The 72089-nt window shown below is 35.2% G+C and overlaps 1 protein-coding gene and 16 non-coding genes across 17 annotated transcripts; 13 read left to right on the forward strand and 4 right to left on the reverse strand.

Moving 5' to 3' along the window:
* Positions 1–1202: 1202 nt before the first annotated feature.
* On the reverse strand, positions 1203–34494 carry LOC121413654. Its single transcript, XM_041606568.1, has 8 exons — positions 34121–34494; positions 15901–15952; positions 14836–14888; positions 14045–14173; positions 13366–13562; positions 10998–11075; positions 2291–2507; positions 1203–1563 (listed from the first exon to the last, which is right to left on the reverse strand). The coding sequence occupies exons 1-8, from the start codon at positions 34290–34292 to the stop codon at positions 1517–1519; spliced, it is 945 nt and encodes a 314-aa protein (XP_041462502.1). The 5' UTR covers positions 34293–34494; the 3' UTR covers positions 1203–1516.
* Positions 17148–17220, reverse strand: TRNAK-UUU. The gene has a single exon. It is a non-coding gene; the product is annotated as a tRNA-Lys (tRNA).
* TRNAK-UUU lies at positions 17621–17693 on the reverse strand. The gene has a single exon. It is a non-coding gene; the product is annotated as a tRNA-Lys (tRNA).
* TRNAK-UUU lies at positions 18081–18153 on the reverse strand. Its single transcript has one exon. It is a non-coding gene; the product is annotated as a tRNA-Lys (tRNA).
* Positions 23863–23935, forward strand: TRNAK-UUU. The gene has a single exon. It is a non-coding gene; the product is annotated as a tRNA-Lys (tRNA).
* Positions 24335–24407, forward strand: TRNAK-UUU. Its single transcript has one exon. It is a non-coding gene; the product is annotated as a tRNA-Lys (tRNA).
* Positions 24827–24899, forward strand: TRNAK-UUU. The gene has a single exon. It is a non-coding gene; the product is annotated as a tRNA-Lys (tRNA).
* Positions 25299–25371, forward strand: TRNAK-UUU. Its single transcript has one exon. It is a non-coding gene; the product is annotated as a tRNA-Lys (tRNA).
* On the forward strand, positions 25794–25866 carry TRNAK-UUU. The gene has a single exon. It is a non-coding gene; the product is annotated as a tRNA-Lys (tRNA).
* TRNAK-UUU lies at positions 26251–26323 on the forward strand. The gene has a single exon. It is a non-coding gene; the product is annotated as a tRNA-Lys (tRNA).
* On the forward strand, positions 26724–26796 carry TRNAK-UUU. The gene has a single exon. It is a non-coding gene; the product is annotated as a tRNA-Lys (tRNA).
* TRNAK-UUU lies at positions 27194–27266 on the forward strand. The gene has a single exon. It is a non-coding gene; the product is annotated as a tRNA-Lys (tRNA).
* Positions 27688–27760, forward strand: TRNAK-UUU. The gene has a single exon. It is a non-coding gene; the product is annotated as a tRNA-Lys (tRNA).
* TRNAK-UUU lies at positions 28146–28218 on the forward strand. The gene has a single exon. It is a non-coding gene; the product is annotated as a tRNA-Lys (tRNA).
* TRNAK-UUU lies at positions 28616–28688 on the forward strand. The gene has a single exon. It is a non-coding gene; the product is annotated as a tRNA-Lys (tRNA).
* TRNAK-UUU lies at positions 29202–29274 on the forward strand. Its single transcript has one exon. It is a non-coding gene; the product is annotated as a tRNA-Lys (tRNA).
* TRNAK-UUU lies at positions 30702–30775 on the forward strand. The gene has a single exon. It is a non-coding gene; the product is annotated as a tRNA-Lys (tRNA).
* Positions 34495–72089: the final 37595 nt, after the last annotated feature.

The raw sequence follows: 72089 nt of genomic DNA on the forward strand, positions 1-72089 counted from the left end.
CTTCTGAAGTATGTACACTTGTTTGGATTAAAGTATTGCTATACGGTCAAAAAAAAAAAAAAAAAAAAACCGAGATTTAGCGATGATTTATCATAATTTAATCATAAATAAAATAGACAAATGACCTACCAATTTAAAGCTTAGAATCTCTTCTTTCATCTGATATTACTTATATTATTTCCTCGTTCACGCATGAGTGAGCAAAAACGAAAGAGAAAGGATACCAAAAACTCTTTTGCGGGGGTATCTCAATTTCAAAAAGAAAATCACATGCCTGAAAAGTTCAATATCTGCTCTTTTATTTGATACCTTAATCGCAGAAAATGGTCAAGAATGGTCAAGAATGTTCCCTCGAAATAGTAATTTTATTTCCATAATTTGATTAAATAAACGTGTTTTCACCGTTTTCCCACAGAAGCTTAATGCATGACTGATCGTCAACAAGACGGAGTGTCGAGTTTGTACGCTAGCCTGTAAAACCTCTTCATTTTATGAAATTATTGAAATTCAAGCCTTATTTCAAATAGCCAGAACCTCGTAATTTATTGACCATTTTCTGTAATTGAGGTATGAAATTAAAGGGCAGATATTGACCTTTTTAGAAATGTGGTTTTCTTTTTGAAACCCAGATACAGCCCGCCAAGTGACTTTTTGGTATCACTTCTTCAAATTGTTTTTGCTCAATCATGAGTGAATGAGAAATAATCGTTATGGCATTTTAAAATTATGATAATTTTTCACAAAATAGTTATATGCATAATTTAGTCACGTGCAAATGAAAGAATCAATGATGTCCTTCACTCACTATTCCTTGTTTTTTATTGTTTGAATTATACAAAATTTCAATTTTTACAGTTTTGACGATAAGTACCAACTTCACTGAACCGTATAATGTTAACCAATGGTAATTCCACATGCCCAGGGCGAAATAAAACTTGGTTTCACAGGACAATAGGGAGAAAATTAAAATATTTCATATTTCATGTAATGAAATACCAAAAATAGTGATGTCATCAGTTCCCTCATTTGCATACTGTCCGGTATGTGCATATAGCTATTTTGATATTTTCACAACTTTCTTATTTTACATCAGATTTTGATGAAATTTCAGTGTTGTGCTTGTTTGATTTTTTTTCTCTTTTTATTAAAATCAATATTTTGTTGGGGTGGACTTGGACGAGGAATACTTCTGTGACAGTTGAACACTTGTGAATGTGTCGTTGGGTTAATTTTTTTTCGTCCTGCGAATAAAGTATTTCGGGATTTAGGACGAAGAGGTACTCTCCTTACTTATACTGAAAGAGAATCGCGTGACCAATTCGACCTGTTTCATGTTGTCGTTGTCACCACAACCATGACAACGCTAGCTACCACAACCCGAAAGCAGTCGTAAAAAATTGAAGGACCGACGAGACCTCAGAATTGAATGGTTCAATAGTCAATTTCTCAGTCACAAAAGCATCCGTTGACCGATAGGAAAGCTTCAAAGACGTGACGTTGATGAATCAATGGGTTTCTAGTATCCAATACAAACATCTCTTGCCCCAGATCCGGGTTTGTGTCCTGAAATTTGCGGAGAAATCATGGGAGAGATAGAGAAATTTAGATCAAGAACCACCATTACCACAACAGGAATAACACCAGGAATTTAATTGACATCGCTATTCAAATTGTCGGAATATATCCATTAATCATTACTAAACCTTTATATCAAATCAATAACAAAATAACCCTGACTGTGGAAATACGACGTTATTAAAAGAATGCGTGGGCACTACTCATGGACATATACAGTTCGTATTCAAATTAAACTATTTTAAAACTGACTTTCTGAATTACCCTCTTATGTATCGACTGGACAAGTTGTAATACTTGGTAATATATTTTAAAGAAATTATAATTAAGATTATTATTGGTTAAGGTACTGTCCTAATATAAAGGCCCCGACATATAACTTATAGAACTTGCAAGTACACTCCTATCGCCCTCAGTGAATGTCATATAATTTATACAGTGGATATTTTGCAAAACGCCCTTTTGATCCTATTAATGATCCTATATACATGCAGACCGTTGGCACAATCAAGTGCCTGTTTTGTCCGCCTACCTGTACTGTTACACGCAATCTCCCGTTCAATCCCTTTTAAACATCAGCCTGAATTCATGAGCCATTCCCTCACTCTGAAATATGTGCATGGTATTTATAAAATTTAAGAATGAAGTATTCAAAAGGGAAGAATCAGCTTGCCAGAAGATGACTGCATTGAAGTTCAGACTGCATGCGACTTACCATGTACAGTCTTGAGTCTCGTGCAGATTTCGTCATAAGCGGGCGTTCCAACCAGACGTCCAAAGGCATCGTTCCACCAGGTCAAAAACTCTGTGTTGTCCTTCCGGGTCATCATACCGGCTCCATCCAGGTAGCAATTATTCGCGAAGTCGTTTGGCGTGAGGCGCTGGAATCCGGCTTCGAGTTGGGGCAGCTTAATAGCAAAGGCTACGTCGATCTTGATGGTATTGAAAAGCGAAGATGAAAAGTTGTTAAGGATAAGTCAACCCCCCCCCAAAAAAAAAAGTTAATTTGAATAAAAAGAGAAATCAAACACGCATAACACTGAAAATTTCATCAAAATCGGATGTAAAATAAGAAAGTTATGACATTTAAAAATTTCACTTAATTTCACAAAACAGTTATATGCGCACCCTGGTCGGTATGCAAATGAGGGGACTGATGACATCACCAACTCATTATTTTTTTGTATTTTATCATATGAAATGTTTCAATTTTCCCTTTCTCATGAGAAACATGTTTTTTTTCATGTGGAATTACCATTGTTTAAACTTTATGTGGTTCAACCAAGAGGGACGTTATTGTCAAACCTGTGAGTATTTAAATTGTGTATAATTAAAACCAGGCGCGGATCCAGGATTTCGTAGGGAGGAGGGCCCAAATTCGACCTGATTTTTGCGCCCCTGTGTACTTTTCGGAAAAATGGCGGCCCCTCCCTCCCCCAGGCAATCATAAGTGCCTTAGATGCATGTTAAATTATCTTATTTCATAGGCACATGAATCAGGGGCGGATCCAGCCTTCGCCAATAAAGGGGCCCGGATTTTTTTTTCAGCCATATTTTCCCCGATCGGCCGCTCGAAGATGTTTTTTTTTCGTTTGTTTCTTTGAAGGGGGTAGTCCTATAAGTCACTTCTTAACTTTATTCTTTAAATCAACATAAATGTATAATATCATAATCCTTATTTTATAGTGCCTGCGCGAAGTGCGAGCAATTTTTTTTTTAAATTGTATGTATTTTTTCCTAAAATTTGAACATTCGGAAAAAAAGATGTGCCTGCAATAATTACTGCGAACGCGAAGCTTTAGTAGAAATTTTTGATGAACGTTTTCAACTGATCGGAAAGGTAGGCCTTCCAGTCCTGTTAAAGACTGCATACAGTTAGCCATGAAGATGTTATATATTTCAACAATCAAATAATGCGAGCGCGAAGCGCGAGCTGAAAAATTTTGACATTTCTACATAAAGAATGGAAAAATTTAATCAGTTTTTGTAATCATGAACAGGACAGCTATACAGTATAACTTAACAATTGATACGAGTGCGAAGTGCGAGCGGAAAAATTCTAGATTTAGACCTAGAACGGGACACTCTATTCATGTTTCCTAAATCATGAAAAAGATGAGTAAGAGGGGATCTTCCTACATTAATCATGCGAGCGCAAAGCGCGAGCAGAAAATGTTTATATACGTTTTGAACTGATCGAAAAGTGCCTTTTAAGGACTGCTTGCATTTAGACATGAAGACATTACATATTTCACAATCAAATAATGCGAGCGCGAAGCACGAGCTGAAAATTTTTGACATTTCTACATAAAGAATGGAAAAATTTAATCAGATTTTGTTATCATGAAAAGGATAGCTATACAATATAAATAAACCATTGATGCGAGCGCGAAGTGCGAGCGGAAAAATTCTAGATTTAGACCTAGAACGGGACACTCTATTCATGTTTCCTAAATCATGAAAAGATGAGTAAGAGGGGATCTTCCTACATTAATAATGCGAGCGCAAAGCGCGAGCAGAAAATGTTTGTATACGTTTGAACTGATCGAAAAGTGCCTTTTAACGACTTCTTGCATTGAGCCATGAAGACATTACATATTTCATCAATTAAATAATGCGAGCGCGAAGCGCGAGCTGAAAATTTTTGACATTTCTATATAAAGAATGGAAAACTTTAATACAATTTACTTAATTACAGAAAAAAAAATCGAATCTGTACTGATTCCCAATATTTATCACACACAAATCCATTATTCCATAAACTAAAGACTCTAACAGTATTTGACATAAATACACTTCAAAGTTTACTACTTATGTTTAAGTACGTAAATAACATGCTCCCACCTACCTTCATTCCACAACTTTTATTCTCTGAATACATATATTCATTCATACCGTACCCATAACTCTTCAAATTTCCATTTAATCAACCCCAAACTGCTTATTGCGCAGAGATCCATAAGACACCATGGTCCAGATTTGTGGAACTCTCTACCAGCAGAGTCTGTAAAACAATCTTCGTCTCTTCACTCATTTAAGGCAAACATTAAATCTATGTTATTATCAGAATATTTGAAGTAAAATTTCTGTGTCGTATCCTGTTTATCGTGAATTTATTCCTCCTTCGATTTAGCTACCAATATCTTCATCATGACCACCATCATCTCCATAGCCTTCATCATCATCATCATCTTCATTATACAATATTGCATGAATTCATGTTTCGTATATGAAAATATATGCCAATTCTGCTTTATAAATGTATTAATTCAATTAGTATAAGTTTGGGATTGTCATTTTTTCAAGCAATCTGCTTATGATGATAATCATCCTGCAAATTGTGAATATCAAATTGTTAATCATTTTTGTCAGGAATTATTTCTTTAGTACTCTTTATTTATGATTCATGCCAAAAATGTTAACATTATGTTTATTATGTTGTGAAAAATGTATTATATGAATGTTATGGATGCAGAAGAAAACAGTAAATCAAATCAATCGATGCGAGCGCGAAGTGCGAGCGGAAAAATTCTAGATTTAGACCTAGAACGGGACACTCTATTCATGTTTCCTAAATCATGAAAAAGATGAGTAAGAGGGGATCTTCCTACATAAATAATGCGAGCGCAAAGCGCGAGCAGAAAATGTTTGTACACGTTTTGAACTGATCGAAAAGTGCCTTTTAAGGACTGCTTGCATTTAGCCATGAAGACATAACATATTTCACAATCAAATAATACGAGCGCGAAGCGCGAGCTGAAAATTTTTGACATTTCTACATAAAGAATTGAAAACTTTAATCAGTTTTTGTAATCATAAACAAGATAGCTATATAACTAAACAATTGATGCGAGCGCGAAGTGCGAGCGGAAAAATTATAGTTTTAGACCTAGAACGGGACACTCTATTCATGTTTCCTAAATCATGAAAAAGATGAGTAAGAGGGGATCTTCCTACATTAATAATGCGAGCGCAAAGCGCGAGCAGAAAATGTTTATATACGTTTTGAACTGATTGAAAAGTGCCTTTTAAGGACTGCTTGCATTTAGCCATGTAGACATTACATATTTCACAATCAAATTATGCGAGCGCGAAGCGCGAGCGTAAAAATTCTAGTTTTAGACCTAGAACGGGACACTCTATTCATGTTTCCTAAATCATGAAAGATGAGTAAGAGGGGATCTTCCTACATTAATCATGCGAGCGCAAAGCGCGAGCAGAAAATGTTTATATACGTTTTGAACTGATCGAAAAGTGCCTTTTAAGGACTGCTTGCATTTAGCCATGTAGACATTACATATTTCACAATCAAATTATGCGAGCGCGAAGCGCGAGCGTAAAAAAATCGAGATTTCGACCTTGAACGGGATACTCTATTCATGTTTTGTAAATCATGAAAGGGGATGTTCTTACGTTAATAATACGAGCACAAAGGGCGAGCAGAATTTTTTGATATTGTGATCTGAAACTGGATAACTGAATGAAAATGCGCGCGCATGTTTCAGATTTAGACATAGAATCTAGGCATTCTAAACAATCTTTTATCATGAAAATAAAAGCGAGCGCGAAGCGCGAGCTTAAAATATTTGATATTCCGGTCTGATATTTCAAACACTTTGTAGGAAACTTGTAAGGTGGATGTAAATCGCACTTGATAAAGAGCTGATATGTTTCATTATTACTTTAATTTTGAGACATAGGACCTTGACATCCTTAGGACATGTTATCATATGAATATGATTACTTTATTATGGAATACATGAAAATAATAGGTACCTGATAAATAAAAATTCGCGAACGCGCAGCGCCATTGAAAAATGTTAATATTCAGACCATAAAACTGACATTTTTACAGAGCACTTTTTAAAAATCAATATGTAAATCACAAAAATTAATGAAAGTTCAATTTCCAAGGAGAAATATGTTTTGTATACTGACTTCCAAACTTGATATTTAAGCTCCGTGTTGAACAAGATATGTGGATCACTTAACAGGCAATGCGAGCGCGAGCGAAAATTTTATATAGTGACATAAAATATTTTTTCCAAGTCTTCCTCTCATCTTATTTTATTTCATTCATTCGTCTTCCTCCTTTTCTTTTTTCTCTTTTCTTTTCCTTCCTTTTTCTTTCTTTCCCCCCTTTTTTTGCTCTACCAATAGGGGGGTCCGGGCCCCTCGGGTCCCCACCTGGATCCGCCTATGCATGAAGAAGAGGCAATTGAATAATGGTTTTATAATGATGTGTTCATGAATAAATGTAATATCACCTTAAAAAATAATCAATGCGAGCGGGAAACTCGAGCGATTTCTATTTCAACCATTTGATGCTTTCAATTTCGTTTAACTTCTCATCAGAGTAGGCCCTGCTAGAATTATGTGAGTGGGAGCCAGGCGCGGATCCAGGATTTCTTAGGGGGCCCTAATTTCAAGTCAAGTAATAATCGTGCCGAAATATTGACTCCCATTGCCGAATGGGTAATGTCTAGTTCAGTTACTTCTCACAGAAACCTCTCTTGCATTGTAGGCATTCTTCGTTCTTGTGGGTACTCCCATTTTTTTTCTTCTACTTTTTGCTTCAGGGGTTGAAAAATCTTACGGGGATGACGCCCCTGTATCGCCGCGTATGAAAACTGGTTGTGCAATAACTAAATTGCATATTCTGCATGAAAGAAAATTAATATTTTATTTTGGGTAAAATGTTCTTGAAAAGAATCAAAAGTATCAAAAGGTTATGTATCTTATAATCTTGCTCAAATTTTATATACTCCAAATAGATTTTCAAAAGAAACAGAATGCGTGTAAACGGTGTATATAAAAAGAATATAAGATACTAAAGATAAATATACTGTAAAAATATACTTTATTGTCAGTGTCTTTATAAATATGAAAACAATGCTCTTTTCGCATCATTTTGGACGATAAGTTCTTATCTCTCTCTTTCATACAATACTAGTGAAACATGAATTCCAAGGTCCCATGTATCTTGTATACATCAACTATTTCAAGATGTAACAATAAATGTAAATGATAGCAATGCAGTTTAGGCCTGAGTAAATCCACGTAATAGTTTCGTTTAAAAGAAATAAAACGTGATTTCCCACTGTAGGTTGGAAACGAAAAGGTGTCGTATCAACTGTATATAGCTGTCTTTTACGCATTACTACATGAAACAAAAATATAGGAACGATATAAACCATAGAGTTATTTCAGTTATTTGAGTATTTGACGATTCGTCAAAAAATAAAAACGCATCCGAAACTTTCACCATTACAATGAAAGTTTCATTTATTCTTTTACACATTGCACACTAAGAAGGTTCAAAATTGAACCCCGAAAGGTTCATGCGAAATCAGCACCCTATGGGTTAAAATATTGAACCCCTGATTTGGGGTTCAAAAATTGAACCCTGCGGTTGGGGTTCAGTTCGAACATCATTTTGGCATCCCTTCGAACTCAATTTGCCTTCCCTAGTTCGAATATCATTTCGCCCCCCTAGGTCGACTATCAATTTTGCGCCCCCCTAGTTTGAACATCAATCGGCGCCCCCTGGTTTTGGTATCAAATTGGCGCCCCCTACCTCGAACATCGATTCGGCCCCCTCCCTAGTTCGAGTATTAATTTGGAGCCCCCACTTCGAACATCATTTCGGCGCCCTCCTAGTTCGAATATCAATTCGGCGCCCCTACATGTAGGTCCAACATCAATTTGGCGCCCCTAGTTGAATATTAATTTGGCGCCCCTACATGTAGGTCGATCATCAATTTGCCTCCCCCGTTCGAACATCAATTCGGCCCCCAGTTCGAACATCATTTTGGCATTCCTTCGAACTCAATGTGCCTTCCCTGGTTCGAATATCATTTCGCCCCCTAGCTCGAGTATCAATTTTGCGCCCCCTTAGTTTGAACATCAATTCGGCGCCCCTAGTTTGAGTATCGATTTGGCGCCCCCCTACCTCGAACATCGATTCGGCCCCCCTCCCTAGTTCGAGTATCAATTTGGCGCCCCCACTTCGAACATCATTTCGGCGCCCTCCTAGTTCGAATATCAATTCGGCGCCCCTATATGTAGGTCCAACATCAATTTGGCGCCCCTAGTTGAATATTAATTTGGCGCCCCTACATGTAGGTCGATCATCAATTTGCCTCCCCCCGTTCGAACATCAATTCGGCCCCCAGTTCGAACATCATTTTGGCATTCCTTCGAACTCAATGTGCCTTCCCTGGTTCGAATATCATTTCGCCCCCTAGCTCGAGTATCAATTTTGCGTCCCCTTAGTTTGAACATCAATTCGGCGCCCCTAGTTTGAGTATCAATTTGGCGCCCCCTACCTCGAACATCGATTCGGCCCCCCTCCCTAGTTCGAGTATCAATTTGGCGCCCCCACTTCGAACATCATTTCGGCGCCCTCCTAGTTCGAATATCAATTCGGCGCCCCTATATGTAGGTCCAACATCAATTTGGCGCCCCTAGTTGAATATTAATTTGGCGCCCCTACATGTAGGTCGATCATCAATTCGCCCCCCCCCCCCCGTTCGAACATCATTTTTGCATCCCTTCGAACTCAATTTGCCTTCCCTAGTTCGAATATCACCCCCCCCCCTAGCTCGAGTATCAATTTGGCGCCCCTAGTTCGAATATCAATTCGGCGCAACCTACATGTAGGTTGATCATCAGTTCGCCCCCCCCCCCGTTCTAACTTCAATTCGGCCCCCAGTTCTTACATCATTTTGGCATCCCTTCGAACATCATTTCGGCGCTCTTTTGGTTCAAATATCATTTTCTTTACTCCTCTTCCTCTTTTTTTCTTCTCGTCCTTCCCCTCTTCCTCTCCCCTTTTCTTCTCTTCTTTCCCCTTTCCGTCTTTCTTTTTTCTTCTCTTCTTTCTTCGCTCTTCCTCTTTCTCCTTTTCCCCTCTTCCTCTCTCTTTTCACCCTCTTCCTCTTTTTTCTCCCCCTCCCCTCCCTTTTCTTCTCTTCCTTCCCCCTCTTCCTCTTTTTTCTCTTTCTTTCCCCTCTTCTTTTCCCCTTTTTTCTTCTTTTCTTTCCCCTCTCTTTTGTTCTTTCCTCCCTCTCCTTTTCTTTCCCCTCTCCCTCTTTCCCCTCCACTTCCCCTCCCTTTTCTAGTCTTCCTTTCCCCTTTTCTTCTCTTCTTTTCGCCTTTTCTTCTCTTCCTTTCCCCTTTTCTTCCCCCTTCTCTCTCTCTTTTCCTCTTCTTTCTTCCCTCTCCCTCTCTTTCCTTTTTTCTCGTTTTCCTCTCTCTTCCCTCTCTTCCTCTTTTTTCTTCTCCCTTCCCCTCCTTTTTTCTTCTCTTCCTTCCCCCTCTTCCTCTTTCTTTCTTTCCCCTCTTCTCTTTTTTTTTCTTTCCCTTCTTCTTTTCTTTCCCCTCTCTTTTTTCTTCTCTTCTTTCCTACCTCTCCCTCTCTTTTCTTCTCTTCTTCCTTTTCTTTCCACTTTTTCCTCTCTCTTTTTCTTCTCTTCCTTTCCCCTCTCTCTTTTTTTCTCCTTTTCCTTTCCCTCTCTTTTTCCTTCTCTTTCTTTCCCCTTTTCCTCTTTCTCTTCCTTCCCTTCCTTCCCCCTCTTCCCTTTTCTTCTTTTCTTTCCCCCCTTTTCCTCTCTTTTTTCTTCCCTTCTTCCTTTCTTCTTTTCTTTCCCCTCTTCCCCTCTTTTTCTCTTTCTTTCCCTCTCTCTTTTTAGCCGAAGGGGGGGGGGGCCAAGGCCCCTTCGGCCCCCCCTTTGGATCCGCGCCTGATTAAAACAATAAAAACAAAAGAAATAGTGAGTGAGTGACATCATCAACTCTCTCCTGAGTTGCGCATAGAACTGTTTTGTGAAAAAAATAAGCGAAACTTTAAAATGTCATAACTTTCTTACTTCACATCCGATTTTTTTTCTGGGTTGAACTTGCCCTTTAAGATCATTTTTGCTATGTGAGCGTGTGTGTATGTTCTAGTCAATATATCGATTTATTGGAGTGATTCACTCTGATTATTTTTTAGGCGGCAATCAAAACTGTAGGGAAAATGTGACTGCAGCATTAGGGGGTACTGTTTGTCATTGGCGGCGGAAGCCAAAAAATTTAGGGGGTGTTCACCTGAAATTTCGGGATGGACACAGGTAAAAAATTGGACAAGCGCCCCCCAAAAAAGGTTATTAACCTAAATTTTAGGAGTGACTAACCAAAATTTTTGACAACCAAGAAAAAAAAATGTCATCAACCTAAATTTTAAGGGGGGTCCACGTGACTTTAGGGGGGGACGCTGGAAAAAAATTGACAAGCAAAAAAAAAAAAGGTTATCAAAAAAAAAATTAGGGGGTCCCTAAATTAGGGGGACCGTCCCCCCCCCCCACCTAAAAGTTAGGGGGGACACGTCCCACCCGCTTCCGCCGCCTATGCTGTTTGTACTAATAATTTGATGTCCTTACCTGGCCATTCGTCAATGCTTGAATCAGTTCGAGTCCAGTAGAAAAATGATGAATGCGATCAGATGGAACGCTAGCACCCTATTATATGAGAAAATGAAACAAAAAAGCAAATGAGAGAATCTATCTGGGAGGAAAGAGTAAAATGAGGGGATCAATATATTAGTTAAGAAATAGGAAAGTTTTTAAAGGTCTCGTTGTACTGCCTATGGGGATCCTTAAAATGGCAAACAAGCTAAAAAAAAACAAAAGAATGGCGGATTATGTGAAAGACTCTCTTTATGTTTTGTACACAAATCAGGGGTGGCGGAAAGGGAGGGCAGGGGCCGCTTGCCCCCCCCCCTAAAAAATGCCCTTTATACAAAATGGAAAGTTCCTTATTTAAAAAGAATTGTACCCCTTTTTAAAAATGAATTGCCCTTTTTAAAGTTAAACGTAATACATTTTAGGTTAGAAAATCATGAATATTTTTGGCTCGCGCTTCAATTATTGTTTAAGAAGGTACTCATTGACTTCCTGGTTACGAAAAATGCTTAGAATATCTAGTTTTCACTTTGAGCCCGCGCTTGCATTATTCGATTATTACACCTTTTCAAGTTTCTAAGAATGAAGATTTAGTTAATAGGACCCTAACCCTATCTAGGCCGGGGTATTTCGGAGGTTCATCTAGCCGGGGGCCTCCCAGGCCCCCCCCCCCCACCTTGAGAACTCGGCCGTTGGCCGCGTGATCGCGCCGAAAATTGGCACACAGATTGTCTGGGACATAGTCTACAAAACTATATAGCATTTTTTCATGCAATTTGCTCTTTAGTGATTATGCTAATTTATGCGTAATTAGTATGCGAAATCATACTTTTTCCCTCTAACTCCCTATATAAAGCTCCAAATGTTCTGATTTTTGGTTAAGAGACTTTAAAGAACTGTCCAGATTGCGCCAGAGTTTCCAGCGTGATCTGTAACTGAATAAACTCACTTTTTCCTTCCTTGATTTTATGAGTGATAACATTTCGCAGACGCCTATATGCAGTCCATATCATTTGACTGTGAGTTGTGGCTTTCTTGTGCAAAAAGTCACGAGTATTCATTTAAGAAATTAAGCCTCCTGTGATCCGTGGACATGGATTATTACGAACGCGTTTTCTCTTGAACGGGGCATTCATAAACATATTATACCATAATTCCCATGCATAATTCACATCCTTTGTATGAAATACTAAATAATTGTGACAAAGTTTGTTAAAATGATTCTGAATTGAAGTCCTTAAAACTCCTCCATTCGATGTAATTGTCTAACTTTTTAGGCGAATCGCTTCCAAATACAGTGAAGACCAGAAAATGGTCACTCAAAAATGTTCTAAATACTCCAGTCATTGAATGGTTTCAGAATCAGTGGTAAAAATATGGTCACTTATTGTACTTTAGCCTGATGTAATTCTGGTAGGAATGTCAACAAGTTAAAGTAGCCGGACATCAATGTTTGCAAGCTATAAACAAGATGATCTACTTTCGAAGTACTAACATCACAGTTCAAATCACCTAATATAATAATCTCATCAGCCACGTCAATTACTTTCTGCATTAAGCGATTAAGCAAGTATACATGAAAAAAAATTGCGATATCAGATCAACTTCTTATGTATTACATAGTTTTTTTTGCAATTTTTTATGTATTTCTTTGTTTTTGGACCTTTTGTTTTTCATTGTTTTTTCAATGAAAATTGTTGGGGACTCTTCTGAGACCATAAACAGCATAAAATAACTACATTTGGACAGGGATACTACAAATAATCATATATTTATGACTTTTGGTTGAAAACAAAATTTGCATTGACTTTGTACACGAAATTACGTTTTTGAGCAATTTTGGTCTGACATGCAGTTACATAATGTTGCGTAATATTGAAACGCGTACCCGGGTGACGCAAACCTGAAGAGTGTTTCATCAACATTTTCATCCGACAAGTTGTCAGATCTGACATCTTTCCCTGCATGTTGATTGGCTGAAAGGCACTGTTACTATGGTAACTGTCGGATAAAATGGGACTTGTCGGATAAAACGTCCGACAAGTCCTTTCATGAAACACTCCCCTGGTCTCTAAAGTTGCGCAAGACTTGAAAGTAAAACGTCAGCGAGTGGCGAGGTCAAAAGATTTCGCACGGTGAAAATATTGCGCGAAACGTTGGGGGCAGAGCCCCCCCCCCCGGCCTGGATATGGTTAAAACCCAAGTGGAACGCCTCTAGTAGTCTCGCCTGCATTGCACAGTTCGATATAGCAGCATATTTTTTCCTTATTTTAATTGAGGATTTGTGAGGTGTCAAGATTGTTTTACTCACACGGTAGACATGGAAGAGAAATATCAGTGTAATTACCAAAATACTATCAGCGTCATATCTAGCTAAGCAATGTTCATCCGAGGCCCATCCGTCGATGAAGCCGACATTGAGTCCAGTTAGATTACGAAAGTTGATGGTCGATGATCTCGGAGCGTAGAGGGCTACGTCCTTTCTTTTCACAAAGGCTCGGGTAAAGTCAAAAGTTAAACTTCTGGGGTAGGTTTTAACCCAACCTGGAATGAAAGAGAGTCAGAGCGAGGCCAGAAAAGAAGAAGGTCAGGTTACTATCATCGTCGTTATCATCGTTATCATCACCATCGTTATCTTTATTACCATTGTCATCATCATTACCACCATCATCATCGTCATCATCATTATCCTATTTACCATAATTCGTTATCACCATTTTCATCATTATCGTCATCATCATCACCATCATAATCACCATCATCATCACCATCACCATATCATTGACTCCATGAACCTCACAACCATCATCAATTCCAGGATCTATTCACCACCACCATCTGTTCAGCACCATGATCTCTATGCCACACTCATTAACACCCAGCCACCCAAGCCGTAATCATCACCAACATCAAACATAAAACTGTCGGTGGTGCCAGCATTATGATCAGTAACTATGATTATTATCTTAGCCATCCTACCGTCGTCGTCACACTAACTACCAAATTCACTTTCCCATCCACCTCACCTGTGCACGCATCGTACCAACCGGACAGCAATCCCTCTCCTCCCCGTGCCTGCTGGCCTGGTTCCGAATCCCAACACCGTTGGTTGACGTCCTTCATGAGAACGCATGTCTTATTAGCGAGCCGACAGACTGGAAAAAAATGATCAAAATATATCTCTTGAAAACATTAATATTGATTACAAAATGCTGAAATACATAACAGAACGACAGAGAGGGAGAAAAATTAGGTAGGTAGGATAAAGTGAAAAGGCATATACGCAGGCTGGATCATGTGGATAGGAGGAAATAGGCATTCAAGATCCACTTTAAAACAGCCGAAAAACAGTGACAACGCAACATATCTTCAGAATTATTATGGCGTTTATCCACAAATCATTCATATTCATGAAGGGAAATTACCGAATTTACCGGATATACAGACTGCGCAAAGTCCTGTTTTTGTGTTGCAAATGGTATATTATACATTTTACAAACTTATTTATATCCCCTTGGCAGAGAAGGGCTTGAACAACAACCAAAAATAGACAAATAAACATACATTTTATCGTTAACCCAAGATAACTAATTAAATAGAATGAAATCCAGTAAAAAGAACGAGTGGATATGAGTTCATTAACTCGCTTATTGCGTATTCATGCCAAAATATACGAGAATCGTTCCGGGCGTTTTGCAAAATACTTCAAAAGTTTAAAACCCAATGACTATCTCTTTTTTATTTAATTTAAATCCTAAATAGGTTAGCGTGCTTGCAGGTTCGAGGGAAAGGGGAGGGGGGGGGGGTCATATCATACCTGCTTCGACCACATCAATGTTGTATCCTTTAATCTGATAAGACGCCTCGTCCCTGAGAAGGGGATAGATAACAATCAACAACAGGTGTAATCAAAATGAAAGGATTAACACTAACTGGCACACCTTTCTGATGCTATAACCGTCATCTCCGCGTCTTATGGTAGTGCATTTCCCATATACTTTCCAACAGTTATCAATGTTTGAAAATATTCAATTTATCATTCACGTGCCTTTTGAAATTGAGAATTTATTAAATCTTCTTTCAACTTTAGCTGGTAGGTCTGTAGGAATCGCCCACGATTTACAAAAACTATACGAGACACCATCCGGAAAAAGTATAATCAGAACATGCATATTCAGAAGTGGTGCAAGCCCATGGCCCTGGGAAGCGGGTTGCTGAGGGTGCTAAAGCACCCCCAAATTTTACCTTTGGGGGTGCTGCGTATGTTATTTACTATAGGCAGCACCCCTTGATATCTGGTACGTATGCTAAATAACTTACGGAAAATGATCTTCATTTTTAGTGACCTTTTTTTTAGCTTATCTAATTTTTCTTGCACCAAAATCACCTTCATTTTGTAGTGAAAGACATTATTTTGTCTTTTATTTTGTATTTTATTTATTTATCTATTTATTCATATATTTATTTATTTATTTTTTGCTTTTCAAATTTAAGCCAGAGAAAAACAGAAAACCGTTCCTAGGGCAATGTGCAAGCCCTGAAACTGGTTTGTCTGAATATCAATAGGAAATACTATTTCTTCAATTAACGTGCGGATTTTACATCGGAGCAGTTGTCGCCAGATTAAATGTCATAAAACCGCCACGATTGGCCTTTCGTATATGATCGCGGAAATTTCTAAACCACTCACTTTTTTCAACGATCAATACGATTGCAATGGCTTATCTGATATGATCTGATGAAATCACTACGATCACTTCATGATTTAGTACGCAGTTTAAATCATGGCGTAAATCGTGACAGTGAGTACTAGGTATTAACAAATCAGCAGTTTGCTCTTTATTAGTTTTGAAATTGAACTTTCATTGATGATAATACTTACAGATACTCAAGGTTGACACCAAAATCTCCGATTGCAATGGTCCACGCCTTCTCTGTATTGAATAATCATGAATGTCAAGAACATTGAAAATAACTGAGATGTGACATATTAAGGCCCATGATGTAAAGACTTGGTCCCACTGCACTTACGGATGCAGAGAGAATGTAAAACGGACAAGAATCTTGCCATTCTCCGTGAAACGTTATGTATCCGTTGTGTACTCTTTACGCTCTACATCCATCGAGCATCCGTCCACTCTGATTTCATTGTTGTGTCCATTGTCTGGGAGCGGATGTAAACGGATGAAAGCACCCCGAAATTTTGCTTGCCCATTGTATCCGTTATGAATACGTTTTGTGTCCGTCAGCCAGTGGGACCAGACCTTTATCAAAGAAGAACTGAAATCCAGGGAACGTTCTAACAAAGGGAGTCCTCTGTCATTAAACCTACGAAGGATTTGAATTGAAAGCATTGTAGTATGGCGGTCATAAAGGCCATAACAACAGCAAAAACACATTCAACAGGTTATGTAAAAAGCGAGGGTCGTTGCTATGTCAGTAAATATGTTGTCGTTTTTAGGTATCATTGAGCCCCTCCATCTGCTCGAAATTACCACGTGTATTAGGATAGTCTTTATACAAATGGGTGATTCCATACAGTGGCAGTCAGCAATCTTTGAGCATAGTTTACACTCGAATTTACACTCGAGTCCAGGGGTGGTATTCTGAGGTCATTTTATCTTTAAAATATTTTATTTTATCTCTTAAAATGAAATTGGTATTCTGAGATGAGATTTTATCTCTCAGATAAAATTTTAGATTTTATCTTGCGTATAAATTTTATCTTGCGTATCTACAGATGATACGCAACAGAACAATGCCTGCGTACACATACCCATCGCGTATCTGGCCATTGCAACGCAGATGATGTGCTTGCGCCCATGTTACTTTGAAGAAAAAATAAAATAAACTTAACTCTTCTGAACAATAAAGATTGTATGTATTCGTTTAGACTTGTCACTCAACAAAGGTCTTCTGAATTATTAATTCTATATACATCAATGTCAATTATTTGGTATTTCATTGTTTATAATGCTTTAACATTTCGTATACAAAAGTTAAGGCTAATGAATAGAGTGTTTGCAATAAGAAAGCTCAAAATTTATTATGACTATGTTTAGATGTCAAAAACTCAAAATGCTTTGGAAGTTCTAGCATGCTCTTCGTAAAGAAAAAAATACTAACCATCGCCCGATGAGGGACTCGAACCCGCGACCCTCAGATTAAAAGTCTGATGCTCTACCGACTGAGCTAACCGGGCTTGAGATAGTTATGTATCAACATGACTCAAATTCTAATAAGTGATCTAATGATGTCCTTGATTCATTAGTTCACATTTTCTTATCTTTTTAAAATATTTAATCGCAAAATTTACCTACAAATCTAAGATACAGATACATTGTTTCATGAAAAAAAATTTGTTCATGGAACATTAAATACAGAGCCTATAAATTATTAAATCTCCAGTAATAAGTATTATATTTCAAATAATGAGTTGAGCCGAATTTTTAGAATAAAATATACAAGCATTTATCAAGATTCGTTATCTAAAAAGATAAAGCATTTGGAAGTTTTGCATTGCATAAATAAAATGTAGATTACATTAAGACGTCAAAAACGTAAAAGGCTTGTATCAAATCTTTCATGAAAATGGTTACCATCGCCCGATGAGGGACTCGAACCCGCGACCCTCAGATTAAAAGTCTGATGCTCTACCGACTGAGCTAACGGGGCTTGAGTTGGTTGTGTATTAATATGACTCAAATTCTAATTAGTGAGCTAATGAGTTCACATTGTTTTTTTTTAATATTTAATCGCAAAACTTACCTATGAAATCTAAAATAGCGATCGATTGTTTCATGAAAAATACAATTTGTTCATGGAACATTAAATAAAGAGCCTCTCAGTCATTAAATCTCAACTAATAAGTATCATAATTCAAATAATGAGTTGAGGCGAATTCTTAGAATGAAAAATATGAACATTGTTTTTATCAAGACTTGATATCGAAAAAGATAAGACATTTGAAACTTTTGCATTGTATAAACGAAATGTAGATTAGATTGAGATGTCAAAAACGTAAAAGGCTTGTATTAAAACTTTCTTGAAAATGGTAACCATCGCCCGATGAGGGACTTGAACCCGCGACCCTCAGATTAAAAGTCTGATGCTCTACCGACTGAGCTAACCGGGCTTGTTGTATTGATATAATATTTCAAAAGGATCGAATTCAGATAAGTGAGCCGATTATGTCATTAAGTAATTAATTTACAGATTCTTATGTTTTGAAATATTTCATCGGAAACAGTCATATACTAACAATAATCTAAAACATGGATTAACTCTTCTGAACAATAAAGATTGCATGTATAAATACTTTTATTTCAACGTTGAATATGATAGCGCCTCAAAAACGGATTAGAATTAAACAGAGATCAGAAAACAGGATGACTAAAGATATTATTTGTCTTATTCGAGAAAGAAATGTGGCGTATAGAAAAATGAAGAAAAATCTAAGCGATCAGGATTATGACACGCTTTCCAAAAGATACATGAAATTAAGAAATATGGTTCAAAGAGAGGTGAAAAAGGCCAAATTAGAGTACCTACAAAATAAAATAGAAGAAAATAAAAATGATTCTAAAAGACTTTGGCAGAATCTAAAAAGTTTGGGATTAAAAAAGAAAAATGGAAAGGACCAAGAATTAGTCGTTTCAATTGATGGAGAATTATGTCATGATAAGATAACTATTTCCAATGAATTCAATTCCTATTTTACAAATGTCGCAGCTACGTTGGTAGATAAACTTCCATCTTGCAAAGACATTTTTAGTGCAGACAGTGAAAAGATTCGTGAATTTTATGAAAAAAAAAATATAAGCCAAGATAAATTTGAATTATTACCTGTTAGTGATCAATTCATTTTTAATGAGTTGCGTAAATTAAATGTATCAAAAAGCACTGGTTTAGATTTGATACCTGCTAAATTTCTAAAAGAAGGAGCAAAGAGTTTGTACAAACCATTAAATTTCTTGATAAATCTATCTATCTTTACTAGCACTTTCCCAGAGGATTTGAAAATTGCAAAAGTAACTCCTATTCATAAGAAGAAAGATAAAACTGCTGTTGAAAACTATAGACCTATCAGTGTTTTAAGCATAGTATCCAAAATTCTTGAAAAGGCGGTATGTGTTCAGATCGAAAAATATTTTAAAGAAACTAATATGATTTACGAATATCAGTCAGGTTTTCGACATGACTATTCGACCGAGACATGCCTTATTCACTTGACTGATTATCTGAGAACAAATATTTCTAAGGGACAATTCGTTGGGATGGTACTTCTAGATCTTCAAAAAGCATTTGATACAGTTAATCACGGCATCTTATTGAAAAAATTACAAATATTGGGTTTTAACCAGGCTACTGTAGCATGGTTCAAATCCTACTTGTCGAATCGACATCAAGTAGTGGCTATTCGCGATATTCGTTCCAAACATATACCTATAACGTGTGGAGTTCCACAGGGAAGTATTTTAGGCCCAATCCTATTTTCAACTTATATCAATGACATGTCTATTTGTATAAAAGCTGGCTGTAAATTATTATTGTATGCAGATGATAGCGTACTACTTTGTTCAAATTCCAACCCAAAATTTGTTGAGGAAAAACTTAGCGAACAGCTGTCTACATGTGTCGATTGGATGACTGATAATAGATTATCGTTACACTTAGGCAAAACCGAAAGCATTCTGTTTTGTTCTAAAAGTAATCATAAAACTTCATTTGAATTTGAAGTATCATACAATAATAAGATAATTCAGAGGAAAGAATCTGTAAAGTATTTAGGCATTGAGTTGACTAGCTCCCTTTCATTTTCATCTTTAGTAGAATCAATCGTAAAAAAGGCGAATGCATGTTTGAAATTTTTGTACAGGTATCAAAGTTGTATGGATCAAAAAGCAAGGCGTATTCTCTGTTTTGCACTTATTCAGAGTTTATTTGACTATGCTAACCCTGCTTGGTATAGTGGCATAAGCGAACTCGATAAAAAGAAGGTGAAAATTATACAGAATAAAATTGTTAGATTCATTAACTGTTCTGGTCCCAGAACCCATGTTGGCTATACCGAACTCACTGGAGCAGGTTTTCTTGAAGTCAACAAAAGATCAAAGCAGCTTATTTTGCACCACGTGCATAAAATCTATCACAATAGATCGAACCATTACATTGGATCAAACTTTAATCTCGTTACCGAAATACATAACTATAATACAAGAAACAGCCATTTCAACTTTTGCTTACCAGAAAGGATAGGGAGTATTGGTAACTCTTTTTATTACAATGCTATAAAACATTGGAATTCCCTTCCCAATTATATAAAGGAAATAGGAAACTTTTTGCATTTTAAGAGGAAATTGAAAGAATATCTTTCACTTGAGAGTCAAAAAGAAGATGCAAATGACATGTTATACGGTTGATTAAGCCTGAATACTGACCTAGGTCTTTTCTCTTCTCTACCAGGTATTATTATGTATTTTACATAGTGTGATTGAAGCTTCGATATGTTCTTTCTTCTATTTCTATTTCTTTTATCTCTTCCTATTCTCCTCTTCGTGTTGTTATTGTCGTCACCGTTTTTGCTGTTGTTCTTCTCCTTATTTATTTTCCTTCGTTATCAGTTTCTTCCGTCTCCTTCTACTCGTCCCCATTATTCTTCTGTTGCTCCTCTTCCTTCTCCTTCTCCTTCTTTTTCTTCTTCGTTATATTCTTGTATATATCTAATTTATTGTCTATATATATTATTTATTGGTAATACTAAATTCTGATTTTTTTCCTTCATTTTTAATATGTAAATAGTATAATTGAACCATTTTATTATCTTAATTCAGGACCCCACTGGAAATAAGCTTTCGAGCTTTCGTGGGTCATCCTGTGCAAGCCTGTTGTTTTAATGCTACTGTATATATGTTATGGTGACTTGCCAAATAAAATCAATCAATCAATCAATATTCGTTTAGACTTGTCACTCATTATCATCAGCCAAATAATGTGATTGAAGAAGTCAAAGAGACATAAAGTAAGAAAATTTGGCTTCAATTTAGAGATGTCCCGTACGACCCATTTTGAATGTCCCGTACGCCACAATGTTCTCGAAAATTATAATTTGCTTTATTTATTCATGAATGTTTATTTTGCTTTCTTTTATAGATGTGTTTGCTCTTGGGTAATTGAATGTCAATTTGAGTTCAGTTTCTATGAAATTTTTCTGCCCAACTCACACACTTTTGTGTACAAACTTGAGGTTTATAAAAAAGCCACTTTTTCTGCGTCCGTACGACACATTACTATTTTAAATCTGTATTATACAGGATGTGAATTCAAGTCATGTTAAGTCTTGGTTTTCCTAACACTCTGGTAGTACTTGATGATCACCTATAGTTACTGAAATATTTTTAATTTTTTTCTTGTAAAAAAACTATCAAATGTTCTCTAAATGTCCCGCACGACACGTACAGACCCAGTCAGCATGTGAGCATGATTTACACTTGATTTTACACTCGAGCAAGAACAAAGGAAATGGTCCAGTGAATCTATTGTTCTCCTTTTGTTCTGGCTTGGTCATTCTATTGTTCAGGGGTGGTATTCTGAGATCCATTTTATCTCAGATAAAATAAAATATTTTATCTCCCTTAAAATCAGTGAGATAAAATACCCTTAAAATCTCTCCGAATTGGTATTCTGAGAACCATTTTATCTTCATTTTATCTCTGTAAGACACACCTATTTTTTTAATCAATATCCAATTAGAAACACGCTTTTATAGCTCTCTCATATCACTCAACCAATTGAAATCCATTCCGCCAGGAGGTGTGGCAAAGGGGCCAGATTGCGTCAATTTATTGACTTCAAATACGCTTGCACTATACGCTTGCGCGTCTTTACGGAGATTTCTTTTTAACAAAAATGACAATACTCTCATCTTTTTTCGAAGTCTATATCGCATCTTTTCAAACATCATTTCAAAGACAATATTAGTAAAGAAAAGTCTTAGGAAATACTCTCTGATTGTACTGGAACAAAGTTAATGTGTTATTCTCAATAAGTATATAATTTTTCTTCATTTTCATGTCACCATTTGGGGTTAATTCACCAAGAAATACTGGTGAAATCAACGTCGCAGAGATAAAATAACCTCTACCCTCTTTTAATCCACGTGGCCAAATCGTGGTTTTGGGAACCACTCGTAGATTTGCGTACGCGCACTTGTGTACAAAGTGAATGGAGGTGGAAATAAGGAACCGTGCGTGTGACTGAATAAAGCCCTGGGGGGGTATTCTGAAAAGTCTCGTAAGTTTCCACTTAAATATCCTTTTAAGTTACCCATTTAATGGAGCGCTAATGTACCTCCAAATTCGTATTCTGAAAACTCTATTAGCGCTCAATTAACTCCCTTTAGGCCACTCCCCTACTGAGCCGAATTAGCCAATAAAATGCGCTCTTACAACGTAAATTTTTCTACTGGCGCGCAGTGTCTCTTCAATTTGTTGCCTTGCAGCCTTTTGCTTACAGCGCAGCGCCCGGCTGCTGCAGGTGCGCTGCACCACGATCTTGATAAAAAGAATTTTTGCTGAAATGCTAAAGCATTTGCATCGGAGATTAGAGGTTCGTTATGTTGTTGAAATTACCTGTTGTCTTTTCACTTTCTCTCTCATTTATTGTACCTTTGTTCTTTTCCCCTTTTTTCGAACGCGTTCTGATTTTCACATCCCCTATTTGAATCCATTTGTAGGTTTCTTTCTTTTTTTTACAATATTTTATTTGCCTCCGTCTCGGGGCCATGGTTCTTCTTTAACTTAATTCCTACTTATATTAAAAACTACATACTTTTCATTTATATGAGAAATCTTCTCCAACAAATGGGAATAAACATATTTTAAAAATCAAACAAGCATTATTTACAAAGAAAGCCGAAATTTTATTAAAAAACGTACAAACGTTATGACATTTATAGGTTTTTATAGGTGGGGAAAACGATGGCATCACTCGTTATTTTTTTCTTTTGTATTTTATTCTATATTCGTTTAAATATTAAAGGGGTCTATGCTTATTTTTAACAAGGTTTAATTCACCCCTGCACATTGCTGCATCTACCGAGATTTGGCAATTTCATTAATGTCAAAAAAGTAAGCAAAAACACATAATAGTTTATGAAGCTAATAATAAAAGAAAATATAGCAAAATAAAAGGCATATTTTCCCTATAAGTACACAATTTCTGTCTCCTTTTTCCCCTTTTCTAATTTCTTTATTACCAAATATAGTCCCTAATCCTTATGTTACTTGTTTCTATATACCACATTTTCCCCCTTTATTCTATTCCCCTTTTAGCTCTCTCCTTTATTCTCTTCCTTCCTCCTAGTATTAAACCGATTTGATGATATTTATACGAAATGAAAGCCACATTTAGCAAGATATGATGAGACTTAATGGACCTCTTATCACCATTATCTTTCCTCACTGGAAAGTCCGCTAATTGAGCGCTAAGAGACTTTTCAGAATACCAAAAGTCTCGTAACTACTCAATTAAGTCTTCGCGCGGTCATAACGCGTACTATTGCAAGTGCGCGCAACGCAACCCTGCCAAATAAGGAAAGGGGCACTTAAGTGACTTTTCAGAATACCAAAATGCTAATTGAGCGCTAATCGACCGCTAATTGAGCTTTCAGAATACCGTGGTTCCCTTTATCACGATAATGCCATCCATGTTTTAGATTACTGTTAGTATATGACTGTTTCCGATGAAATATTTCAAAACATAAGAATCTGTAAATTAATAACTTAATGACATAATTGGCTCACTTATCTGAATTCGATCCTTTTGAAATATATCAATACAACAAGCCCGGTTAGCTCAGTCGGTAGAGCATCAGACTTTTAATCTGAGGGTCGCGGGTTCAAGTCCCTCATCGGGCGATGGTTACCATTTTCAAGAAAGTTTTGATACAAGCCTTTTACGTTTTTGACATCTAAATCTAATCTACATTTCGTTTGTACAATGCAAAACTTCCAAATGCTTTATCTTTTTCGATAACGAATCTTGATAAATGCTTGTATATTTTATTCTAAGAATTCGCCTCAACTCATTATTTGAATTATGATACTTATTACTGGAGATTTAATAATTGATAGGCTCTGTATTTAATGTTCCATGAACAATTTTTTTTCATGAAACAATTTATCTGTATCTTAGATTTGCAGGTAAATTTTGCGATTAAATATTTAAAAAAAATAAGAAACTGTGAACTAATGAATCAAGGACATCATTAGATCACTTATTAGAATTTGAGTCATGTTGATACATAACTATCTCAAGCCCGGTTAGCTCAGTCGGTAGAGCATCAGACTTTTAATCTGAGGGTCGCGGGTTCGAGTCCCTCATCGGGCGATGGTTAGTATTTTTTTTCTTTACGAAGAGCATGCTAGAACTTCCAAAGCCTTTTGAGTTTTTGACATCTAAACATAGTCATAATAAATTTTGAGCTTTCTTATTGCAAACACTCTATTCATTAGCCTAAACTTTTGTATACGAAATGTTAAAGCATTATAAAAAATGAAATACCAAATAATTGACATTGATGTATATAGAATTAATAATTCAGAAGACCTTTGTTGAGTGACAAGTCTAAACGAATACATGCAATCTTTATTGTTCAGAAGAGTTAATCCATGTTTTAGATTATTGTTAGTATATGACTGTTTCCGATGAAATATTTCAAAACATAAGAATCTGTAAATTAATTACTTAATGACATAATTGGCTCACTTATCTGAATTCGATCCTTTTGAAATATATCAATACAACAAGCCCGGTTAGCTCAGTCGGTAGAGCATCAGACTTTTAATCTGAGGGTCGCGGGTTCAAGTCCCTCATCGGGCGATGGTTACCATTTTCAAGAAAGTTTTGATACAAGCCTTTTACGTTTTTGACATCTAAATCTAATCTACATTTCGTTTGTACAATGCAAAACTTCCAAATGCTTTATCTTTTTCGATAACGAATCTTGATAAATGCTTGTATATTTTATTCTAAAAATTCGGCTCAACTCATTATTTAAAATATAATACTTATTACTGGAGATTTAATAATTGATAGGCTCTGTATTTAATGTTCCATGAACAATTTTTTTTCATGAAACAATTTATCTGTATCTTAGATTTGCAGGTAAATTTTGCGATTAAATATTTTAAAAAAATAAGAAACTGTGAACTAATGAATCAAGGACATCATTAGATCACTTATTAGAATTTGAGTCATGTTGATACATAACTATCTCAAGCCCGGTTAGCTCAGTCGGTAGAGCATCAGACTTTTAATCTGAGGGTCGCGGGTTCGAGTCCCTCATCGGGCGATGGTTAGTATTTTTTTTCTTTACGAAGAGCATGCTAGAACTTCCAAAGCCTTTTGAGTTTTTGACATCTAAACATAGTCATAATAAATTTTGAGCTTTCTTATTGCAAACACTCTATTCATTAGCCTTAACTTTTGTATACGAAATGTTAAAGCATTATAAAAAATGAAATACCAAATAATTGACATTGATGTATATAGAATTAATAATTCAGAAGACCTTTGTTGAGTGACAAGTCTAAACGAATACATGCAATCTTTATTGTTCAGAAGAGTTAATCCATGTTTTAGATTATTGTTAGTATATGACTGTTTCCGATGAAATATTTCAAAACATAAGAATCTGTAAATTAGTAACTTAATGACATAATTGGCTCACTTATCTGAATTCGATCCTTTTGAAATATTATATCAATACAATAAGCCCGGTTAGCTCAGTCGGTAGAGCATCAGACTTTTAATCTGAGGGTCGCGGGTTCAAGTCCCTCATCGGGCGATGGTTACCATTTTCAAGAAAGTTTTGATACAAGCCTTTTACGTTTTTGACATCTAAATCTAATCTACATTTCGTTTATACAATGCAAAAGTTTCAAATGTCTTATCTTTTTCGATATCAAGTCTTGATAAAAACAATGTTCATATTTTTCATTCTAAGAATTCGCCTCAACTCATTATTTGAATTATGATACTTATTAGTTGAGATTTAATGACTGAGAGGCTCTTTATTTAATGTTCCATGAACAAATTGTATTTTTCATGAAACAATCGATCGCTATTTTAGATTTCATAGGTAAGTTTTGCGATTAAATATAAAAAAAAAATGTGAACTCATTAGCTCACTAATTAGAATTTGAGTCATATTAATACACAACCAACTCAAGCCCCGTTAGCTCAGTCGGTAGAGCATCAGACTTTTAATCTGAGGGTCGCGGGTTCGAGTCCCTCATCGGGCGATGGTAACCATTTTCATGAAAGATTTGATACAGCCTTTTACGTGTAAGCTTTTTGACGTCTTAATGTAATCTTCATTTTATTTATGTATGCAAAACTTCCAAATGCTTTATCTTTTTCGATAACGAATCTTGATAAGTACTTGTATATTTTATTCAACAAATTCGGCTCAACTCATTATTTAAAATATAATACTTATTACTGGAGATTTAATAATTGATAGGCTCTGTATTCAATGTTCCATGAACAATTTTTTTTCATGAAACAATGTATCTGTATGATTTGTTGGTATATTTTGCGATTAAATATTTTAAAAAGATAAGAAAATGTGAACTAATGAATCAATGACATCATTAGATCACTTATTAGAATTTGAGTCATGTTGATACATAACTATCTCAAGCCCGGTTAGCTCAGTCGGTAGAGCATCAGACTTTTAATCTGAGGGTCGCGGGTTCAAGTCCCTCATCGGGCGATGGTTACCATTTTCAAGAAAGTTTTGATACAAGCCTTTTACGTTTTTGACATCTAAATCTAATCTACATTTCGTTTGTACAATGCAAAACTTCCAAATGCTTTATCTTTTTGATAACGAATCTTGATAAATGCTTGTATATTTTATTCTAAAAATTCGGCTCAACTCATTATTTAAAATATAATACTTATTACTGGAGATTTAATAATTGATAGGCTCTGTATTTAATGTTCCATGAACAATTTTTTTCATGAAACAATGTATCTGTATCTTAGATTTGTAGGTAAATTTTGCGATTAAATATTTCAAAAAGATAAGAAACTGTGAACTATTGAATCAAGGACATCATTAGATCACTTATTATAATTCGAGTCATGTAGATACATAACTATCTCAAGCCCGGTTAGCTCAGTCGGTAGAGCATCAGACTTTTAATCTGAGGGTCGCGGGTTCGAGTCCCTCATCGGGCGATGGTTAGTATTTTTTTTTTCTTTACGAAGAGCATGCTAGAACTTCCAAAGCCTTTTGAGTTTTTGACATCTAAACATAGTCATGATAAATTTCGAGCTTTCTTATTGCAAACACTCTATTCATTGGCCTTAACTTTTGTATACGAAACGTTAAAGCATTATAAAAAATGAAATACCAAATAATTGACATTGATATATATAGAACTAATATTTCAGAAGACCTTTGTTGAGTGACAAGTCTAAACGAATACATGCAATCTTTATTGTTCAGAAGAGTTGATCCATGTTTTGGATTATTGTTAGTATATGACTGTTTCCGATGAAATATTTCAAAACATAAGAATCTGTAAATTAATAACTTAATGACATAATTGGCTCACTTATCTGAATTCGATCCTTTTGAAATATATCAATACAACAAGCCCGGTTAGCTCAGTCGGTAGAGCATCAGACTTTTAATCTGAGGGTCGCGGGTTCAAGTCCCTCATCGGGCGATGGTTACCATTTTCAAGAAAGTTTTGATACAAGCCTTTTACGTTTTTGACATCTAAATCTAATCTACATTTCGTTTATACAATGCAAAAGTTTCAAATGTCTTATCTTTTTCGATATCAAGTCTTGATAAAAACAATGTTCATATTTTTCATTCTAAGAATTCGCCTCAACTCATTATTTGAATTATGATACTTATTAGTTGAGATTTAATGACTGAGAGGCTCTTTATTTAATGTTCCATGAACAAATTGTATTTTTCATGAAACAATCGATCGCTATTTTAGATTTCATAGGTAAGTTTTGCGATTAAATATAAAAAAAACAATGTGAACTCATTAGCTCACTAATTAGAATTTGAGTCATATTAATACACAACCAACTCAAGCCCCGTTAGCTCAGTCGGTAGAGCATCAGACTTTTAATCTGAGGGTCGCGGGTTCGAGTCCCTCATCGGGCGATGGTTACCATTTTCATGAAAGATTTGATCCAAGCCTTTTACGTTTTTGACGTCTTAATGTAATCTACATTTTATTTATGTATGCAAAACTTCCAAATGCTTTATCTTTTTCGATAACGAATCTTGATAAATGCTTGTATATTTTATTCAAAAAATTCGGCTCAACTCATTATTTGAAAGATAGTACTTATTACTGGAGATTTAATAATTATAGGCTCTGTATCTAATGTTCCATGAACAATTTTTTTTCATGAAACAAAGTATATGTATATTTGATTTGTAGGTATATTTTGCGATTAAATATTTTAAAAAGATAAGAAAATGTGAACTAATGAATCAAGGACATCATTAGATCACTTATTAGAATTTGAGTCATGTTGATACATAACTATCTCCAGCCCGGTTAACTCAGTCGGTAGAGCATCAGACTTTTAATCTGAGGGTCAGGGGTTCGAGTCCCTCATCGGGCGATGGTTACCATTTTCATGGAAATTATGAAACAATGCAACGTTTTCGAATGCATTTTACTTTTTTGACATCTAATTCTAATCTTCATGTATTTTTAATTTCGTTGTAAAAACTCTGTAAATTTGCTTCGAACTCATTATTTGGAAGAAATGTATGAGAGTATTGTAAATAATGAAATACCAAATAATCTAAATTATTGTAATAATAATAATAACGCTCAATTCTTGTAAAGCGCATCACACATAGCATAGCATATCCTTATGCGCTTAATGAAGAAATAGTGAAAGGTAAGTATTGCAGACTTTATAATTAAAAGTTCTTCATTGAACGACAAATCTAAACAAAATAATACTGGTTATTTTTCACAGTTCGTTATGAGAGACAAACCATCTTACAGATTATAGTAGTCTTTTTGCGATTTAATACCTCAAAACATGATAAATATTTAAATTAATTACTTTATGATATAATTGGCTTATTTGAATTTTACCCAGGTTAATGACAAATTAACCCAAGCCCGGTTAGCTCAGTCGGTAGAGCATCAGACTTTTAATCTGAGGGTCGCGGGTTCGAGTCCCTCATCGGGCGATGTTTATCATTTTTCATGAAAAACATGATATGCAAAACTATCGGAAATTGTTTGATTTTTTTAACATCTTATCTTTATAAACATCCATCTGTTTCAATCTAAAATTTCGCATTCATTTCGTCTCAGATCATGAATTGAATTATAAAAAGTTTAAATCATTATAGATATATTCATTGTGAAGCTCTCTAAGTTTAAAAAAGTTAATATATTGGGAATTTCCTTGTTTTTGGAACAATCGGACACTGTTTGTCTTTACGATTAAGCAATTCACAACATAAGAACATGTGAATTGATTACTTAATGACATTATCGGCTCACTTATTGGAATTTGACCCATTGTCATATTAACCTAACTCAAGCCCGGTTAGCTCAGTCGGTAGAGCATCTGAGGGTCGTGGGTTCGAGTCCCTGATCGGGCGATGGGTTCTAATTTTCATGAAATCATCATTCAATGCAAAACTTTTGAGAGCTTTGTTTTTGACGACTTAAACTTAGCATCATAAACGTTAATTCACAACATAAGAACATGCATGTGAATTGATTACTTCATGATATTATAGGCTCACTTATTAGAATTTGACGCATTTCTTAAGCAGTAAAAAAGAAAAATACAAGCGCGAAGCGCAAGTTTAATTTTTATATTGAGACCTAAATACGGGATCTAATGACGAACAGGACGCCGTATCTCACATAATATTTCTGTCTCTTTTTCGTCCTTTACCTTCTTTTACTTTTCCATTTCCTTGCTATCTCTTTATTACTTGAATGGTAAGCAAGCAGCGAGGCCGTTTCTGCCCTGACTCTGAAAATGCATGTGTGTTTCCTTTTCCCACTTGGCTATCTTCCCATGGGGGTGGGGTGCAGGGTCGTATTAGCAGGATTTCTTTTACTCTTTGTTCCCCTCTTCAATTTTCTTATGTTTTTCTTTTCCTTTTCTTTTCCCCCTTCATCTCTCTCTCTCCACCTCTCACTCTTTCAAGGGGGAAGGGGTGGGTAAGGCTCATTCGGCCCTCATTGGATCCGCGCCCGCCTAAATAATTACGTATACAAATCAACGAGATGATAACCCATCGTCGAAGACATTTACATCTGTTGGATCCAGTAAATTTAAAGAGGGAGGTATGTAGAGAACCCCCCCCCCCTAAAAAGGGTTTATCATTAAAAATGGAGGTTTGATTTCTTGGTTTTGATTTCAAAAGGGGAAGGTACTTTTTGTTAGAAAGGGGAACAATGGCGATATCCATGGAATAACGGGGGCACGTCTGCATCAAAACCCTTTCCTTTTAGTTCAGTATCATGATCTTAGAAATTCGATAACCGCACCAAAATATTGTACATTGTTCGAGCATAAAATGGGAGTCAGGGTATTTCAGCTCACTAGTTTTGTAGTCTAGACACAATTAGAATTATTATATGTGCCACTAGAGCCCGGTTAGCTCAGTTGGTAGAGAATCAGACTTTTAAATCTGAGAGTCGCGGGTTCGAGTCCCTCATCGGGCGGGAGTAGATATTTAGATTAGTAGATTTCAAACAAAACCTTGAAGCAATGTAGTAACTTCAGACGCGGTTTTCTTGCATGTAATTATGCGCATTTCTTTCCATCCCTCAACGTACTGATGATGCGTATTCATGATGCACTCTGAATGTAGGCCTACTCCTCGAAGTCCAATTTGCAAAATATACTCCTCCCACACCATTGGTTTATTTCTTTGTATTCATATTTTATCTACAAAAAAGAGAATAAACGGAAGGATTGCTGAGCGATAGTGTTGATATGTTCTTGAAAACAAGAAAAACATAAACGTTTTACAGAAAGATGCAGATAGAACATTGCATCGGTTGATTGATCTTATATTCACCCAGTGTAAATCCCGTCAGTAAATTACTAAACACTCTTTTTATTTAATGCCCTGCACATGATAACAAATAATTATGATAGTGATAATGAATAATGATAATAATGATACTATTACTACTACTACTACTTCTACTACTACTACTACTACTACTACTACTACTACTACTACTACTACTACTACTACTACTACTATTACTACTACTACTACTACTACTACTACTACTACTACTACTACTTCTACTACTACTACTACTACTTCTACTACTACTACTACTATAATAATAACAATAATAATAACAATAATAATAATAGTGGTCTTATATCGCCCACATCCATTCTGGAGTTTTTGAAAGCTGTAACTTAGGTATAGAAATATGTTTTGAAAGATGAAACCGGTGTGTTTATTAGGCCGTGATCGTCTTCCAATTATTGTCAGAAACTGTGTTTTATTCGAGAGCAAAAGAGAGTGGAACGAAATTTCTTTCTATTTTGGAATAAAGTGTATATCGTCTGAAAATATATATATATCATTAAGCTAGTCAAATTCCCTTTTTTTCTAAACCCGACTAAAATAACCAAGGAAATATTAGGCCTAGCAAGAATCCCACGTTGGTAATAGCTTTTGGGAATATTAATACGGGATGTGAAATATGAAGTTGTTTTGAACATGACATTGTTAGAATTCGGTCAGCCACTTGCAATACTTTAACAGCTGATCGCTCCGGGTTATATAAGGCCCTATGTCCTTCACTGCCCCCAAAAGAGTCGTTGCTCTTTTTTTTATTAATTCAGCATTGACCTCCAATGACAGTTACACTTTTATAAATGAAATTTTACTTCAGGCCACGTGGAATGGGATCATAGTTTCGGGTTAAGTCTAGACACTAGATGTTTTTGCTTTTGTTTTTGTTTTGAGATTGAGGGTTGTCCTTTTTTAAAATTTCCAAAATCTTTTCAAATCTCTTACAGGACATATTATATGAAATCGTAAGACAATTATGATTTCAAAAATATTTTTAAAGTAACTAAGAAATACTAAAATAAGCCTTGAAATGGCCTTGTTTCGTGTATGTCTGACTCAATAAACATGATAAAAGTAAGAAGCTGTTTATTATGTGTATTTCAGATATTTGTATTTCATGACATAAGAACATTTTTAAATAAATATGAACATTGAGACATCTGTTGTTTTTATTCCATTTTCGGGTTCCCATGACTGACGCGAAACGATGAATTCGTGTTAATGGCCCATTACGAATCCCCGGTGTTGTCACTTTAGGGACTAGTTTTAGTTCAAGTGTAATAGGTTCCCACGAATATTATTGCTCTTGAAATCCAGTTCAAAGACCTATTTTCACAAAGGAAATACTCGTGATACTTAATTCAATGATATCCGATTGTGTAATAAAGAACGTGTTTGATAACTTCTAATTTAACGTGGTATCTACGTGCACATGTATTCAAAAAAAAAGACATGATACTATGATATCATTCCCTCCCCAATCCCTTTAATCAACATGCACAGGTATGAAAAAAAAGATCTTTGCTAATGCGAGAAAATATTTCGCTTGATTTTTAATCTAGTTTTGCAGCACTCAGGCAATATAACCATTAAATTAGACACCAATTATAAATAAGCAGGCTATGTTGTTTGATAATAATTCACTGTTTCAAAAGCTATGGTTTGGAAAATAAATGAATTACCAAGTACAGAATGATTTGACGAGAAATATCCCATGGCACCAAAAATTACTAGCAAATTTTCAATGCTGCCTTGTGTAGTCGTGTAAATACATTGTCATTATTGTTTTGATTTTTGTAATTATGTTTTATTTGATCGATAAAAATTGAAAGAAAAAAATACTAGAAAAATGCATTAGTACCAGGATGTATACCAGCTAAAATTAGAGACATCATATAGCAGAAATAAAGAGCGTAAACTTAAGATAAGGTCCGTCATATTATCAATATAATCCAGCTGATTAATATGATAACAAATAATTCAACAATGAAGTAAAATAGACGGATGTTTGGCGGACCCTTATCATGTTGTAAAGGAACCATCAATTAACGCGTCTGACCTGCAGTGAATTTTACGGGAATTTTACCCAGACATGCATGCCAGACGGACGCATTGATTTATCTCTTTCAGGCAATTGATTCCATAATCAAATAAAAATGGTACAAGAATCCCCATTCCACATGAATGACAAAACAATTTCACTGATTTTTGTGCCAGAATATTGTGTTCTAGTCATACGAATATAATTCTTTTTTATTTCTGACTCACATTGCGAGTTTCGAAAATCATGATTGACTTGAATATATTGAACGGAAGTTATGTGAAGGTCAATTTGAAAATAAATTTTAATGACTTTAGCGGCGATGACGTTAAATGTTTACAATTATCATGGCAATGATGTTAAGGCTCAAATGAAATATTGTTTAAACACCAATGTTATCTTTCTATTTTCAAAACTAATATTGAGAAAGTTTTAAGGGGGATTTCACCCTGACAAAAAGTTTATTGTAAAAATAACAGAAAAGGTAATAAGAAACAAGATTTCATTAATCTCCACCAAGGATTAAAAAGTTATCAGAAGTTTTTTTTTTTTTAACTTAGTGTGAGGTCATTTGCGAGCAGCAAGTATCGGGATTTTGGAAAGTGATTATGCAATTTTCGTGAAAAAATGTCAATGTTTTTATTGTACCTTCAGAATATTTTTTTTCAATGCATCTGCTCCTGGAAGTCAACGACATTTTCATGAACTCGGGCATGAACCATTCAAGACCAAATCATGCAAATGGAACAAATGCTCGCTAGCTCATAAGGTTCCAAATAAAAAAACTTTAAATTCTTATTTTTTCCTGTTAGTTTTAAAATAACTTTTAGTCAGGGTGAACTTCTTCTTCACAAGAGGTATATAAGGAGCACTATGATTGTGACTCCTCCCTTTTTGCTCCCCCGGATTTTGAGATGTACTTACCTTCTTGTGTCCGGTACCATTGCTCTGTAAGATCGCTCATCTGCACGATACTATGACTTGACTTGGCAAGGCTAACTGACCCGATGATCAGGGCGACCAGGCTTGCTGTAAGGGCAAGCAAAATTCCACACAGGACAACGGTCCGAGAGTTGTTGTCCGTCGAGTATCCCATTTTCAATCTTCCAAGTTTTGAACAAGACGCGAGAACGCAACCAGTTCCGGCGAGAAGTGGCTTCCGTGATCAGTGGGTGGGGAGAGAGCGACTGAATTGAGATGCGATCAGTTTACCCATCTCATCTCGCATAGCGCGCGGCCTTTTGTGTCAGCAAATTCAGGTTATCAGTGGTCGAGATCAGTGTGGATCGGACATACAGCATGGTCACTGCACAGTGAATGACCGGAAATTGTTCCCCCTATGGACCCTACTCTTCCACGCCCCCTCCCCCAACGGAGATTTACCATGTGACTTTCAGTTTAAACTTTGTCGAATTCATTTATATATATATGCAAAAAGAATGTCTCATTATAGGGCCTTGATCGAAGCATGGACCTACTCGAAGACATATTGATCACTGCTACGTGAAATAAAATACAAACGATAGATAATTCTCCTTTTGAAAGTACAGAGGCATATTCTGTTAAGGCCATAATCGGTTTTAAAGGACAAGTCCACCCCAACAAAAACTTGATTTGAATAAAAAGAGAAAAATTCAACAAGCACAACACTGAAAATTTCATCAAAATCGGATGTAAAATAAGAAAGTTATGGCTTTTTAAAGTTTCGCTTATTTTCAACAAAATAGTTATATGAACGAGCCATTTACATCCAAATGAGAGAGTTGATGACATCATTCACTCACTATTTCTTTTGTATTTTATTATAAATATGAAATATTTTGATATTCTCGTCATTGTCATGTAAAATGAAGTGTCATTCCTCCCTAAACACATGGAATTCCATATATTCTAACATTTTGTGCTTCAGGCAAGGAGGTCCTAATTGTCAAATTCGTAAAAATTGAAATATTGTATAATTCAAACAATAAAAAACAAAAGAAATAGTGAGTGAGTGACATCATCGGCTCTCTCATTTGGATGTAACTGGCTCGTTCATATAACTATTTTGTTGAAAATAAGCGAAACTTTGAAATGTCATAACTTTCTTATTTTACATCCGATTTTGATGAAAGTTTCAGCATTGTGCTTGTCTGATTTTTCTCTATTGATTCAAATCAACATTTTTCTGAGGTGGAGGTTTCTGAGGTTTTTCTGAGATGCGAAAAATATTGTATGTTTGATTTTGCCAGCGCCATAATGTGGCTGCGACGAATGCAAGGAATGCTCCCCAGGGAGTGGAATTTGTGCACTTTTCGTGCTTGATTGAAATGAATCCAATGACCGGGGTAATAATACGCTATAACGCGCTTTGGGCCATTCTGGGAAAAAGCTCTTTATAAAAATTGGCTACTATTATTATTATCATTATTATTATTATTATGGCAAAAAGCGGCTGCTGAAAACCGCTTCAATAAAAGAGAGCCAATGGAGTAAATTAGAAAGTCAAAAGGGGCCTAAGCTTTCGATCCTAGCAGAATCTTCGTCGGAGGCAAAATGACAAACATATAAAGTGGAACAACCATAATATAGACCACAGACAAGCTACAACAACACTAGAAACAAGGAGACAAAAGGGGCATTAGTGAGATTATGATAATGACAACAATGATACTATCATTCAAATATTTATCCATTTATTCATCATTCATTTCAACAGGTTAGCTAATCAAACAAAAGTAGATTTTCCATGATGATGCCCTGAATAAAAAATGATAATGATAGCAGTGAATAATGAATATCCAATGCACTGGAAAATACAACCATAATTTAAAGTCATATTAAATAGAAAACAAATGAGAGCATAACATATAAAAGGAAAGAACATAATTGCACAGACAATTAAGTGATAGAATTCAGGAGCTTTTGATGTGGGAAACAGAATTTCATCCAAGCTAACCAGCCAAACCAGAACATGTTTTTAAAAATAGTTGAATTGAGTATATCCTAAATACCATGAGCTGGAATATTACATGAAAGGGGCCATTATGATAAAAACACTCTAATAGATATCTGTGTGGCATTTACAAATTATTATTTGAGCACTCTGTGGAGTATTGATATTATGACCTTTAGAATTTCTCTTTAAAATCAGTGCTACACAATCAACTGATAACATCATTTAAACAGGTATAGATAAAAATATTAGGCCTGTACACCTGACGTTTTATATTACTTTCTTAAAAACATCCATCTTAAGGTAGTAAAGTTGATTCGATGTGGTATACATTACACTTCAAATCAGTCTCGCTGCCCTCTTTTTGATATTTAGTTTACTTTTTGACCTTACTAAAAGACAAGTCCACCTCAACAAAAGTTGATTTGAATAAAAAGAAAAAAAAACAAGCATTACTCTAAAAATTTCATCAAAATCGGATGTACAATATAGAAAGTTATGACATTTTAACGTTTCGCTTAATTTCACAAAACATCCTGGTCGGTATGCAAATGGAAGACTGATGGCGTCATCCACTCACTATTTCTTGTGTATTTTATTATATAAAATATGACATATTCTATTTTTTTCCATACTGGTAATTCCTCCCTGAACACCTGGAATTAGTATTGTTTTAATACTATATATTGTTCAGTCAAGTTGGTCCTTATTGTCAAATCTGTAAAAATGAAAAATTGTGTAATTCAAACAATAAAAACAAAAGAAATAGTAAGTGAGGGACATCATCGACCGTCTCATTTGCATGTCACTTAGTTGTGCATATCACTGTTTTAAAAATAAGCGAAAGTTTGAAATGTCATTGCTTTCTTATTTTACATCCGATTTTGATAAAATTTACAGCGTTATGCTAGTTTGATGTTTCCCTATTTATTCAAATCAACATTTTTTCTGAGGTGAACTTGATTTTTAAGTCTATTTCCCCAATCATAACGATAACTTATTTGTGATTAAGTACTATAACAATGGCGCTGAGGCAATTGTGCCTCGAAAGATGTTTTAATGACTAGTTAAAAATAAGTGGAATGTTCATGGCTGTCTCACCTGCATCACGCGATTTAATATAGCAGCAGTGCTGACTTTGAAAACTACTATAAACTAATTATTCACAAAAAACACCATTGACATAATGACCATTTATATAATGATACAATACTACATTCATTGACATTTGACCTTGATCATGTGACCTAAAACTTGTCAGTGATACTTGATTACCCCTGTATCCACATTTTATACACTACACAAACTTTGAAAGTTATGACAGCAATGTAATAATTACCTCTAAAATGGCCAAAGTTCAATGACCTTACATGACCTTTGACATTGGTCATGTGACCTGAAACTCGCATGAGATGTTCAGTGATACTTGATGACTCTTATGTCCAAGTTTTATGAACTAGACCAATATACTTACAGAGTTATGATGGTAATTCAACAAATAGCCACAACATGGTCAAAGTCCATTGACCTTTGACCTTGGTCATGTGACCTAAAACTCGCACAAGATGTTCAGTGATACTTGGTAACTCTTATATGTCCACGTTTTATGAACTAGACCAATACACTTACAAAGATATGATGGTAATTCAACAAATACCCCCAACACGGCCAAAGTTAATTGACCTTATGTGACCTTTGACCTTGGTCATGTGACCTGAAACTCGGATGGGATGTCCAAGTTTCATGAACTAGATCCATATATTTTCTAAGTTATGATTACATTTCAAAAACTTAACCTTAGTTTAAGATTTTGATGTTGATTCCTCCAACATGGTCTAAGTTCATTGACCCTAAATGACCTTTGACATTGGTCATGTACGTGACCTGATACCTGAAATACTTGATTAACCTTATGGATAAGTTTCATTAACAAGGACCTTATACTTTCTAAGTTATGCTGTCAGATCAAAAACTTAACTTTAGGTTAAGATTTGGTGTTGACGCCGCCGCCGTCGCCGTCGGTAAAGCGGCGCCTATAGTCTCCCTCTGCTATGCAGGTGAGACTAAAACTAAACAAACAGGTTACAATTTTACATATCTTTGAATGTGCATTACGTTTAGAATACCGATTTCTTCAGGCAAACGAACATTACGATTGAAGGTGTTCGAAACAAATTCTGAATGAAATCATTAGCCAATTTATTTGCTGCTGCTTTGTTTGGAAACCAAATGCATGTTTTAAACGATCTGTCAAAAGGTAGAAATTAAGCATGTTTTCATTCAGAATTTTCTCAACCACGCGTAATTCATATTTTACGCAGAAGGTCTCGTATGAAGTGAGAAAAGACGAGTATTAAAGTTATGAACTTTTCCTTCAGATGGCAGTTAAAGCCAGAAAAACTCACTCAAAATCGTAATTAGCTCGATCAAATGAAAATTTGGTAGGAACACAACCAGTTATGCGTGCATTATGAACGTTGCGATGGGCTGCACAGAAGAGAAGCACATATTTTTCCATTCATGTACATTAAAAAATTATGATGAAGATAGCAAGAAATTACACTGAATTGCGTTTTTTTCTAGAAGGCACTGTGTCTCGACTTCCCGTTTGGTCATCACCCACTCTTCCATTCAACGTACCAAGAGAGCGAGAGCGATTTCTAGATTATGGGAGGGAATTAGTGGGCAGCGACACTTTTACCAAATTCCCAATTTTCAGGGCGTCACGCCCCCCCCCCCTACCCATCAACGCCAATACATAATAACATTTCGCTGCCTTCAGAAGTCGGCATTGATAGTGAAATATAACTGCGGCCAATCGAAACTGTTTTATATTTCGAATAGCCCAACTTTTTTTATTATGATGAAGAAAATTAAATAGAAAAAAAATGTTTTTTCTTATTTAGAGTTTTAGGACAATATGACATTATGCGTTGCACGCTGCTTTCTCTCAAAATATTTCTCTTCTCGGTGATCAACATAAGATTGACTTATTCGAGAAGGTTTCCCAAACTTTGTAAAGTTCTTCGGGAGTGGTGGTAATCCCGCGAACAGTCAGGGTCTCGTCACTCCGTAAAGAACATACATCAAATCTCCCACTCCATGTTTTGAAACCACGATGTCCAACAGGCTCAACAAGCACCCTCTTAGCGAGGAGTCCTTGGAAGACATCTGGAATACCGATAAGAGGCGTTCGCAGCGCCACTCTGTACATAGAAGGCGCCACATCGGCGGATAAGATGTACCCACTGGCGCTGCAGAACGGTGGGTAGAAGCGCCCCCTGTATAGCTCATCAGGCACTTGATAACTCTTCACGTTTACTCCACCCTTCCTTTTGACGGACAATCTTCCGTCACCATAAATTTTCGAACCAAGGTAAACTCTCTGTCCAGCCTCTCCCTTGCTTCGAAGGTCTTTCAAGTAGCGAACAGCACTTCGTAAGTTTACGAAACGATCTTCATCACCTACATACAAATAACGCGCATGCGCGCAATTCCTGGTGATCCAGCGGAGCGCTGTGATGACCTTCAGCGTCTGATTTGGAAAGGAATCAATGAAATTCCCTTGGAGAATGTCCTGGTGCTGTACAACCTCGTTCCTTACATCACTTGTATCTGTTGACACTTCTTGCTTTCCGAGGATAAACAACAGCCTGATGGACTCACCATTGATAGATTGCCCCGAGCCCCAGGTTGTACGGATGGCCTTTCGGATCTCTGAGTTCCTAGGATGGGAGTTAATGAACAAAACCATGAATATGTCTCGGCTTTTTCCTCCTGGCGCGAAGCAGATATCTGGATGGTCAAACTGGAGCCGCAACACTTTATCTAAATGAGGTTTGTTGTCGATATCGCTTGGAAGAACGTAGTCTAAATCCGGATCTCTGCAGTTCATGAGACAGGATTGGTTGCTGAGTTGATCCACTACTCTAACCATTGCATTTGGCTTATCTGGTACAATTGCTGAAACAATGTGATCAACTAAGCAAGGGTTGGAGGATAAGTGCATCGTAGTAAATAGCTTGTCCTGGTTGACCAATGTCCAATTTTGGTTCCTTCTTAATATGCCTGAAAGTGGAAATGTGTTATTAGTCAAGGATAATTTGTATACATCTCTGGCTGCAGCAATACTCATAACGAAGCCAGCACTGGAATTGGGAATTAGAGGATCCGTAGATTGGCCGAACTGTTTCTCTGAAACAATGTGAAAATTAGATGGCTTGTGAGTTTGGATTCTTTGAATGTTGCCTATCAATAACTTTCTATTATTGACATGAGCATTGTGATGCTTCAGAAGTTTGAACAGTTGCCTGTAATTGACAAACATGGTATCATGGACAATAAGGACATATTTGAACTGATGACAGTTTCGTAGAATCCAATGAAGACCAAGTAATACCAGGGAATCGGACCTTGAATCAAGGTTGAACTGTCCTTTCAGAATGTCCTTATACTTGATGATTTCATTGTTCAATCCAGTAATGCCATAGCGTGTTCTTGAATCTAGATAATCGCCCACCACGAAGACGGTGTGGACAGTATTATTTTCCACCGTGAACGGTCTCGCCCAGGAATCCCTGATCGCTTGGCGACGAGAACTGGCTTCAAGTTTTGATATCACCAGTGTGATGACGAAGGTGTTATTGTCCCAACAATCAGGCGGTAGCCCTACAGGTTTGTCCTTCTGCAATGGGGTTACCGAATCCTTTTGGGAAATGTTGGCAGATTCCAACATCCACTTGTCCGCTTTCTTGAGGTCAACGGTGGGCTTGTGATAGTGGAAAATATTCTTGACATTCTCCTTTGAATCCCGCGGTTGGTTTATATCGGCAGAATTCTTTAGTAGCAAGGAGGCGACGATGGCATTAAAGATGGCGAGGACCGTCAGTAAGAGCACCGATAAACGAACCCTCTTTGCAGTCACTCTGCTCAAAATGGTATAACCCATAACTGACTATTGCTGGTCGACATCACAATAACCAATAACAGTTGATGGTCATTAACCAAGAGAAATATCAATATGTCCTTCATAATCCGCATCTATATATTTATTGTATTCAGTGAAGAATGACAATGGCCGACATGATACTATTCACCGCGATATGCATCGATGCGATTCAACAACCGTTCTAATAAAAATTATATATTACACACGACATCTGCAATTTTTCCAATATCGATCAATAAACTACTTTTGTATACATTGCTTATGCTGGTAGAAATATTGTATTCCTAAGGTCACGCTCCAAAACGAGAGCTGTGTCCGAATGTGCGATATATCATTCGATTGGCAATATTTATGCACTGATCGAAATACGTAATTTATTTTAATTATTCATTGGTCAAATTATATATCTATCGATTGCTTTCCTGTGGATTACTTATATGTAATTACCTTGAAGATCTGACAAGGTATACATGGAAATGAATACAGACTATTTAAGTAAACAACAACATTTTAGAATTAGCAGAAAAGACATTGATTATAACTACATGTACTAGCTAATGAAATGATTATTGTTACTTTTCACCGTCATTGAAAGTCTGTGTCTCCTTCTTCTTCGTTGGCGTATCCAACCTGTTTAAAGGTCAAGTCCGCCCCAGGAGATTATTGCTTTGACTCGGCAGAGAAAAATCAAACAAACATAACACTTCTAAGTTCATCGAAATCGGATGTAAAATAAGAAAGTTATCACATTTTAAAGTTTCGCTTATTTTTCACAAAACAGTTAAATGCACAACTCAGTGATATGCAAATGAGAGAGTCGACGATGTCCATCACTCATTATTTCTTTTGTTTTCTATTGTTTGAATAATACAATATTTCAATTTTTTACAGATTTTACAAGAAGGACCAACTTAACCATAAACTGTTAAAACAATGGTAATTCTACATGTTCAGGGAGGAATTAACTTTGTTTCACTTGACAAGGAGAAGAATATTAGAATATATCATTTTTCATATAATAAAATACAAAAGAAATAGTGAGTGGGTGACGTCATCAGTCTGTCAATTTGCATACCGACCAGGATGTGCATATAACTGTTTTGTGAAATTTAGCGAAAATTTAAAATGTCATAATTTTCTTATTTTACATCCGATTTTGATGAAATTTTCAGTGTTTTGCTTGTTTGATTTTTCTCTTTTTTTAATCAACATTTTTGTTGGGATGGACTTGTCCTTTAAGTAATAGAGTAAAAATGTAACACCCAGTACACTTCTTATTCGAAATCACGCATAAAACAAATAAAAAAGGGTCTCTCTTGTAAAGCGGTTTTGTACTAAAGAGACCACCCTTTAGAATAAAGCAGAATAAATAAATAATAATTTAATCAAAACCGCCAAACATAATCAAGCAGATAGGCAGAGAGAAATTGTTTCATTGGGAGTGCACACAGTACCGTTGGAAATAATGCATTTATTGTGTCAATTTGTTTCATTTTGGCTAAGGTCATTCTTCATACCCTGTGCAAAATAATCAATATTCACTCAAGCATGAAAAAATATCGTCTTCCTGGGCCCTGTCTTGCAAAGAGTTGATATTGATCCAATCAACCACAATTATGGACGGCCAGCAACATCAACATCTAAAATATATGTTTGTTCAAAATATTTTCTAGATATGATATATTCATCATTCTCTTGAAAATTCAGTGTGATTCTTTTTGTTTCTCAAGGAGATTGTGCAATTTTCCTGTAGAAAAAAAAATGGTATGGATCGATTTCCATAGAATTGAGATTGATCGGATCAAGTCTTTGTTAGACGGGGCCCGGATGTCACCTGATAGAGGAACATTAGAACATCCATCAATTTTCAAAAAGAAATCCTTCTTCATACTATACATTCTAAAATTGAAATTTTAAATCATTATTTGAAAGGTTGGAGGAGTGACAACATTTAATTTTAGGAAGGATATTCACGCCCGGAAATAAAAAAAAAATAACAAAACTCACCTAAAATTCACTTTTTTCTTGACCGGCTACAAAATGAATACTATGAGTACGTGCGAGAAACATCAATTTGTATATCCCTGTAAATTTTGTGTAATACAAGAAATGAAAAAAAACCTGCTTCAAAAATATATATTATTGATTTATGCAATGTTACTGATTTTTTTCATTTTGTCCTCTTTTCAGATGACACAAACTTAATCGCTTTCAATTTCGATTTCGATATTCTTGTGAAATATACGAATGAAGAATTAATTAAGATTACGAATTTGTTCAAAGCCAATGAATATGATAAGACAACCTTTATGTAATTTAGTAAAGATCATTTAAAACATTGTATTTCAGATGTTAATATATTCAAGGAATGGAATCCCTTTGAGTACTTCGAAAACCACTAAATTTCTTGGAATTACTTTAGATGATTCATTATCCTATAACAGCTATCGTTCTATTTATATCTAATAAAATTGCAAAAAATGCTGGCATTCCTTTAAAACTAAGTAGCTTCTTGCAACAGAAAGAGTCGTTAATGATATATAATAGTCTTACCTCACCTTACCTTCCAATATTGCAATATTGTTTGGGCAAATATTGGAACAACAAAATTGAAACCCTTTCATCAATTAAAAAAAAACGGGTTTTTTTTCAATAAAAAAAAATGACAGATATCATGAGATGTAAAACAAGTCTAAGATTAAAAAACCGTTTGAACCTGTGAAAAATCTCGAGCGGTTTTTGAGATATGAGTTAAAAGAGTCGAAAACGGGTCTATTTTGTCAAGTTTTTGACGCCGGAATAGGGGATTTGCCACGGTGCGCGTTAAGTGAACACAACAAATTTTTATGTATTCATACTAGTCATACTACATTATTTAGCAGAGACTGAAGCTTTTAGTCTAACTATAAGTAAGATGTATTCTAGGCCTACGTGTACTAGATCTATCCCTGTCCTAAGGCTAAGCCTTTCGGGGGGGGGGGGCACCGGCGGATCCGACTTTCGCCAATAGGGGACGGGGCCCGAAATTATCTTCACCTATATTTTCCCCGATCAGTCACTTCTTCGTTTTATTCTTATTAAACAACATAAACATGAAATAATCTCATAAGTGCGAGCGCGAGCAATATTTTTTTTTTACTTTCATGTATTTTTTCCTGAAAACTTAATTTTCTGGGCAATGTTATGTGTGAACTTGAACAAGATTCGTATTTAACTAGATAGTTACTGCGAACGCCAATATATTTCAATTATGCGAGCGCGAAGCGCGAGCAAATATTTTTGTCATTCGGACCGAAAAAATTGGTCGTTCTAATTTTTGTATTAATAAATGGGATGTAACTAAACAATTGATGCGAGCGCGAAGCTCAAGGGGAAGAAAATTGAGATTTTAGACCTAAAAGCAGGACACTTTATTCATATTATGTAAATCATAAATATGATATAGTCAATTGGATATCATTAATAATGCGATCGTGAAGCGTGGCAGACAATTATTGATATTCTGATGTGTAACTGGATAATTCAAGTACATTTTAAATAAAGAACATGCAGGCTATCGCGCATTTTTTAGATTAACATTTGTATAATGGAACATTATTGAATACACGTAGACAATATACACCCAGTGTGGGCTTAAAACGCTGATTTATGTAGACCATAAAACGGACATTTTACAGACCACTTAAATTTGTAAATGAAAAAAATAATGAAAGCTCGATGTCCGAGCTAAAATATGTTTTGTATATTGACTTCAAAACTTGCTCCATATCAGCCTATTGAGCAAGATATGAATCTCATCGAACAGCCAATCCTGGTGCGAAGCGCAAGCAAACATTTTATAAAGTAACATGAAAGATTTGTTTTTTTAATTGCAAGTCTTCCCCTCACATTATTTCATTCACTCGTCTTCCTCCTCTTATTTTCCTCTTCTTTTTTCTTTTTCTCCCTTTTTCTTTCTTTTTTTTGCTCTGCCAATTTTTTCCCCCCGTAGCTACGCCACTGAAAGACAACACTGGATCTCAGTGCGCTTACAATTAAGTCACAATGGTAAACTTGAAGTAAATGAAAGCGCACAAATTGCCGTTGCAAAATCGGCTTTCTGTTTGCACGTAGTACAAAAGCCGATTCTGTGCATTGGCTCGCGGTTCAGAACCTAGTATACTTTGGTGGTGCAAATTCCCGGTTCTGAACCGCGAGCTGATGCAGGTTACTTGCGTTTACACGCTATGAAAAAGCCGATGCTGCATCGGCTTCTGGCTAACGTTTACACGTTGTTAGAGCTCACGGTTCAGAAGGCGAGCCGATGCAAAAAACTGAAATGATACGTACACCATAAAATAAACGTCATGATAAAGACAACGCTGGATCAGTGCGCTAACAATAACGTCACAATGGTAAAATAAATGAAATGCGCATAAATTGCCGATGCAGAATCTGCTTTCTGTTTACTCGTGGTAAAAAGCCGATTCTGCATCGACTCGCAGTTCAGAACCTACTACTTTGGTGGTGCTAATTCCCGGTTCTGAACCGCGAGCCGATGCAAGTTACTCGCGTTAACACGCTATGAAAAAGCCGATTCAAATGCCGATTAAGTGTAAACACGATGTAAACACGGTACAAGTGTAAACAAGAGATCAGGACACATTTTTTTAAGGAAGGTTACACTTTGAAGCAGGATTACTGTTTTAAGAAGGTAACTCTTTAAAGCAGGTCCAACTACATGTATAAGGCCAGGCTACATTATCAGGCAACGTTACACCTTAATTCCAGAAGCTACTACTTTATCAGACTTTGTTCTTGTATTGAAAGTCTTCAGATTACAAAAAAACAATAGTGGTAATTAATGTGTGGGAATTATGCGCAATTTTATACCTATAAAGCCATTTGTGACTTTGAGGATTTCTTTTCTCACTCTTATTACTTTTTTTTTGATGATTTTTTCATAAAAACATCACAGTGATCATGTCATGACTTTTTTTCGCAAAAGAATACAAGCAAGAATTAAACATTCTGCAAAATATTTCTATATGCATTTTAAATTTCTAATTATATGAATTAAACAAGGACCAATTCCAGGGCGTCACTGGTACCTACATGTATCTCCTGCTGGCGGCGAGCTGCTCATTGTTGAAATGTGAAAAAATTGCACGTTGGATCTCAAATCAAAAGTTTTTTATTAGAATATATCATTTGCAGTTTTATTAATCAGCCTTCTGCCACAGTGCGTATCAAAAAAAGTTTACACTTAGAAAAAAGCCTGTGAAATTATACATTTGTAATATCCTGAATATTTTTCCACATTTTAACATTGGTACAGGTCCATTTAAGCATTAATGACGATAAAACCGTCGAAAAATATTTCCGCTTGAGTGAGCACCACTTACTTATGAAAAGTTAGTGAAAAATGATTTGCGCAGAACTTTGAAATAGTTATGCGAATAAAAGTAGACCTTAATCATGAATAATACGTGGAATTTAGCTAGTAAAATTGATTTGAAGATATCTTTTACCTATTTAACTTGTTTCTCTTCCCAAACCACTTCGAGGAGTGCATTGCGCCCCACCCCACTCCCCTACACACCAAGGCCATCGGGACGATATTTGCTTTACACTGAGCTGTGATTTACATGAAATGGATTAGGCTTGATTTTCATTTTGTTAATCATTGTCAAGCTTGGGAAAAGTGTGGAGAAACAAGTATTAAATAAAAAATGAAATGCAAACCCACTTTAAATGATAAAAACTTAGTGAAAAAATGCTAGAGATGTCTGATATAAACTTTGGTTCAGAAATTCAGATTCAATTATGTCCTCAGATCCAGCAGGCACAAAAAGGGTAAAACTTGTGTATACTAAGTATTAAGATTTCAATTTGGGTGGCAAAATTGTTAGACAATGCTTGAATGTATCCGTTTTATTTCAATTGACTAAAAGTGCAAGGGAAATGTATGAGAAATGTTTCGCAGGGTAAGTTTGATTTCACCCTTTCCCCTTGACACAGCGTACAAACGGGCATTTCTGCGCAAACAGATTTCTGCGAGCTTTACAAAAATGGACAGTGCTCACTCAAGTGTAACATTCTGTCAAAACTTTTACTTTCATTGGATAGATGAGACCCAAACCCAGGATTGCATGTGAAAAAATTACCCACATGTTGTATATTTTTAAATTCCCAGGGCTTTTTCAAAGTGTAAACTTTTTTTTGATACGCACTGTATACAGTGCGTAGCCAATATATTGTATTCCTCTGGTAATTATGGAGTCAGGAGACATGGAACTGTTATTTTGGCTGTATAGATCCATGTTTTTTTATATTCATATTTGTGCAATCATCAATTGCAGGATTCTTAAAGTATCAGGATTGGGTTCTGGCTTAGTGGTCGAGGATTTTGGTTTGCGTCCCCCCCTCCCTCCCCCCCCCACAAACAACAATATAATGTTGACTTGCCATATTAGTATTGTATTTTAAAAACCAAGGTATATGTTTTTTCGTACAGTAAGAATTTTATGTCTTATATATTTTCCTTTACATCATAAATATAATGCTTTTGTCTATTTTTTTTGGGGGGGGGGGGGTTCATGGAGAATTCATTTGCCTAATACTTCGCTTTATTTTTCTGTTTTCTTCTCCTTAACAAGATATAGCATAATTTTGCGAGTACATTTGTTTTTTTTTATTGCTCTTTCTTTTATGTACATATATTTTATAGAAACTAGAAACATGCTCACTCTACCTCAAGTAAAAGATTGTCTTGTACACCTCGGGGTGTGGCCTTCTAATCTAAATTGTTTAATTTAAACCATTATTTCAATAGTTTTTTTTTATAGTAGAGTATATGTTACCCATACAGATAACATGACTTTTGTCTTTCCAAAAGGGGGGCACATTTTTAGAGGATATTTCGTCCGCCAAAAAACGTGACAAGCAAAAAAAATTGGTCTTCAACAACACGAATAAAGGATTTCGTACCAAAAAAAAGACAAGCAAAAAATGGGTCTTCAAGTTCAAAGGAGGGGGCACACGTCTGTTTTTGCATTGCATTTTTACATTACAAATTAGTAATTTTGCTTCTCCAGGGGCACATCCCCTGGATCTCCTGTGACTCGTCATGGGGGGGGGGCAGGGGTACATCCCCTGCACGAGTTGTGACTTGTCAGGGGGGCAGTCTGCCCCCACCCTTCGGTACGCTATTTAGTATATTGACCACTTGATTTGCTTCACATCTCGGTGTATTTTCTTCTATAAAGTTACATCAGCACTTTATATGTGTTTCTTGAGTGCTTTATGTACTGTATCTTAAGCTTATTATAATGACTTACATTCATTCATTTTATAATATTTAAGCCTGGTGATGCTTCAGTAGTTGATGTATGTCAAATTCATAGATGCCTTAAAATTTGTCGGGATGTTGCAAAAAAAGTATTTGCGATCAGTTTCAAAATTATAATGCAAATTTACAAGAAATAGATCAATTCATATGATAGCAAATCAATTTATACTTGTTGACGCAAGAAGCAGACCATCAGTTAGTTGCATATTTGCAACGAAATGCATGAATTTCAATTAATTTGGGGACCTGAAATTGACTTGCGATCAATTTCAAGCTCGCAATGTTTGATTGTTGATATATGTATTGTCTTCATGGTTAACTGCAAGCAGCAGTTAACAGATCCTTTTTTGATCAGATCACAACGTATATAGAAAAATTCTGCTCGCGCTTCGCCTTCACAGTAATTATTTAGTTGTATACACATCTCGTTTATGATCACAAACATTGCCCAGAATATTTAAATTTTAGGACAAAGTACATGAAATAGACAAAAATGTACGCGCTCGCAATATTCAATTAAGGCTTATGTGATTACTTTGTATTTATCTTTATTAATAAGAATCAAGCTTAAAAGTGATTATTAGGACAACCCCTAAAAAATCAACTTCGAGCGGCCAATCGGGGAAAATGTGGCTGAAAAAAATATGCCCCCCCCCCTATTAGCGAACGCTGGATCCACCCCTGTATCCCCACTTGTTTTTTTGTATTTCAGTACAGTATATGAAATTAGCTTAATTCTCAAATTTTCTACCGAAAACTAAAACAATTGGATTGACAACTGATTTATGCGCACTTTAGTGCCGCAACTTATTTTATCATAATGGAGACACATCATTTACGCATGTATGAAAAAATGAAACATTTATGATATCATGTCAAAAGGAAAAGGAAAGTGGAAATTTGACATCAGCCCACCAAATGAATATTCATGACGATGTGCATATAACTGTTTTTACAAAATATCGATAAAGTTTAAAATTCAATAACTTCGTTATTTTTATCCGATTTTGATGAAATTTTTAGCATTTTTCTCAGTGAAGTTTATTCTATTTATTTAGATATAAACATTTTCGGCCCGGACCATCCTTTTCATGAGAATTTGATTTTCGACTATTTGAAATGCTAACTTTCACTTTTGACATGACAATAAATGCCCAAGTTTATAACATATGTGTAATCCTGCTCTGTTTAGTATTTATGAAAAGAAATGTCAGTTTATTGATTAAAACCACTGGCGTAAGGAAGGGGATTCTGGCTCTAGTCCCTCAAAAGTTCAAAAATTGGAGAAAAACAATAAGTGAGCACAACGAAGGAGGAAAGATGTACAATCTCTTTCTTGGTACCATTCTATGATTTGATTTGCATTTTTTATTTTCATTTACAAATTCATAATAATAACTAGAGAATAATTATAATTCGCAATAATACATACATACATACATGACAAACAAAAAACAATTGGATTAAAATGTCAATTTTAAAAAGTGAACATGTATAGAAAATTAACAAAGTATTGAATGATTAAGTGCAGTAAGTCGAGGAGAAGGTCCCTAGATCCCGAAAACACGAATAGTAGGCCTATAATTTGTTTTTCTTAAAGTAAAATACAATAAGCCAAACATTGTTTCGATGACTGCATACATTGAACACTTACAATGTAGGATGTAAATACAAATGACACGCATAAATTGCATTATATTATTGTGCCAATAATTATTAGTGCATAAATAAATAAAATGAAAAAGCTGTTGTAAGAGTAAGAGAAAGAGAGAGAGGGGGGGGGGGGGAGAGAAAAAAAAATTCTTCAAGTCACTCACTGTTGGGTTTATGTATTCGGAAAACAAATGTGCCTTTCCATTTTTCTTAAAAGCTATGCAAGCTTTGGAAAACCTTTAAGCTATCATTTAATGAAATCCAGAATTTAATCCTAAGAAACGAAAATATCTTAATTGCAAAAAAATATTGTCATTTCATCGTTAAGATACACACAAAAAGATAATTGGATAATTGTCTCCTCTTTAATACTTCCTTATACTTATCATTTGTTATTTCCATGAAATAATCTATATATTGACCGATTCATATTTTTATTGGTAATTCAGTGTTTTATGTTGATCATTTAGTCCCACTTTGAGAAATCACTATATTACGGGACAGGAGGCACATGCCCCGAAGTGCCCCCCCCCAAAAAAAAAATAATAAAATAAATAAATAACCGTGGGAAACTAACCCTTTTTCCAAAATGGAGGCCTTTTTCAAAATAAAATATGTCTTTTTCCAACAAATATACTTTTTTAGAAGTAACATTTTAGGTTAGAAAATCACTAAATTTTTGGCTCGTACAATGTACCTCGCGTTGCATTTTTATTCAGTAAGGTATAGTACTTATCCTGTTTATGGTTTTCAAATGTTTAGAATGTCCATGTATCTAAGTTTGGAATATTAACATTTTTTTTCTCCCGTTTCGCGCTAGCATCAATTACAATGGTATACATGTTTCCGGTGACAACAAATTTTAAAATATTCAGTATTCAGGTTGGAATATCACATATATTCAGCTCGAGCCTCGGGCTCACGCCGGGGCTCACGTTATTCGATTGGTAAGATACATAGGCCTATCATATTCATAAGTCACTAAATGCAGTCCATAACAGGTTCCTTTTCTGGTCGAAAGCCCTATTGAGCTCGCGTTATTTCCTTAGGTAATCTTCTAATAATAGGCATTTATATAGCGCCATCTATCTAGAAAAATTCTATTCCGAGGCGCGTTGTTATTATTACACAGTAAAAACGCTGTTTAAAAAAATTATACAACGCTGTTTACTATATGAACCTTACATTAATTGTTTAAACAGTTTAAACAAGTGTTTAAATCTTATACAACAAAGTTTAATTTTCAATATCTAATCTTCAATAAATTAGACATGATTGTTTAAACTGTTAAACAACTACTGTAAGGTTCATATAGTAAACAGCGTTGTATAAAATCTTAAACAGCGTTTTTACTGTGTATTATTATTATCCCGGCTTTAGCTCAAGCTGCCTTTCAGCGCTCATGCATTCAAGGAATTAATCCTGCCGGGTACCCATTCCCCTCACCTGGGCCGAGTTCAGCACAACCTGGATAAATTTCTTGCTAAAGAAAATATAGAGCCGTGGCTGGGATGCGAACCCACGACCCTCCGTTTCAAAGTCAGAAGACTTATCCACTGGACCACAACGCTCCATAAGGTACACATCTTTTTCCATGATTACGAAAATGCTCGGAATGTTTAATTTCCATATTTTATTATAAGAAATGTCCGAATGTTTGAGGTCGCGATTGGCACTGGCAATAACTCGAAATAATTCCCTTTAATTTCAACAGTGATAAGCACCATAAAGCGGGTTTTGCAACTTCAGATTTGATTTTCTTTCCAAAGCACTTGCATACTATACTCTTTCGCGAAAAAACCCCCTATATATCACAGAAATCAGTTCAAAAAGACTCTCCTCAACCTATAACTTACTACAAAACATCCAACTACTTCACGCAGATGTCATGCTGACATGTACGTTTGCACCAAAATGCAAATCTTGACATACTAGGTACTTTTTGTCTTTGCCCCCCCCCCCCCCTCCAAACGAAAATATGTTCAGCGCCGCCCCTGCTTTTACTTTTTAAATATGTGTTATTCTTATTTGTAAAAAAATCACGCACAAACACTCTGAACACTCTGTATGCCTTTTTCAACCGGTCAAGTTTTTTTGGAGGGTGGCTGTAGTCCATTCTAAGAAAAACACATCTTTCTCATCACAAAATAAAAGAGATTTAAGACACATAATAACCTGGTAAAAAAAGGTGCAGCATATTTTTCATTTAGAGAACATCACAGGCAATCGTATACGTGTGCATGCAGTGGATCCTATGCGTGCATCCGGTGCGTTGGTGAACAGACACAGAGGTAGTGCGCGCACACACTGGACACATTGTCGATAAGCTATAGGGAGCGAGCAGTTTACAGTAACAGCCGTCGCTTCGTATGTCATCATTTTCTCGAGTTTTCGATGAGTATGTTTTTCTTTGTAAGTAGGCCTGTACGAAATTATGTTTTTCTATTTTCATATAAGACAGGACAAGATAAAGATTATCTCATATAAGAAATGGAGCCCCATGAATATCTAAATATACTTTTCAAACTTGTATTGCTCATGGCCGTGTCAACAAATAATAGGCTTCCTGTTTTCAGCAAATCTCATGGAAAATTATTAAATGTTACAAGTAACGAGTCTGCAGAATGTGATGGGATGTGTGTGTGGGTTTGGGTGCTTCTGTGTGTTTGTGTGTTTTTGATGAATCTGATAACGGCACAGAGGGTTGGGATTTTAAAAGATTTATTTCTTGATATTTTGCATATTATGTACTTTATATTTTGTATATATTTTGATTAACAGGGCCCGATTGCAAACCAGCTTTTTATCTTTGTTAATGTTTTTATCGTGTATAGCTGAATTGGTTACCCTGTATAAAGATGTGAAATAAATAAATAAAATAAAATGAAATAGAAAACATGACAAAATTTCAAGTTTTACCCCATGGAATTGAATTTTTTTCACATATATCAAGTACATGAAAATATTAATTGGAAGTTTCAGCACATAAAATGCCGTCAAAGCAACGCAATGAGTGTCGATCGCTCGTAAAAAATTAAATAGAACGGTTTTTTTTTTATTCATTTTCCAACACATATGGGCTGGATAACCCTCTTCAGCCTAACAGCTGTTCTTCTGAGGGGTCCAGATATTAAAAACATACAAAGTAGATAGATTACAAATGAAAAATACTTTACATACGTGAAAAATACATTGTAGCAAACAATAAAATACAAAAACACATAACAAAAATCATCAAATTATTACCATAAAAAAATGGGGAAAGGGGGAGGGGCATGCAAACAGGGAAGTTAATCCTTGAGGTCATTCAGTACGTTTGATAGGCCTAGAGTGTTTATTTTCCGTCTAAATGTATTTAATGGGGTTTCGAATGGAATGTGTTTTGCAAGGGAATTCCACACCTTTAATTTGCACCTCGGAAAAGGAAACGTCTTTTTCCGAATTCGGTTTTGGGCAAATTTAATGTTAACTGCATATTACCGGATCTGGAATTATAATTGGATTTACGGTAAACAAATATCTCTTTTAAATAATGGGGACCTAAATCATGTAACAATTTATACATTACTATTGCCAGCTGTTTAGTTCGGCGAATCTCTAAGTCGTCAATGCCAAAAAAATAAAAAGTTGAAAACATAGATTTAGTTGGAAAAAAATAGTGAACTTGTAGAACGGTTCTTAGAGCCCTATTTTGTAAGGTTTGTAATCTTTTACAATTAGTCTTTGAGGTATTTCCCCATACAAAGGCACAATAGTCAAAATATGATTGAATGACCGATTTATAAAATACCATTGCAATTGTTTTACTGATGTAAGGTCTTATCCTCTTAAGAAGATATAAACTTTTTACAGCTTTTGCCTTAACATGCTCTATTTGCTTATTCCAACTAAGATTCTCATCGATGAATACACCGAGGTATTTGCAAACACTTACTTTCTTAATAACCTTTCCATCAATTTTAATGGTAGGATTTTCGTTTTTTTGATTCCACTTGCAAAGTCTCTGTTTACTGCCAATTACAATAGTTTCAGATTTATTAATATTAAGTGCTGGTTTGTTGCGTTTTAACCACAACGAGATGATATTCAAATCTTCATTGATTTTTTCATAAACTTGATATGGGTTAGTACCTGTGTGAAATAAGCAGGTATCATCGGCGTAAAGAGCCAACTGAGTATTTTTCAGTAAGTTAGGTAAATCATTTGGGTAAAAACAGAAGAGAATCGGGCCTAATAATGTACCCTGGGGTACACCGCAGGTTACATTTCTAAGGCTGGAAGATACACCATTGACTTGAGTATATTGTTGTCTTTCGACATGTAGATACTTTTCAAACCATTTCAGGGCTATTCTATCAAAGCCATACATTTCCAATTTTTTAAACAAAATAAAGTGATCTACACTGTCGAATGCCTTTTTTAGGTCAATCATCACAATATTTTTGGTCAAAAGATCGCGTTTAGCTTTCCGAATAAGTGCGGTTATAATATTTCGCACTTTTCTATAAGTATTCCAATCTGTTTCAGTGTTTGTTTTTTTCGCTTTGACTTTTAAGCGATTTCGTATACGTATCCGATTAATAATTTCTTTAGTCATCCAATGAGATGTACTTTGTTTGATCCTCTTCTTTCGAATTGGTGCATGTTTATCAATGACATCCAATAATATTGAAGGGAAGTTATCGTAAGCTTCTTGTGGGTTTTTAGTTTGATAAACAGACTCCCAAGTTACTCTGTCCATAGGCGGATCCAGGGGGGCCCACCCCCCCCCCCTTATTGGAGAGCAAAAAAAAAGAAAAAGAGGGAAAGAAAGAAAAAAAAGAAAAAGAAGGGAAAAGAGAGTGGAAACATAAAAGGAGGAAGGCGGGTAAATAAAATAAGATGAGGGGAAGACTTGGAAAAATAATTTTTTAAATATTTCATGCCACTGTACCGTATAAAATTTTCGTTCGCGCTCGCATTGCCTTTTAGGTGATTTATATAGCTTGCTCAATGTCGAGCTTAAATATCAAATTTTGTAGTCAATATACAAAACAAATTTCAGCTCGGATATTCGAACTTTCATTATTTTATTTCATTTACAGGTTGATTTTTAGTGTTCTGTTAGAAATTATTTTATCGTCTAAATATTAACTTTTTCTGCTCGCGCTACGCGCTCGTAAAAATTTTGATTTGTCAGGTACCTTTTATTTTCCTGTATTCCATAAAACTTTCAGATATCCCTGTTTAGGTAAAATTGTCAAAACGTAATAGCCAGCTAGCGCTGCACACTTGCATTTTGATTGGTGATTTGATATATATATCTCAATATTAATTCTATAACAAACTATATACTAAAAATCCCCATTTCATGGCAGTTCATCAAAAATTTCGGCTCGCAATTTGCGCTCGCATTGATCGTTGAAAATATAATAACTCAGGCATCATAATTTATAAATACAAAAGTGCTTGAAAAGTCCAGTTTTCATGCTATGATAAATTAACAGATTTTGCGCTCTCATTAGGCTTATCAAATTAATAAATTAGATATTAATTTGATAGAGAAAATTGCTCCTTTTTCAGAATTAAATATCGACAAGTTTCATCTCCCGCTTAGGAAGAGAAATAGGAAGAGAAATAGGAAGACAGTCTTTTTTCATATGATGACATAATGTTCTTAGAATGTCCCTGTCCTATGTCAAAACTCAAAGTAATAACAATGAAACATATCAGATATTTTTTAACTGTGATTCATATCTCCCTCATAATTTTCCTGCAAAGTGCTTGAAATACAAAGCTTAAATTTACCCTTTTTCAGATTGGAATATCAAACATTTTAAGCTCGAGCTTCGCGCTCGCTTTACTGATTTTCATGTTTAAAAAAAGGTATTCAGAATGCCCAGATTCTAGGTCGAAATCTAAAACACGCACACGCATGTTTATTGAGATACGTAGATTGTTCTCTATTTCAATCATTATATATCCAGTTTCAGATCAGAATATAAAAAAAAACTCTGCTCACCCTTATCTGCTCACCGATTTTAAATATAGGAAGATACCAAGTTATACCCAATTTTTTTCATGATTTACAAAACATGAAGGGTGTCCAGTTTTAGGTTTGATATCTCATTTTTTCACGCTCGCGCTTCGCGCTTGCATCAAATGTTAGGTTGTATATTTATACCGTTCATGATTAAAAAAAGTGCATAGAACTTTAATTTTTTAGGCCGGAACGTAAAATAAATCAGCTCGCGCTTCGCGATTGCATTATTTAATTATGGAATTATGTATCGTCTTAATGGCTAACTTCAAATCGTCTTTAACAGGTCCCTTTACGACAAGGCCAGAACGCATTATAAAAATTTCTGCTCGCGCTTCGCGCTCGCAGTAATCATCTAGTTACATACGCATCTTCTTCAGGGTTACAAACATTGCCCAGAATGTTCAACTGAAAATTCAGGACGAAATACATGAAATTTCAAAATTGTTTAGCTCGCAATTCGTACTGACTCTATTTAATAGGGCTTATTAAATTATTACACATTTATGTTGTTATTAGAATCAAGCTTAAAAAAATTATGTTAGGACATGGGCGTTTTGCCCCCCCCCCCCAAATAAAAAAAAAATCACGATCACGAAAAAAGAGTAAGGGAAAGGGAAAAGGGTGAAATATGAAATCATTTTCCAAATATTATGTTAAAATCTATCAAGTCATGGTGGTACTTATGTCGTAGTCATTGTAGTGACTTATAATGAAACTTGTTAAAACTCATTAATCATGTTAATGAGCAGCACTGTCTACAATGTTCATGCAGGGGCAGAACGCCTATATGAAGTAGTGAAAAAAGAAAAGGGAGAGAGAAGAAATACCGTGCAACTCTACAATGTATATAACCCCTGTAAATTTAAATAGAGAATAAAATTTGGGCTGCCTTGCCACCCTCTATTAGAAATACTGGCTCCACAAAAAATAGTAAAAGTGTAATAATACAAATGTTAACAATAATAATATGATAAAATTATGATAAGTCTGGTCTGTTAGCGCAAAAAATACCCTACTTATGGACACGGTGGAAAAAAAGCACGATTTTTTTTTCTCCAGACCTTTGTTTCTGTATAAGAATTAAAAATGGGGTATGCTCCAAGAAAATCTGGCTGCAGGAACGGGGGGAAAATGAGTGAAAAAGTCAGAATTTATGATTTTAAAGTGCTCTGATATATAGACGAGTGCCAGTGCAAAACTCAATGAGCTATCCATAAACTTTCTAAGTTATGCCAATTCAACTCATACTCCCAACACGGCCAGAGTTCATTGACCTTTATAAATACCTTTGATATTGGCCATGTTTCTGCTGCCTTTATGTCCCAGTTAACTAGATCCATAAACTTTTAAAGTTATGATGACAATTCCACAAATACCCCCATCATTACCAAGTTTGTTGACTCTAAATGACCTTTGAACTTGGTCATGTGACCTGAAACTCGGGCAGGATGTTCAAGGATACGTGGTTGCTCTTAATTTGTCAAAATTTCCTGGACTAGATCCAAAAAATTTCAAAGTAATGATGACAATTCCTCAAATTTTAGGTAACAAAAGCCGTTTCAGACTTTAATTTTAGAAGCCATCTTGGGGTTTTGGCCCACTTACTGTCTTTGTAACTTGTCGCAATGTAATATTTAACCCTTTAAAAGAGAAGTTCACCCTGACGAAAAGTTAAAAGTAGCCGAAAAAACAATTCAAAAAATATTGCCGAAGGTTTGAGAAAAATCCATCAAGGAATTAAAAAGTTATTAGAATTTTAATTATTTGATTTGTGACGTCATGCGAGCAGCATTCCTACATAATGAATGGTAAAAAAGAAATCAGTGAAATGTCATTTTCTCAGAAAATTGAAAAAAAATTACTGTACATTTTGTTTATCAATAGACAAATCAAATCACATCCGATCAGAAAAAATAATAAGTCTTCAGGAACTGCTAAAAATGAAATTCATGTATTTTATATTACATAACATAATTATGGGACAGCCGTTCGTTTATGATGTCAAAAATCTAAAACTTAGCATTCTAATAACTTTGTTAATCTTTACCGGATTTTCCTCATTCATTCATCAATATTTGTTTCTGCTATTTTTACATCAAACTTTTCTTCAGGGTAAATTTATCCTTTACACCAAGTGTTAGACATCATTATCATATTCCCCATGCGGATATTAAACACTACATTGTACTTGTATGTCAGTTTTTAGATAACATCAGCCATTTTAGACTCCAATCTTTAAAGCCATTTTGTGTTTTTGGATATACTGGACCGCTGACTGTCCTGCTGAACACCATTGAATAAAACCTCATTAAAAGACAAGCACCCCGGACAAATACAGACCTAATGTTAATTACAAGTATTTACCTGATCGATATTTTCTTGCACAGCTGTTACTTGTTTGCACCTCTTGATGATAGATAGCTATTAATGAAAATAATTTGCTACTGAGGAGTTTGGGCTGATATTTCATCCACTACGGAATTCCTCTGAACTAGCCTAGAGCTATAGGTATCACAGTCCTAAAACATTTCCCAGACTCGTGTGTTAAAATGACACTTTTACAAAAATTAATAAAAAATAAGGATGAAATTCGGGGAACGAATGTAACTATTCCATTGGGTAGGAAATATATATCTGACAATCCATATCTGAACAGAAAATGGTCCCTTAACTGGCTCATTTAAAAAAAATGGCATTTATAAAGAAATCTCCTGAGGGATGAAATTCATCACCTGATACAGTAAAATAGCCCTTATCCTTCCGCCAGTCAAAATATAGTTCCAAAGTTGATAATATTTTTGTTCCAAATTTGGGAAAAGGAAGTTCAGTAATTACCAAAAATAGAAACAGTGTTAGATGGACAATCATATACATACACTTTGTCAATCAGCCATATCAAAATATAAAAAAATTGAGAAGCCTTCCCGATGTTAGTAGGCCCGTGCGACCTGTGTTATACGTCATATCACTTTTGAAATAGCTTCTTTTCTCTTCTTTCACAACCATACCCTTATTTTATCATAAAGAAATGCATTAAATATACCTATGTGCAATACAATGACCATTCTTTTATGCTACTCCTATATTGGGTTATAGGAATAACGCATTCCTAGAAATATAAAGGTGTTGATTCAATTTTCAATTTAGTTCAATTCAATTTTGGTTTTATTGTGAAAATGGTACATGACAAAAGTCCGAAGACTCATATTATATTTACAAAGTAAAAATGTACATGTATATTATCAAAAGAATACAATTTATCACAATTCTAGTGCTAGACAAATAATCAACAAATAAAGCCAGAAAAAAAAAATTGGACAATCTAAAAAAAAATTAAAATTGATTTATTTTATAACATTGTAAAACTATCATTGTCAAAATTAAATCAGCAAAGTTGCGAGTATTAAAAACATATATAAATTAACATTTACACTTTTGAAATATCATGACTAAAAGTCATGCATATTTAAAACTAGAAAAATATGTATATAAAAATGTAAATAGCAAGACAAATCAAATGATATATAAGTCCTGTAAAAATATAAACCAGATCAATGTTGTAAATAATTGCATTTTCAAATTTGTATGAGAACACATGTATGACAGTCATAAAACTAAAGAGAAATAAATATGATGTTACAATAGATTGGTATGAAGTCTGTATTTAACCATGTGATATACTGTAGATAGTACACCATCAGTCACTATCCCTTGACCACCTGTTCACCTGCCTAAACCAGAGAACAACAAATTCAGCGTACTGAATCCATTGTTTTCCGGCCGAAACAGGCAAACAGGTAGCCAAAGAAATGTGACTGATACTGTATGCTTTACAGTAAAAAAAATAAACGAGCCAAAAAATTATTGAAGTTGGGCAAAATTACAGATCGAATAATCGTATTACATGAAGGTTGAATTCAAGTAAGAAAAAAAAAGAACATTAGAATAAAAAGGTGATAAACATATTATATAAACCAGTGGCGTAACTTCGGGGGGGGGGGGGCGTGGGGGGCACGTGCCCCCCCCCCCCATCGGCTGACCAAAAAAAAAGGGGGAAAGGAGAAAAAGATGGAGAAAGGAAGATAAACGTAGTGGGAAAAAGATATTATTGTTCATTATGATGTTATAATTATATCGTAATTATGTTATGTCATATTACATAAGAAACATTTTCTTTTTCATAACTTTACGGAACATAATTTGCTCAGGTCCTATGTCTTCATTGTTCCTGGTGCTCGCATTGTCTGTTTAACGAGATATATAACCCTGTAATACTAAATCCTCCCGTTTTTAAGTCAATATACAACATACTGCCAAATATATTTCCTCGCACTTCGAGTGATTGTTTTATGTACAATAGTATGCTTCTTTTTCAAGACTACTTAAAGTGATTGCCCCATTTTAAGGTCTTGATAAAAAAACATTTGGGCAATTCCATGGAAAATGTTCACTTTAGAGAAAAAATGAAGTTTAAGATTTCACTTCAGCAGTCAAATTTTCTTAAAAAGTAATCTATAAAGTCTCAATATCCAATAGAAAAATCGCAATATTGATAAAATTTTGTATTTTTTTCCATCATCAAAAAATAGAATAGTAAATTGCAAAATGTAAAAAATGTGGCTATTTTCAAACAATTCATCTTTCCTGTCTTTACTAAAAGCAAACAAGGTCCCAGAGGTCTCTTTTAACTTTTGAATAGTTGATTAATGTTTAAATCAACAGAAAATTATCGTTAAATTTTATGCCATTCATCAATTTTAGAGAAATCTGTCTTCAGATTTGTGTGATTTCTTTACCATTATCAGTGTCATGTCCGTTACGTTTTTCACTTAAAGTTTTCACAGCTTACAGGAAATTTGTCTAAAGGTACTGCAGATTCAGATTCTATGTTAGAATTAAACCCCCTACCATGTGTAGCAATCATTTTCCCTTACCACTTCTCATTTTCATAAAAATGGCGTAACGGACATGACAATTCGCGTAACGGACATGACGCCTTATATATGGCAAAAGGCAGCATTCACAAAAACAAAATATTAGGCTCAGTGTCACAGACTGAGGTCAGCCTCAATTGTTTGAGGATAGCTGAATGTAATATTTCCTAGAATCTGCATGTCATTCAAGCTATTTTTATGAGTTGGTGAATGATGAAAGTTCAGCTCTTGTTCTGGTAGATTTTTCTGAGAATTAACGGTATGCCACATAATATTAGGATAAGATGCAGCTAGATCTGGCAACATACTCAGATCACAACTCAGATCACAATCTGCATCATTTGTGTTTGAACAAACATTTGATTATCTTAGGTTTTTGCACTAAGAGTTTGGAGCATTATAAAACTCCAACTTGTGAATTCATGATCATTGATGATATTACTTCAAAGTATCTGACTTTCACCAACCTCTACATACTTCTTCAGTGATGGCATGGGCTCACATTTAAAAGCAAGTTTGTATTCGGATATCTGTGTTACATGATGTAGCTCTATGAATCCATTAATCTACAGTGGCACTTCTTTGCAGTATCACAAAGCAAAGGGGCCGTGGAAAGAATGTGGCGCGATCAATAAATTATGTCATCATAGTAGTATTTTGGTCAGCCATAATCATGATTTGAATGATGTATCTTCAATTGTACACAAGCAGCGCGGACAATACAACAAAATTAGATACAGCCACATTTGTCAGCAAGCAAGATCGTACGATTTAGAACATCCAAGATTTGATGAAAGGATGATTATACTCAGGATGATAGTTATTTTGAATGAAAAAAAAATCTCAGAAGCTATTTACAAACATTCTGATTACCTTTCAACTCATACATAATCGATAATGAAAAACCGGTTTCCAGGTACTGCTATTAAATTTTTATTAAAATACTTTTTAATACCATTTTTTGTAATCTTAAAACTGACATTAATACGAGTACATGTTCTTTATCATACAATACATTCCATAATATGTTCATCTTGGATTTATACAGGTCTGGTATATTTTGTTTTCTTCTCACAAAAAATGAGATTTGGTCTGCTCAGTGTGCAGTAGTGGTATGATAAACATTGTATTCAATATAAAATTATCACTTAGGCTATAGCTATTAAATTAATGATACCTGCTAATAATATCTACATATTTTTCTTTAGAGTGTTAGTAAAGGTACTTTGCTGTTACATAATTACTTTCATTATTCATATTTCTTTCATTTTTAAACTAAGAAGTGCTGATGAAGTTCACTTCATAAGGGTGTCATGTCCGTTACGCTAGTATATTATCAAATATTAAGGCGTGAATACAAAATAATCTTTTCTATCAACTTTTTCTCCTATAATTAGGTGTGGTGGATGGTAGTAACTTGAAAATACTCATTAACTGTTGTTAACCGGTGTAAAATTAATTTTTCTAATTATTTTAATTATTTTTTTGTTTTATAAATATTGTACAAAAAGACCCCCTCTCAAATTGCAAAATAATAGGAGATATTACAGATTACCAGTTATGATATTTCTCTCTAACCTCTAGCCTTAACATGTAAACAATTAGACTTGTACCATATCTTGTAACAAAATAATTATATTCGCTTACAAAAAGTGGACGAAACTGTCATGTCCGTTACGCTTCGTGTGTCATGTCCGTTACGCTACATTTTGAGCTAGGAATACAGAATGCACTGCAAAACTGTTGTTAAACACCATTTTATGGATAGAGCATGATCTTAAGATTAAATTAACACCAACTTCAGGTGCATGCAATCTAAGAATTCACAGGAATTTTGATAAGCAATAGGAGGTAAAAATGCTTCGTCCATTTCGTGTCATGTCCGTTACGCTCACGAAGACTGCAATTTCTCCGCAACTGTTCAACGAAACGATTTGAAATTTTATGTGTATGTAACAGATACTTAAATGTGTCTGATAAGCTTAGTAACAATTATCAAAAGACTGCTAATTCTACTGTATAACTCTTTGAATTACAAAAATTTGTCTGAACGTCATGTCCGTTACGCTGGAATTGACCATTTCCTTCGCAGTAGTGGATTGGTGAAATATGTCTGCTCTCCATGAATTCCTAGAATCAGTCCTTAAAATGTCCCTTTTTCTGATCTGAATATCAAAAATTTTAAGCTCGCTCTTCGCGCTCGCATCATATGGTAAGTGAACTACGTATGGTCTTCGTGAATTCCTACAAACAATGCCCCTCTTCGGGTCTGAATTTCCTAAATTTTCAGCTCGCGCTTCGCGCTCGCAAGATTTGATTAGTGAGATAAGTATGTTAATCATGATTACAGGTGCATTATGTGCATGTTTAGATGTAATTCTATCAAAATCAGCAAGCGCTTATTGGCACTCGCATTAGATGACTATGGTGAGATGTGTATAATCTTCATAGTTTCCTAAAATATAGTACTTAAAATCTTCCTGTTTGGGGTCAATATTTACAAAAATTTCAGCTCGTGCTTTGCGCTCGCATTATTTAGTGAGACAGGTACGTATCATGATTACAAAAGATTAATTATAGTGTCCCTTTTTAGGTCTGAATATCAAAAATTTTAAGCTCGCGCTTCGCGCTCGCATTATTTGACCAATGAAATACATATCCGTTTAATGGCACTGTCCTTAAAGTGACTCTATTAGGTCAATATACCTGACAACTGGGCGCGCTTCGCGCGCTCACTACTCAAAATTTTTGCTGATGCCCCCCCATGCCATGACCCACGGTACGCCACTGATATAAACAATAAAGGGGATACAAGAAGTGCTACAGTTGCTAAAACAATAAAGATGCATTTAAATTGCATTACATTACAGAGTTCAACAATTGCACAAAGTGGGGGAATGGCGACTCTCCGAGGTATCTCAAGATGATGTGCATTTCTGAGGAAAAGACCAGTTCTAACCCTACGGGTTTCAGGCAAGAAGTGGCGATGTCGTTTCGATTTTAGCAACGAGCGTGCAAATCCTTCAATAAGTTCACTTCGTCTGTTTTTAATAATGACACATTCACACTTTGTAGAAGTGCAATGTATGGCAAGACATTTGGCCAGGCAATGATACGCAGAGCCCTCTTCTGAACCAGGCCAATGCTAGCGGATTGTTGGCAGGTAATGCTGAATGCCTAAACTGGCACGGCAATGGCCTGATGTACATCTTGTAGATAGTGACACGTTCCGGACACATCACCCCATTTCTCTTCAGCTTATTAAGAATGAACAGCCTATGAGAAGCATTGCTGATGATTTGACGAACATGCAGGTCCCATCTCAGGTCGTTTTGTATGATGACACCAAGTAATTTAATAGACGTCATGATTTCCAAGTCTGTATCATCAATCCTAAGCTGTAGAGTGGGTGGATTCGTACGGAGAAAGCTGATTTGCATCGCTTTACACTTTGCAGCATTCAGCTTCATGTCCTTATCGTTACACCAATCAACCAGTGAGTCAACATCATGCTGTAGGCCAGAACACTGATCTTTTCTGACAACCTCAACAAGGCTATGATCATCAACGTTCCATCGATTCTCCGTGGAGCAGGCAACATCATTCATCATGACGAGAAATAGGATCGGGCCCAGTTTCGTGCCCTGTGGAACCTACCGGTGATGTTAAGTTGAGCAGAAGTTGTCCCTCTGTATCGAACAATCTGTGAACGGCAGGACAAAAAGTCACATATCTTTTTTTTGTAATCTTTTATTCTCTTCTCTCATAAAACAAAATTGAACATAGTAAAATTTAAAATTCATGATCATAAATTGAAAAGCGATATCGAATCAAATTAACCATAATTACAAAGTTTGATTTGAAAGTACAAATATTATGATTACATTAATGTCCCTGCAATCGGGCATGTTGTGTGGTATCCCCTCTTTATCAGTTTCAGATATTAATTTATCCTCAAGGGAGCTTTTAGAATCCGATGGCGTAATTATAAACCAATACATTATACAAGTAAGATGTAAACAATATTATTTTGTGACATGCCATAGATTTTTATTGTTGTTGCTGCAGCAGAGAGATCGGTGTATGCACTACCCCCGGGCCCGGGGCACTGCCCGACCCCCGTGTTTAATTACACTCAACCTGCAGGACCTATACAAACATAGATGTTAAGCGTTCTTAGTCATTTCAAGCAAATCAAAGATGCAAACATCAATGTTATACAGGGAGCCGCTCATATCGGGCACATATCCCCTCACCAGGGGCAGCGGAAGCGGGAGGGGGGATTCACCCCCCCCCCCCATTTTGGCTCAGCCCCCCCCCCCCCCACTTTGAAAACCGTTCCGCGGCCCCTGCTCGCATATAATCCTTGTTGGTCAATACACAGTAAAAAAAATATACAGCGCTGTTTTCTATATGAACCTTAGAGTAATTGTTTACAGTTTAAACAAATGTTTAATCTTCAAAATATTAAAACAAGATTGTTTAAACGGTTAAACAAATACTGTTTGTTTGTTTGTATTTATTTACATATAAAAAGATCAAATATATACATGATCTATTTAACATAACATACAGATGGAGGATGGCCCATTTCAGCGGTATCAATAAGATACCACTGTAAGGTTCATATAGTAAATAGCGTTGCATAAAATCTTAAGCAGCGTTTTTACTGTGTATCATTTACGAGATACCATGGAAAATGCCAATATAAAATTCGCTGATATTTGCCCCGACAGACATCACTGTTCCAAAAATTACTTTCAAATTGTTTGAACTTAATGTACATTGGCTTCCCCTATATCATTAAACTATTATGATCACAAAATTAATACGTCTTTGTGTGGGACAAGAATTGATTCTCATGTGTATGTTACCCTCGTCCCAATCATGTTTTAAGTTTGTCATCGGAATCACGTTGTTTTCTGGTTTGGGGAAAGGTATTTTGTAGGCCTTTATATATACACAATAATGAGCCAAAAATTTTGAGAGTGCTCAATCTGGTGTATCGCGTAAACTTCTTCAAAATGTTGTGAGACAGCGAAGCGAGGGAACAAAAATTTCGACACTTTTAAAACAAAAATCCAAGTTTGTGATAGATTTTGACATAATATTCAAAAATCATATTTTACCCTTATCCCTTTGCTTTTCTGTCTCTTTCTCTTTTTTCTTGGTTGTGATTTTTCATTTATTTATTTTCTTTTTGGGGGGGAGAGCCCCCCCCCCTATCGGTACGCCAGTGCCTGTATAGTTTGCGAAATTTGAAAATATCATAGTTAATTATAGATGAACGAAACAAAATCTAGAAGTATTATGCTTTGTTGAATATATTCACATCTCCGTCCACATGCACGAATGTGTTGTATGAAAAATTTTCCAAAGTAATTTTTTTTCAAGGAGTAGGCTCAGTATCAATTTATGTTAACACCCTTTTGTTTAAAAAATAATGAAAATGAAATGGAAAAATGGTTTTCATGAGTCTAACAAAACGCTTTTCACCTATTGTCACCCGAGGCAGGGGTTAACTTTTCGTTAATAATGGCTGGGAAATCCCCCTTTCATATTTTTTTTGTGGGGGGGGGGGACAGACTGGTACCGCAAAAAGGAAAATTGATTTGACATCGTGGGAGATGTTTCTCATAGTATTAAGCATGGAAACGATATAAACACGATTAATGAATGAAATTTTAGAAAAATGAGTTTTGAAAGTGGGTAACATTTTCGGTCGACCTGACCATGAAGCGTACACAGGGCCACACTCATGGCATGCTGATGGCGGGTTGTTTCGGCATTTTTTTTTTAGTTTTTAAAAGTTTTGGGTGAATCATTGTATTGTAATTTCGGCATCATATTTTTTTTTTAATTACACCTGAACACATGAAGCAATTTTTATAGTCATTGTAACCATGAACATGATACGTATCTCAATAATCAGATATTGCGACCTGAAGAGGGGTATTCTTAGGCTTATTTGTATTAAGGCCATATGTATTTCATTAATGATGTGAGCGCTTAATGCGAGCTGAATGATTTTTATATTCAGACCAGAAAAAAGGGACATTTTAAGGACTTTTTTAGAGAGCAGACTTTATATGGGCCAATCCACTAATGCGAATGTAAGAGCGGAGGGAAATGCTTCATAATCAGACCTTAAAAGGAGTAATCACTTTTGATAAGAAGTCATGAAAAAGATTCATTTGTCCCTACATAAAATAATAAAAACTCGAAGTGCGAGGAATAGAATTACTTGGTGTATACTGAATGAAAACGGGATGTTTTAAACTTTCATAAAGTTATGGAAAAAATATTTTTATGTAAATATAATATTATATAGTAAAGTATAGTATATTTCTTTTGCTGGCAATATATTTCAATGGAAACCAAAAGGAGCATCCACTTGGAATGACTACCAGCACCAGGATGAGTAAATGAAATTCTTCTTCATGGTCATTTTCATGTAATACTATGTTTGAAAAAAAAAGAAAAAAGAAATCTGTTATCATGCAACAAAAAAGAATCTAACAATGATTTGCTGTTTACCTTAAGATATTCATGAAAATCAATTTTTAGGTATTTATTATGACTAATAACTACTTGTACTTACCTGCATACAGTTCAACATCTCATACTTTAGTTACATCACTTCCCATGCTTCTAGAAATGGAGCTTTGGTTTACACTTCATACAGGAGAAAAAAAATCAACTTTGTAGCATCTTATTTCTGCTGACTCAAGATGTATGAACAGTAAATCTATGTTTCTTTGTGTACTGTATAACCCCTCAGTTGTTTTGGTTACTCCATTTCCAGAAATAGCTGTTATAGTCATGTTAGGTTACAATTTATATACATGTATTAAAAATGTAGCATCTTACTTCAAATGGTATCTCATACTCTTGAGACTCAAGATGTATTTACTGGAGATACCATAGCGATATTTATCATACTTTTGCTGTTAAACCCCTCAGTTGCTTTGGTTACTCCACCATGCAAAAATGGCTGATTTTGTTTACAATATAAAAAAAAAATAATAAACAAAATAAAATGGTCATGATTGAAGCATCTTACTTCCTAAGGGGTATTTCATACTCTTCAGACTCAAGATGCAACAACTGAAAACATTTACCTTCATTTATCGTGATAAAACTTGGTTACTCCATTTCCTAAAGTATTTGTTTTCAAGTTACAATTTGCTCAAAAAATTGTCTACTTTTTATAAAGCATTTTACTTCTCTGGGGTTATTCAAGCCTTTTCAATTATTCTAATTTATTGGAGTCCACCTTTATGATGTAACATGGATATTCCTACGTTGCTAATGTTTTGCTTAAACTTTTTCTTAATTCGTTGTTGTTATGTTGTTGACGTATGTCTTTACATACGAACGATAAATATACCTGTAATTCATCACGACATACATAATCGAATCTGTCAGTTAATAACTTCCTGAAATGGCTTTATACAGAAAAAAAAATCTTATCCATGTCTGTATCTATCATGAATGAAATATACAGTCATGGCAGTTGGGTATGCCAATTGCTTTGGGTATTTCATTTTCGGAAAGCGCAGACGTTTGTCTAAAGTTCCAAGTTTCCTTAATCTGATTTGTTAACAACAACAATTTATACTGTCTACTAATACATTGGTATTTCAGACTCTTTTTGGTCATTCATGGAGTATACCTTGTTGATGTTTTCATTGGAGTCTCTCTCGTTGATGTATTCGAGATATTCTGCTTTTGTGCCTATAATCCTATTTTGAATAATTTGTGATATTTTTCATTATATGTGCGTCAATCTGACGTTAATTTCACGACAGTTCAGTAATATACAAAGATTATCTTACTTTAGATGTTATCTTTTATGTACATGTTCTTACTTTTGAAAAAAAGAAGAATAATCGTCATAGACGCCCATCAGGCACGAAGACATTTTGAATATGCTGTACCGGGAAAGTGGTCTAACATATTGAAAACGGTTGATACTTACATTCAACTCTTAACCAGCCAAATGTACTATTCTGTTCTACTCTCTGTGTATATACTTTTGGAATTTTCTATCATATTACTATGAACAGATTTATATATGGTCATGTAGACAGTATGAGTGTCATATTGAATTCTTTGGTTATTTGAAAAGCCATCACAAACTAGTCTAGCTGTTTCCTAACTCAAATAACTATAGTCAGGGTTAGACATTTCCCCTTTTGATATATTTTATTTTCTCGACTTTTTTAGGAGTACATTTTTTTTCAATATAAACGAGATATTTTATATGTTAACAGAATAGATCAACATTTATTTTGTCTATACATATATATATATATATATATATATATATATACCCTTGAATCGTATGCATCATAACTTAATTTGTTTGTGATAATATGAGTTTACATTATCATATCAGCTAGTTTAATCTAAACATTTCACCACATTCTAGCCAAAATTAAACCAAACTAATAGTATATTATTCTACTTTCAGAATTGTCTCGCTTGTTTGTAACTGAAATTAAAACCCTTTTAGATATTCCTCCTTTCACAGTATCTATCTCTGTATAATTTAAAAAGGATCTTCTCTTTGGTCGATGCGATCTTAAAGAAAAAAAAGTTATATTGCGATAGGTTGACAGAGTCAGATCAGCATTACATGAACGTGAATTATAAATGACGCATTCTCGTATTCTAATATTTAGATTTGGGCAATCATTTGGGCAATGTATACAATATCATTTTGAAAAAATATTAATCTTTGCAACTGTTGATTTTTCTGCAAAATCTGTAACCAAATAGTGAAAAAAAAATCGAGCCTTTTTTTCTGTTATGACGATTTCCGAAATAAAATTAGGATTTCATTGAATCGGAGCGATTCTTCCTTGTGTATTATACTCATTAAAAAATACGTCTTTGAACATAACTGACATTCTAAAGTTGATGACACTTTTCATATTCTCAGTACAGGACCAATTTTTTTCTCATTGTCCATATAAGAATATTCTGTTGTCACGATATTTAACCCCTGGTATCCTGAATTTATTTATCACCAAATGATTCTTTTATTGCAATTTTCTAAAATGGTCACTTCGTTACCTGTTGCATTGTCTGATTTTTTTATACTGTTCTTTTTCCACATTAGGGATCTATTTTTTGTTTTTTACTATGCTAAAAATATCTGATAATCTTTTGGCTTCGCTTGAACTCGCTACACACTCCGTGTTATTCTAAGTGTTTCAACCAATTTTCCTTAGAAGCTTTATAATTCTTATGCAAGATTCAATGAAGCTCTATCCACTTTGAATAGTATAGTGTGGTACATGTGCATATTACTCTTACTGGAATTTTCTCACAATCATTATATAAATAAGATCCCTTGTCGAAAGTAATTTCTATAGTATCTATGCATGCCTTTGCTGTATTATCTCCCTGCTTGTATTAATTATTTGCATACTTTTATGTTCAATGCCAACGTTTGTCTATTCATGTTATTTCAATCACCTTGTTCCATTTTAAAGTACACAACCGAAGAATCAAAAGTATTTTATAATGTCTTTTTGTGGTCATCATTTTAAAGGGGAAGTATTACTAATCAGATATATAACTTCACTTTTTAAAATAGTGATTAGAGTTTGCAGAAATCAGCTCTCAAAAATGACTTATTTTCATGGCATATTTCTGCCTTCGTCCGTCCTCTGGCGAGCTCCAGCTGAGTGACGTCACACCAAGAGCAGTGAGCAGCTGAGCTGACAGCAGCCTATTGAAGACGATCTTTCCAATCAGCCTTTTTTGCTCTTAGAATTGTTTATTCCTCTCAAGATTGGTCTTATTACATAGATAAAAGTTTGAATTTTCTGAACAGTAAACTGAAATGCACATTTAGCATATTTTGGTAACCGATATTTAGCTTAGAAAAAATAATTTGTTTTCAAGAAATATACGTGAATAAACAAAGCATATTTTCACTTAGAAATCATGCTTGCGCCACATTGATATTATTATCAAGATAAAGCATAGACATTCGTCTTCACGACTGAATAAAAATTATGAAATTTAATTACGTAGCAAGTTCAGGAACCACAAAAAACACGGCAATATCCATCGCGAAATGATTGGAATTGCAGTTGGATTGCCGAAGCATTGCGAGGCAACAGCAGCGAACGCACTTTGTTTATATATTATCATGAACCCTTTAGAGATAAGGACACGGTCTATGGACAAATCTGTACGTACGTAGGTTTTTTTAAGAGTGCGGGGATCCTGGTTCGAAACTCGTTGATTTATTTTTTTTTTGGTTCGGATTTTTTTTTTTATTATATATATTCCTTCCCCGTTCCTACCAGCTCTTTTTTCTCTTTTTATTTTCATGTGAGATTCTATTCAGTCCTGTATTTATTAAATCTTACTTCTTAATTGCTGCTTTTGATTTTCAAGTTCTTATTATTTGGGCAGCGACTCACTCACTGACTGGAGTGGAGCAACACAATGACGACTGCAGTGGACAAAATCGGTCTTTACAGTCCACAATTCAATAAAAACGGGCAAAGGAACACAGTTCTGATTCACGTTTGGTCTGAAGTTGTCGAAAACAGAAATTGAATATCACATTACATGAAGAAAAAGGTAAATTCGAAAGATATTGAACAGGTCAGTAAGGTGATTCAGTGCATGATGCACAGAGAGATGATGAGCTCGTCGATTGTGTGACGTCATTATTCTCGACCGTTTTTGGCTGCGTGATTGTCGGTCTGGGGGGCTGAGAAGGGTGTCTAATAATTTCATTTCTTGCATTTCCAAGACATCTATAAGACTTTAGTGACATATTTGTGTATAAAAGACAATACCTTTCCATCCATACATAATTTGTCTATAATCATCACTTCCGTGAATTTTCTTCGTGTGTATACTTTAAATAACGAACAAGCTGTGTGTCTCAAACAATTAAATGCGAGCGCGAAGCACGAGCTTAATTGTTTGATATACTGACATAGGTAAAGGAGCATTTCTGACATATTTTGGTAAGAATTTCCAGAGGATAGGTGACTCACAAATCAAATAATGCGAGCGCGCAGCGCGAGCTTAAAAT

Source organism: Lytechinus variegatus, chromosome 4, assembly GCF_018143015.1.
Source record: "Lytechinus variegatus isolate NC3 chromosome 4, Lvar_3.0, whole genome shotgun sequence".
NCBI lineage: Eukaryota > Metazoa > Echinodermata > Echinoidea > Temnopleuroida > Toxopneustidae > Lytechinus > Lytechinus variegatus.

Coding starts and splice junctions, on each gene's coding strand:
- LOC121413654 (XM_041606568.1), bottom strand. CDS start 34,292: ATGGGATACTCGACGGACAACAACTCTCGGACCGTTGTCCTGTGTGGA. Junction 15,953..34,120: donor ATGGTACCGGACACAAGAAG/GTAAGTACATCT, acceptor TATTCAATACAG/AGAAGGCGTGGACCATTGCA. Junction 14,174..14,835: donor CATTGATGTGGTCGAAGCAG/GTATGATATGAC, acceptor ATTTTTTTCCAG/TCTGTCGGCTCGCTAATAAG.